At 53.0% G+C, this 68,471-nt stretch overlaps 2 protein-coding genes and 1 non-coding gene across 12 annotated transcripts; 2 read left to right on the forward strand and 1 right to left on the reverse strand.

The window, feature by feature from the left end:
• Positions 1-1,246: 1,246 nt before the first annotated feature.
• Positions 1,247-23,268, reverse strand: NFE2L1 (NFE2 like bZIP transcription factor 1). 8 transcript variants are annotated; one of them, XM_049637490.1, is made up of 10 exons: positions 23,067-23,268; positions 22,266-22,401; positions 21,177-21,265; positions 20,053-20,176; positions 16,108-16,194; positions 11,015-12,032; positions 6,081-6,296; positions 5,580-5,669; positions 5,196-5,354; positions 1,247-4,389 (listed from the first exon to the last, which is right to left on the reverse strand). In XM_049637490.1, the coding sequence occupies exons 6-10, from the start codon at positions 11,522-11,524 to the stop codon at positions 3,022-3,024; spliced, it is 2,343 nt and encodes a 780-aa protein (XP_049493447.1). In that variant the 5' UTR covers positions 11,525-12,032; positions 16,108-16,194; positions 20,053-20,176; positions 21,177-21,265; positions 22,266-22,401; positions 23,067-23,268; the 3' UTR covers positions 1,247-3,021. The 8 variants fall into 8 exon arrangements, with proteins under 8 accessions (XP_049493447.1, XP_049493449.1, XP_049493450.1 ...); XM_049637492.1 differs by lacking the exon at positions 21,177-21,265; XM_049637493.1 differs by lacking the exons at positions 16,108-16,194; positions 20,053-20,176; positions 21,177-21,265; positions 22,266-22,401; positions 23,067-23,268 and adding an exon at positions 13,851-14,144.
• Positions 23,269-23,402: 134 nt separating this feature from the next.
• COPZ2 (COPI coat complex subunit zeta 2) lies at positions 23,403-33,280 on the forward strand. 3 transcript variants are annotated; one of them, XM_049637534.1, is made up of 10 exons: positions 23,403-23,539; positions 24,296-24,370; positions 25,945-26,026; positions 26,569-26,660; positions 27,117-27,172; positions 27,892-27,969; positions 30,255-30,306; positions 30,923-30,961; positions 31,602-31,719; positions 32,922-33,280. In XM_049637534.1, the coding sequence occupies exons 1-9, from the start codon at positions 23,429-23,431 to the stop codon at positions 31,671-31,673; spliced, it is 657 nt and encodes a 218-aa protein (XP_049493491.1). In that variant the 5' UTR covers positions 23,403-23,428; the 3' UTR covers positions 31,674-31,719; positions 32,922-33,280. The 3 variants fall into 3 exon arrangements, with proteins under 3 accessions (XP_049493491.1, XP_049493492.1, XP_049493493.1); XM_049637535.1 differs by lacking the exon at positions 31,602-31,719 and having other exon boundaries at positions 32,922-33,279; XM_049637536.1 differs by lacking the exons at positions 30,923-30,961; positions 31,602-31,719 and having other exon boundaries at positions 30,255-30,294; positions 32,922-33,279.
• Positions 33,281-54,118: 20,838 nt separating this feature from the next.
• LOC125927779 (U6 spliceosomal RNA) lies at positions 54,119-54,225 on the forward strand. Its single transcript, XR_007459455.1, has one exon. It is a non-coding gene; the product is annotated as a U6 spliceosomal RNA (small nuclear RNA).
• Positions 54,226-68,471: the final 14,246 nt, after the last annotated feature.

Raw genomic sequence — 68,471 nt, forward strand, 5'->3', positions numbered from 1 at the left:
TGAGAGGAATTTTTCTCTCGAAAAATACTTAAATATGTTAGGTTAGAAAAGTTGCAAAACAAGGTAAAAGTTACAGCCTAATCGTGTCCTTAAACAGACAAAAATGCATATACACATTGCTAGAAGGGATACAAAAACAGGACTCTCCGGAGTTTTACTTCTCACGATTTACTCTTCTATACGTGATTTGTATTTTTTACCAGCACAAATTAAAGTTGTTAATGTTTAGTCCTTCTCTTTTTAAGAATGTTGGTTTTGTATGGCTTACAGACCTTAGTTAACTCCTAACTAGGAAAGAGCTCTTGTTTGAGATGACCGACGCTTTCCAACTAGAGATGGCGGTTTTAAAAAGCCATTGTAAACTGAAACAAATCGATGTCATTCCCAGAATTCTGTCCCGCCCCTTGGGATACTCCAGTAGCATCATGGAAGGACTGCCGCTCTAAGCCGGATGGTACACTGGAGTTCAAGATCACAGGTTCCACTACGGGGATCACAGCTTCTGGTCCTAAGCCTCCTCCAGTAATTTCACAGGCTGCCGGGTGAGCGTCTGCTAAGCACCCACCCCAAGATGTGGTGGCGGTTCCAGCAAGCACGAAGTACCTGGGGGCATTCAGCTCTTTCGGAAGCTTGGTATGAAAGGTGTTTTGAGAGAGACCAGAGTCTGTTCACCTCAGCCGGGGAGGCTTTCTGATGCCTTCACCCCTGGAGTCTAGCCTCCTGCTTCCCCGGTTCTGTGGCCCTGCTGACACACGCCAGCGCCAGCGCTTGGCATGTGCTAGTCTCGTCGACCTCCCAGGTTTTCATGGTCGTTGGCGTGACCGCCCTCCGATGCGCTGCGCCTCTCTGGCAGGTGGGGCCACCAGAGAAGCAACAGCGTGGTCAAGATTTAAAAAATGCGGCGTTTCACAGGCGAACGCACCGTCGGACCAGGTGAGAGCACCTCCGCCTAGCCCAGTCCCAGCAGAAAGCGGCCAAAAGGACTCGGAATCCTTCCCCAGAGGCTTCAGCTTGGCAAACCCTGCGGAGAGGTGCCAACGCCTGCTTGGAAGGTTTAATATCCACTTAAGATTTCTTTTAATACCCACTTAAGACTTTTTGTCTTTCTAAATTCCTCGTCGTCGTCAACCTCCCCTGTTCTCCACCCACCTTCCCCTGTAAGCTCTGCCTTAGCCACACAATGGCCAGTCCTCCCCTCGTGGGGTCAGGTTTTTTATTCAAAGTAGGGAAAAATTGCACTTGAGAATGAATCATCCATTTTATTTTATTTTATTTTGTCATGTGCTCACAGCATCTCTCTCTCTCTCTCTCTCTCTCTCTTTCTCTCTCTCTCCCCTCTCCCTGGCAGGTCAGAGATAAATTAAAAATAAAATCTACAAGGAAAATAATTTATAAAAGCACTTCCCAGGCTCGTGCCTTCTATCCCTACTGCTCATTTAGAATGCACCCCTCACCCCTGCCAAGCGGGGAGGGGAGGAGAATCAGTACTTCTCCCCCAACAACTCACTCCTGCTCATCTGGGGCTGACTGTACTCCAGAGCCAGGCAGGGGTGGGGGCAGCAGTGGCAAACAGTTAAAAATAAAGACACTGTGGTCCTGGAACCATCTGGCCACCTTGGCGCTCCCCTCTCTGCCTCCCCCAGGCAGTCCTCCTGCCTGGGGCCTTTGCTAAGATGGGGGTGTGGAGAAGCAGCCCGTGGCCGAGAGCCTAGGGGGAGGTGCTCTCAGCCCCCATTACATGCACTTCTCATTCTAGAAAGAAACCCAAAAAAAAAAAAAAAGCAGACGGAGACCTCGGGACAGAGGAGAAAAATCCCAAGTGTTCACACAGTTACACGGAGTCTTTATGGCAAAGAGAACATTTAGCAGCTTTGAATATTGGGGTTATCTCCTTTTTACTCAACACAAGCATTCTAGACCCTATAAGTGATACAGGGCTCAAGCCCTAAAAAAATCAAAGCGCAAGAAATTCTAAGAGGACTAGTTTTTGTTGCTGGGTTTTGTGGTTTGTCTTCCAGTGACATGCCCAGTGGTTGGCAGGGGAGACCTGAGGGAAGGGTCACCCCCCAGTGTTGTGCTGAATGCTGCCTGGCTTCTCCACATCATCCCCCCTCCTCAAGGCGGCACCCCAGCTGCACAAGAGCTCCAGGCGGCGGGGAGGGGCAAGAGGACAGCATTGGCATGCAGGCTCTGATGGAAACTGGGGGCGCCTCAGCTCAGGGGGGACTGGGCACCGGGTGAGACGGAGTGGCAGGGCAGTGAGTGACATGCTTGGTGCTGGGGCTGCTGCGACACTGGGGCCTCGCGACCCTTTCCCATTCACCCTGCTCTCGGACCCAAACCCTCCAAGCCAGTGTTGGGTCCCAGCGGCTCCCCGACGACTGAGAACATTCCAGGAGACCTCCAAGGCTCCCCTTCAGGGCTGCCACAGGGCAGGAGCAGCAGGAGCCTACAGAGCCCCTCCCAGATCCCACCTCGTGTTCCACCCTCCCGTGGGGTGAAGTAGGGTTTACTGGTGCCTGTGGCCTAGTCCCACCTAAATCCCGCTGCCTGGAATCCTGGCCAGAGCCGACCTTTAACCTGCCCTTTGATTTTCTTCCCGCTTTGATTTTTTTGGGGTTGTTTTTTTTTGTTTTTGTTTTTACCCCTTTCCATCCCTCCTTCCTTCCTTCCAGGAATGAGACTTTCTACACCTTTCCTCTCACGGTCCTCCCTCTTCCCCTCGGTCGGCCTCCAGCAAGGCCAGCACCACCCCCTCCCTCAAAGGAAACAGCAGGGGAGGACCCCGTCCACCCAAACGGTCTGGCCACCTCCGCCCCACCCCACCCCCACCGGGGGGGAGCGGAGCCAGACAGCGCCTGCGCCCTCCTCTTCCTGTCCACTGACCCGCAGTTTCTCCCGTCTGAGAAGATCTGTTGGATAAGAAGGCGTGTAAGTCCCCGCTGTAGGTCCAGGTCCAGGCCCAGGCCCAGCCCTTCAGTTTCCGTCCCGGTGAGCGTCAACCCCCCTCTCCTCCCGGGCTCACTTTCTTCGGTCCTTTGGCTTCCTCTCCTGTCGCCGGGCCTGCTGGTCAGCCAGGGTGCGGGGAATGAGGAGGACACTGCCGTCCCCGGCATACTGGAGTGCGTACTGACTGGGCGAGTAGGGCCGCCCGTTCTCATCCCGCAGCCGCCCAAACACCTCCTGGTACAGGCTCTGGACCTTCTGCTTCATCTGCCGCAGGGACCGGAGGAACTCGACCTTCTCCCGCAGCAGGCGAGCCTTATCGCGCTGCAGGTCCTCCACATCCCGTTCCAGGTTCAGGATGGTGTCCAGCTTGCGCTTGCGGCAGTTCTGCGCGGCCATCTTGTTCTTGCCCCGGCGCCGGATGTCGCGGATGAGGCTCAGCTGGGCCTCGCTCAGCTGGTACTTGGACAGCAGCTCGTTGAACTCCTCCACGGGCAGGTTAATGATTTTGTCGTTGGTGAAGGGGATCTTCATGGCTCTGGCTCGATGCTCATCACGGCTCATCTGCTTGTCGAGGAAGTCGGCCTGTTTCTCCTTGCTGCCTTTCTTGAGGGCGCTGGGCGGCGGCAGGTCGGCGGAGTCGAGGGCGCTGGGCGCCATGTTGTACGTGTGGTTGTGGCCCACATGCTCCAAGTAGGGCAGGCAGGAGAGCTGAGACGGATCCTGGTAGCTCATGCGGCAGAACTTGGAATACTCAGGCTGGTAACCCACGGCGCCCTCGGCCTCTTCCAGATCCAGGGTCTCAGAGTCAGAGCTGTAGCCAACAGCACCTTCCTCAGAAAAGGAGGAAGAAGCAGAGGAAGAGGACGAGGAAGAGGACGAGGATGAAGAGGAGGAGGAGGAGGAGGAAGAGGAGGAGGAAGAGGAGCTGCCTTCTGAGCTGCTCAGGGAGGAAGGGCTATGGCTGGAGTCCAAGGAGAGGCCTGAGTCAGAGTCAAACTCCTCCTCGAGCTGGGAGGCCTGCACGGGGTTAAAGCCCTCTTCGATGGCCAGGTCCATCAGGCTGATCTCGTCCAGCATGGCTTCGTCTAACAGGCCCCCCAGCGGGTCAGGCAGCTCGGGGCCTGCTGTGTCGTTGGCTGTGCCGTTGAGCTGGGGTGGAAAGAAGAGCCCCGCCAGGTTGGTGGAGCCAAAGGTGGAGTTGAGGCTGGTGGAATTGCTGGGGACCAGCGGGAGCAGCGTGGAGCCGCTGGCCACAGGCAGGCTCTCCACCTCGGGACTGAAGAGAGAGAAGTCCTGGCTGCAGCCCCCCAGGGACGCCTGATGCAGGCTGACATTCTGATTGATGGGAGTGTTGGGGGCAAGGCTGTAGTTGGTGCTCAGGGGGTCTCCAGGAGGGGCGCTGTACAGGATCTCGTTTGTTGAAGTGTTCACTTCCATGGCCTGGGAGGGGAGAAGAGCACCACCGTTCACTCTGAGCAGACTCCCTCCCCCAGTGTGGCTGGGGGCACAGCGGGCACCCGACGCAGGCACGGTTGCATGGGTACAAGGGCGACACACTGGAATCCAGGGCCCAGGGGTCAGCTCCTGGCCCTGCTTGGTCCACTGGCGGAGATGGTTCCTCCCTGGAGACCCCACCCCAAGGCAGGACTGCCCGGCTCCCGCTTGTGTTTGGCCAGACCCCCCCCCCCCCCCCCACCTCGGAGAGAGAGGAAGAGAACACCTAACACTGCCCACCTCCTCGGTGCAAAATCCACACATTCAAAAGAACACCAGCCTTGGAGTGAGAAAACCTAGCTGCGCTGCTTGCTGTGTGACCATGGGCACATCGCTTAACCTCTCTGAGTTCCAATTTCCTCACCTTTAAAACAACAAAGGGCTAACTAGACGACTGTAAGGATCAGGAAAGATGACAACGGCTATAAAGCACTGTGTGAATGTCTGGTTTTATCAATGCTAAGCCCCGGAAGCACTCAGTCGAGTGACTGCCTACCTAAAGGAAAGGAAGAAGGCATACCAAGGAGACGGTCCTGCTTTAGAAGGCTCAGCCCTGGGGTTTTAACCCAAACCCCAATCCTGATTTTACCCCGTACCCCAAGGAGACACCTGGACAATGACCCCTCAGTGTCCCCACTTCCCTGAGATCACAGAAAAGCGTTACTTTCTCTTCCAGAGGTGGAAAAGCAACTGAGCGCTAAAACACTCCCCACACTGTCCGATAGGATCGTGGCCCATTTTAATAATCCTACCTGCATTTCCATAATAGACATGAGATCTTGCCACTGCTGCTCCAAATCAAATGGCGAGTCTGTCCCCGTCAGGAGAGGAGACAAGAGGTTGTTCTGAAGGCCTGGGGGCTCGCTCTCGCTAGGCACTGCTTCTGTTATGCTGGAAATGTCTGCTGGAAACTAGGGCAAAACACAGAGGCTTTAACGAGGCGAAGGAAAGACCACCTTCTGCGTTCCTCCCAGAGACTACCACCTGAGGTTCTGTTTCTTCCTTCCTCTGAGTTCACCCCCAGCAGCCAGAACAAGGCCAGCACCAGGACCTGGCCCCTCAGGCAGCCGCAGAGGGGGACACGGTGTGCAGGCCACCCTGCTGGCTCAGTGGGCTCTCCCTGGAGTCCTGCTCACCTCAGCATTCTCCCCAAAGGGGCAGGTGGCCTCCAGCAGCCTAAGGCACTCTTCCAGGGACAGGGCCGTCTGGTCCTCCCCACCAGGCACCTGTGGCAACAGCAACTGTAAGTCTGACTGACCTGGGCCTTGGCTGCCTGCGGGCCAAGGCCTCTTCCCCAGCCTTTCCAAGGGGGAAGCTGAAGGAGGACGTGTATGGTTACAGGCCTGCACTCTCCCTCTGTTCCCGGGCTAACGGCTGGCCCTGAGTCCCAAACTCCAGGAAAGAACGGAGGGAGAGTGGAAGCGTCCTCGCGCAAACAGGAAGCTGCTAGGTGCTTTGCCTCCTCTGCTGTTTGTTACCAAGGCCTGGCCCCTCTGCTTCTGTTGCTCATCCACTCCCCCTTCCTCAGTCCAAGCGACTTAGAGACCCAACCCGCAAGATACATTCAGGTTCATCCCACAGACAGAACCTGCCTTCTGTGAGGACGGGTTTCTAGAAGTGGGCGGAGGCGAAGGTACCTGTGCAGGGAAGCTCTCCCCCGTTTCTCCATCCACTAGCAGGTTTCGTGCCAGAGCTTCTGCACCCTCGCCTGACCAGGTGTCGTCCTGCTCCGCTCCATCTTGCAGGTCCTTGTCCACATCCTGCTCCTTCTGGCGATGACTATAGTCAAAAATCTCACGCCCAGCCCCCAGGTCAATATCCTGTCGCCAAAGGATGTCAATCAGATCTATGTCCTGAAAGACAGATCGCCATGACTTTAGTTCTTGGATCCAAGGGCCCTTCCTAGCATCAACCTGGTAAATCCTGGGAGTGGGGGGCAGCTCTCCCAGCCACTGTCCCCTCTGTACCAACAAGGCTTCATTCATCCATTTCCAGATACCGGTCTCAAGAAAAAGAAAAAGAAAGAAAGAAGGAAAGCCCACAAACAAGAGCTAGTAAAAATTACCAGCGTGACCATCCCCACACAAGTCTGTGGGCTTAGGACCAGAGACACAGGCAGGCAACACAAGAAAAGAAGGGGGAAGCAGGAGACACTTCTCATTTTGGGAATGGGAATCCCTTAAAACTTGGGTTTGTAGGATGCTGGCCAGGCCAAGCAAGGGCGAACTGTCATGCAGAATTGCTTCCCGGTGGCCAGGCTTGCATCAGCCTATGGTGCCATTTCATTTGCATAAAGGGGTGGGGTGGGCCAGAGAGGAAAATCCCTGCATTTGCAACCACCTGATGCAACCAATGACAGCGACAGGCTGTCTCCAGCCCTTCCTCCGGCCATCCTCCCTTCCCTGGCTGAGGAAGGAGTAAGGCAGAACACCCACAACTCTTAAAGCCCAGGCTCACCTCAAGATCCATCCCTGCCAGAATCCCCACTCTCAGCTGCTCCTAGCAAGCCGCCTCAGTCCCCAGAGAGCCTCAGGCAGTCAGCTGATCCTCACTGGGCACCCCACCCCTGCCAAGGCCGGCCCCTGGTGTCCCCTCACATGAGCGCGCTCACTCCCTCGCCACACCCCGGGACTCACTGACGCTCCGTCAGCCAGCCCACTCAAGGACGTGGACCCCATCACCGCTCAGCCACAACTGCCACCCCAGGCACCAAAATGCCTCCTTCCCACTCTACCCTGGTAGCTCCTGATCAGTTCCTGCACCAACTGCCACCCCCACTGCCACCAGCACGGAACACCAATAAGTAAGAGCCATTTGGGCTTCCTACACATGCCATCCCCTGTGGCCGAGGAAACCCTGAACTCTTGCCTTCCATTCAGAGAGTAAAAAAGCACTTTCCAGAAAGCAACATCCTCAGAGTAGACCCACCTCCCCAGCCCTGACCAGGTAGCCCTTTCCCACCGAAACCCTCCCAGATCCTAAGACCTCCCAGGTGTACCTCTCCCTTTAGTCTCCCCCACATACACCAACCTGAACAGAAGCCCTGGACCCAGGAGCAGAGGGGGGCTGGGCCACCCGGTGACCAGCCAGCAAAGAGTTAAGGGGCCGGCTCCCTTTGGCATGGCCCCCACCACTGTGAGAGCTGCGGTCCAGGCGGGTCATGGTCTGCGAGATGAGCCCCAGGGCAGCTGGTGCCGGGAAGCCGGACAGGGGGCTGCAAGGAGCTCTTGGCTTGCAGGGAGCACACCAGGCTGGAAGGGTGGCCCCTTGCTAGCTCCAAGGGGCCCGAGGAGGGTGCCCCGCCCGTGCTGCTGCCTGGGCGGCCCAGCCCAGCCCCCTTCCTCCATCCTTGAGCAGCCCCCTCCCACCTCACAACCCCAGTTCCACTCAGGCGCCCGGCAGCCCCCACCCTGAGCTCACCGCAGAGGCTGCAGTGAGACGGGACTCCCACCCCATGCTCCGTGCTCAAGCTGCAGAGGAGAGCAAGCTCCCTCCGGGGCCTATCCTCCCGCTCCTCCCTCTCTCCCCCTCCCCACGCCCCCCAAACTTGTTACCTAGGCTGCAGCAAGGAGCCAATCCCCTCCCCCTCCCACCCCGCAGGTCACTGCTGAGGCTGCGGAGAGCCAATCCCCTCCCCCAGGTCAGCAGCTGGGCTGCGGAAAGAGCCAATCCCCTCCCACTGTCGTTACCTAGGCTGCGACGAGAGCCAATCTCCTCCCCCAAGTCTCCGCTGGAGATGCGGAAGGAGCCAATCCCCTCCCACCGCCTGTTACCTAGCTGCAGCCGGGAGCCAATCTCTGCACCAGGGCAGCTGGAGAAGCTGCCGCAAGGAACCAGCCCATCCCTGGGCCGCCTCCGTCTCCTCAAGGAGACGCACCCAGGGGCGGGCAGCCCCACCCAGCCCAGTCAGCCAGCCGGGGTGGCGCAGTGAGAGAGCACTGGGGGGAAGGGGTGCCACTCTCCCTCTTGTCGCATCCTGCTCACCCAGCCCACTCACGACTGGGCAGAAACCACTCCCACAGCTTTTGGGGGCATCTAGCTCTTCCCTGGAAGTGGAAGGAGTTTTCCGGTTTCTCAGAAGGGCTGTGGCCGGTCATCCTGAAGCCCAAGGATCACAAGCTGGGCTGGGCAGGAACCCAGTGCACCCGGCCCCGCTGTGAGCCAGGGGCCCGGTCACCCAACGACAGGCCAGAAGGGAGGAAGAAGGAAAGCCATCTGCACACAGGGCCGGCCAGGCCTAGCTCCGAGCAAGAGAAGAGGGACACAAGCCCGAAGGCCAGCACTGAAGGAGACAAGTGCTCTGCAACATCCTGGCCACAACTGTGTCCCACGATCCCGCTTTACCCCAGCTTTTTTCAAGAGCATTCTCTTCTGCCTGACCCCTGGCCCACATCTCTAAAGCAAGGAAGGAGAAAGCCGCCAACAGAATCAGGATCACGGTTCTGACTTCCATCCTCACTGCTGCAGCCCTTGAGCCTAAGGTCAGGTCAGGGACAGTATGTTCTCCTTGGTCACACACTGCTCCTCGCCGGGGAAGAGCTGTACACAAGCCACCCCCTGCGCTGGGCAGAGCGCCAACCTCGAGGGGAATCCTATCCCTGACAAGGGCCTGGGCTATGGCTGTCCATCGAACCGGCCTGGCAGCGGGGGAGCGCTGCCACCCCGGGGATAATACCAGCTCCAGCAGCGCCTGTCACATGCTCTGGACCCGGGTATTTTTATCCCGGAGTTGCTGAGGAAATGTTGTTCTGGACACGTAATAACCCTCCCTTCCCCCACGCCCAGTCTAGGCCCCTAATGCTGACCCACCCCCAACCCCCCAATGGGAGGAGAGAAGGCCTGGAATCAGGGAACACACAACCTTCACGAAGGCCAAAAAATGGAAGAAAGCAGGGTCAAAGTCCCACCCCATTCTGCCCCAACCCTTCCAATTATATCCAAACATCCCACCCTATCCCATCCCAGGAGAGCTCCCAGCTGGAACAGGAATGGAGCTACACTTGCAGAGCGCCCAGGAGCAAGCCCAGTCACACCACCCTTGGGGAGCAACATCAGGGCAGGCGGGCGGAAGAGGAGGCTGGGAGGCATACTTCGTCAGACCACCGTACCAAGACTGAAGCCCATTTGAACGAAAAGGACAGAGAAAGCAGAAAAAAAGCCGAAGTTCCCAGTGGCTCTGTAAAATATAGATGAGGCACTACAAGGTAAGGAATGCTTACAGCTCCCATGCTCAGATAATTCTAGTCCCTCTCAAAGCAGACCCAGCACGAGCCAGCTGAGCACAGAGGAACCCCGGCACTACCGGACATTTGGGACCAGATCGATCCGGTGTTTGGGGCCCGTGCTATGCTTTTTAGTAAGTGTAGCAGCATCCCTGGCTTCTCCCTGCTAGATGCCAACAGCAGCTCTTCCAGTTGGGACAACCAAACCGTCTCTGGACACTGCCAGATACCCCTAGACGGGCAAAATCGCCCCCAGCCGAAGACCACTGGCCCGGAGGAAGCCACACGCTTTGACGGTCACTAGCATTCAAAGAAATGAGCTCAGGAACAGGCCTGAATTCAGGACAGGAGGCAAAGCCCGGTCTGACTGGTGGGCAGAAAGCAGCCAAGATCTGCAGCACCTGTAAAACTTTTTACATACCCAGCCCCCCTCCCCGAGACTCACAGCTCTGGAAAACCCAGGCCAGCGCAATCCAGCCTTCTCTTTCCCTAATGGTCAGGACAGTGCAGCGGACCTTTTCTGAAGCTCCTGAAGGCCGAGCGGCAGGCCAGGGCCAAACACAGAGCTCCAAGTAGGCTTATCATCATGTTGGTGAGGTAGGAGCAGCAGGAGCCATTCATATCGTCAAGGGCAAGGGCCTCACTTTCTGCCCAGAACAGTATGTCGGCCACATGTCAGGAGCTAGAGATCTCTGCTGGCTCAAAGGAAGTGGACTTAGGCAGCAGAATGCAGCTTCTAGCTCCCAGCCCTATCCTCCCTACTCCCTGCAACAGGCCTTCGGCAAGGAATGGGAGCCTTGGCCCTCTCCTGGCCAAGAGTAACTATCTAAATCTACCCCTTGGCTCAGGCCCAGGAGAGCCGACTTATCGAGGACCTTACAACAACAGGCCTGACCACAAAGGAGGAGAACTTCAGGATATGCATGTGTGTTGTGACGTGGGGGAGGTACAAGGCAAGAGTCCACAAACTATTTGTGTCTTAGCAACAGATCTACACCGCATCAAAGCCCATCACAACATGACTCCCTCCCCCACCCCGGGGCCTCCAGCAGTCATGTTGAAATCCAAGCAGTAAACACGCTGGCATGTTCTAGGAACCTCCCACTGCTCTGACGGTACATTTAGAGGTGGGTCAATGGTTCAACACAAGGAAATGCTCCCAGCCCCCAACCCCGGTCAGACAATTCAGCTCATTCCTGTCAATGAACAATGCCTGAGAGCCCCCCCCACCTCCCCCCTGCCCAACCACTGATCTTTACAGGGCAAGGACCATGACCAAGCTCCTTCGGTACCACCCCACCCCTGCGACCCCGGATCCCTCTCGCCCACCCCGACATGTGGCCACTAACCTCTTTGGTTAGGTCTCCACTGACTGGAGGGGCTACAGCTCCCAAATCCTCCAAATCTTCACTGAATCCCTGCTCCGTTTCGCTTTCTCGCACCCCGTTGTCCGGGCCTGTCACATCTTGGAGGCCACTGGAACTCTCGAGGGTAAGGCCTGAGCTGGGCTGGCTGCCAGAGACAGACCCCTCCGGATCCCGGTGGACCAGCCAGGCGTTTACCTCAGTGGTGGGCACCTGGAACCTGTCCAGGGCCCTCACCTGACTCAGGAGCCGCCGGGCAGTGAAGTAATTGTCCAGGTCTATGCTCTTGGGGTGGACACCATAGCCATCCAAGGTGTTCCTCAGGTTGTGGAACTGGGTCTGAGTATAGGCAGAACTGGGCCCCAGGATGATCTCCCGGAGCGGGGGGAGCTGTGAGGTCAGGTAAGTATCCACGTCCACCCGCACCCCAATCAAGCTCAGCAGAATGGTGAACTGGAGGAGTCCTTCCGTTAAGTATTTCTTCAGAGAAAGCATCGCTGAAGGACCAGAATGTTTATGCTTTTTGGTTTTTAAATCTTCCAAAAGACAAATCAAGGCCACTGCTCTGCTGCTCCAGCCAGCAAGGTACCCTCCTCAGGGCCAAACCCTGTATCCCACCCTGGCAGAACACAGGGGCTGAGCTCCTGGATGGCCTCAGAGGAAAGCACGCCCTGTGAAGCCAAGGCCACACTCCAGACCACATTCACTTTTCCCTTCTCGATACCTCACCTCTGCACATACAACTGTTGCTAACCCAGTCCAGGCCCTCAGGGCCCACGTGACTTACTGTCTCCACAGTCCACATACAGTCATTTCCTCACTCACGTCAGTTGTCCTCTCTGTGGATTCGACTGCAGGCTGTTCTCAGGAACAGCTGATGAATTTTTTTTTTTTTTTTCTTTCTCCCTAAGGTTTATTTTCTTTGGCTGGAGCTACAGGCCTTTTGTCTTGGGTCAGAGTGTCCCGCCTCCTCCACACTTACCAGGGGGGTTTCCAGAGAAACCTGAAATGGGAATCACAAGAGCAACAGGATAAGATTCTAGAATTTTCACACCATGATCAAGGCAGAAGGCAGGAAACACATTCAAACGCCACTTTTATATTTTATTGAAAAAATATCCCAGAGAAACAAAAACCAAAAATCTGTTATAAGCAGGAAAACTACGAAAGGAAAATACTGCTCACAAAGGATCCCAGTCTCTGGATATTAAATGTGTAATACCCTAAAAGGTAGCTTGTTTGGGATAAGCAGACAATGCCCGGGGCATCCAAAATATTTTACATGTGGTCTGATTTACCAACCCTCCCCCACTTCATCCACACACTACCCAGCTTCTATTTTTAGCCCGAGAAGCCCATTTCCTATCTTAAAGAAAAGTTGATTTCCCATCTCAGGAGAAAACTATCCACAACCCCTGTCCCTTCCAGTTCTAAAGGGAGAGAGAGGCTATTAGGGAGAGAAGAGCGCAAAAGGACACGAGGACAACGTTCAGGACACCGCTTGGCAAAAAGAATAATGCCTTTTGTCGTCCCAGCTTTAAAATATTAATTCCTTTTCCTATCTCTCATATAAAAGGGGGGCTGAGACTACTGAGGGGTGAGGTGGTGAGGCAGGATTATTCGACCCATAATTTGCATAGGCAGGTTTTATTTTCATTCATATGACCTTCTGAGCCAAAATAGAAGGATAAGGCCAAGTTCTCAAGCCAGATAGCCAAGTGGGGAGGGAGTAAATCTGCCTTTCAGTTTCTAGTCTCAACTTTTCAGCTTCCATTAACCTCATAAACCAAGGTAACTCTCTTCACTGTCGTGACCCACCTACCAACTTCATCTTAAGGGGGACGAGGGACGGACGGACAGACGGACGGACACACACACCCCTTATTTGGTTAAAGTAAACAAAACTGCGACCCAGAATTCTTGCTTGCACTACCCTCCCATTCTCACGCAATTTATGACTAAAACCCCCCAACAGACAGTTAACTTCGAGAAACCGGACAAGGCCCCTTAAAGACGGAGTAAGGCCAGAGGCCTCTGGTCTGAGCCCGCTCCCACCCCGCCCCGGATACCCGAGTCCGGCTGGGACCAAGTCGCCATGCCCGCTGTCGGCGCCTGGGCTTCTAGCCTTCTGGGGCAACAGCGAACAAGTGCTACTCGGCCGGCCTTGACCCACCCTCACAGCCAAACCCCACCCCGCCCTCCGTCCGGATGGCCCCACCCCGTCCAGGCCCGGGCCTCACACCACGCCTTCTCGCGCCCTCAGCCCTCCCCAGCCCAACCCACCCCCGAGCAGGCTCTCTCCACGGCCTCGCGGCCCCTCCCAGCCAGGCCCAGGGCCCGGGCCCGACGCGAACCTCGCTCACCCGCCGTTCCCGCCTCCTGCCCCTGGGCTCCACCCCGCCGCCCTTCACCCCACAAGCCTCGGCCCCGCGGCGCTACGCCCCTCGCGTCGGGAAAAGGAGTGTGCCTGATACCCGCTGCAGAGCTCGGCGTCCGCCGCTGCCGCCACAGCAGGCCCTCAGCCCGAGTCCCGGCCTTGCAGCCGCCACCACCGGCCGGCCTAGAGCTCCCCAGCCTCCGCTTCCCTCCCCGCCCCCTCCTCCCACCTCACTCGGAAGCCCGCCCTCCGCGTCTTTCCTAGGAACACGTTTCTCCAATCAACGAGCCGAGACCGCGGCCTTCGCCGGATGTCATTTTGATTGACAGCCGAAAGAGCCCAATGGCTGAGCGTGTCTCCTCCTCCTCCCTTTCCCCATTTCCCAACACTGACATGGCCCATGGCCCAGTGGACGCGTAGGCCCGCCCCGCGGCGTGGGCTCACCAATAACTGGGGCGAAGGCCCTAGAGCCCGGCATTCTGGCCTCTCCGCCGTGCGTCGGCCGCCCGAGGTATTACAGGCTGGGCGCCGAGTAAAGTGTGCAAGCTGATGGCTCCTAGTGCGTTCTTCAGCCGGGGGATGAGGGCCTGGGGCCGGGAGTGAGAGGCGGTATCGCTGCCGGAGCGCGGAATTCCCCCCCAGAAGGTTCCCACGGTGACTTGCAAAAGTCCAGTGAGACCTGAGGGGGCCGAGGCGGGACACAGAGCATGTGTTTCCCGCGGCGGCGACGCTCGAGCCACCATATTGAATGCTGGCAGCGGAAACCGCTATCGCTGCTTCCGCTCTGTGCGAACCTAGCACCGCGACCCGCGCCAGTCAGGGATGGTTGCGTCGCAGGTCCCAGGCAAGGGTCGCATCGCGGGAATGGCCCTCCGGGCGGGCTTCCACGACGTTGGTGGGACGTTGGCGGTGGGAGGGATGTGGCATAATTAGCTATTTTCGTCGTGATATAAATACCCTGTAGAGCTCTTCTTCCCCGTCTTGTCTCCCGAGTCCATCCAACCACGGAGCTTAGTCTTGCCTTTCAGGAACTTTCCTCGCGTTCAGGTGCTGGCCTATCTCGCTTAGCCAACAACCTTGTGGTTTTCAAACATTGCTTTCTCCCCCAGCATCACTTCGGGGAGCTTGTCAAACCTACAAACTCTGAAGCCTCACTCCAAAGATCGTGATTCACTTAGCCCTGGCGGCGGGCGAGGGGGAGGGCCTGATCACCTGCCTGCTTAGTAGCGACTTGGGTCATTTTAATGCAGTTAATGCAGTTAGTCCCAAGACCACCTTTAGGCAATCACTGAGTTGAAGTTCCTAGTATTTTGTTCTCAGCTGTGGGACAAAGAGGCATCAACTCAAATGCCTGAGCCCAGGACGCTCCTTGTAATCTAGTGGGCAAAGCATTGGTTCTTGTACAACTAAGGAGAAGGCCAACCACTGACTCTTCAGATAAAAACATGGAATCCTCAGATGTTTCTAGAGTTAGGAGGCTTGCTTTGGGGGTGGTTCGCAGATTCTAAAGCACTTTTAACATTTCATTCAGAAATGTACACCAGCGTCCATTCATCCAATCCTTAAAAAACTGCTGAGGTACTTCTGCATCTGGAAGATTCTGATTCAGAGACCACATCTTCTTATTCGTTTTACCATTTGTCTCCCAGCAAATGCTAGAATGTAGACTCCATGATGACTAGAATTCTGTGCATTAACTGTTGAGTCTCCAAAACCTGAGAGCAGTACCAGGGATGAAATAGACGATAAACTGAATAATTGAAGAACTGAAGCAGGCAGGCCTGTGATTAGAAGTTCCTGCTAAAAGGGGCGCCTGGGTGGCTCAGTCTGTTAAGCATCTGACATCAGCTCAGGCCATGATCTCATGGCTCATGAGTTCGAGCCCCACGTAGGGCTCTGTGCTGATGGCTTGGAGTCTGGAGCCTGCTTCCGGTTCCGTTCTCCCTCTCTCTGTCCCTCTCCTGCTCACCCTCTGTCTCTCTCTCTCAAAAATAAATGATCATTTTAAAAAAAAGTTCCTGCTAAAAGCAGAAATTAATACCGTGGAAGACATGGTTTTGAAAGATATGGCACGTTGCCAAGGAAATGGGGGACTGTTAAGCCCCTGAATTCATAAGACCATGAAGGTAAATACTGCTGTGGGATAAGAAAAGAGGAAAACCTGAGGTGTGCTTTGTTAACTCTAAATATATATACCAAGGGGGTTGAGAAGGGAATATTTAAAAACCATAGAACTGAAAGATACCAAAGCTAAAGTTACAGAGCTTAAATACAAGAGTATTTGGAGAAGATAGGAGAGTGTCATTTGTTTGATACGGCAAATACGGAACAATTTTAAAGCTTGACACAGTTAAAAAAAACAAAACCAAGAAACAAAAACCTGGGCAATCCTTTCTCTAAGGGGAGTCAGGAAACCTTAGCACCAGCAAAACTGAGTGTTTTAGACAGGTCCATTTGTATTTTCCAAGTTCCTTTTGAGCTTCATAGCAGGGTTCCAAGTGCCTGGGATAAGAAATGAAGTCCTGTAGTGGATATCAGACTGACTAACATGAGATCGAGTAAATATTCACTGAAATGAAATGGCAGTTGTAGGTGGGAAGGCCACACTGGGGAGATAACACGTGATATCGTCACGTCACTTTGAAAGCCTGAATTCATTTGGTCACTTTGAAGGACTCAAGCTTGTGGAGATAGCACTCACCCATCATCTCCTCTCCTTTCCTTTCTGGGGTCCTGGAAGTCGAGGGAGTAGCAAGCACGGAGAACCGGAGGGGCTCCTTGTTAATCCCTAGAGAAGGGATGGGAGAGGTGTGGAAAAGTCTTTTGTTTGTCCCCACTCTGTCCCCGTCCTTTCCTTTTGCCTGCCAACTTCTAGTACCGCGCTTCAATGCGTATAATAATTCTTTGAACGTACAGTGGGAGGGAGGTGGATCAGGAACCGTATGATTGGGTTAAAGAATGACTGGATAAAGCTTCCTGCTCAGCAGTTACTCCAGGGTGGGAAGGAAGAACGAAAGACAAAGAACAGCCAGCCCATTGCAAGGGCTGAGGAGGATATAGATGTAGAGACGGTCTCAATCAGCAGCAGGCAGTTAGGCCTGGCAGGGTGTGGGCGTCCTGGATATTTAATACCCCTTGGGTAGCAAGAGAAGATCAGATTAAAACACTGTCTTCTACTCAGTCTAGAGTTCCAGATCAAGTCTGAGCAGGTGCAAACCTCCTTCCCAGAACCCACTGATTAACCCTGTGACATCCAGGGCGTGTGTCCTTCAGCGAGGAAGCCACCGCCCTCCCTTCCCCTGGCATCCTCTCCCCCTCCTTTGCTTTGGACAGCTGTTAATAGGACAATTACCCAAGAAGCAAAAGAACAATCCCATGCTGATGTGTCATCAGTCCTGGTATATCCATTAAATCAGACTGAGAAGACCACTGGAAAAAGTGAGCACATGCATTCCCCTCCCTAAGGGAGAGGCTGAGAGCCATCAGAAAAACCAGGCCTTCCTTGCCCGTGTGACTCGAGACTGCTTGGGAGAGAAGGCAGTGGGAAGCCAGGAAGAGAGTTCGTTCTAATGCACAGGGATTTAATGTAATCGAAGAGCCCGCTAACTATACACTGAATTCTCTACTCATCTGGGTTATATCCCTGTTGACCCGGCTTCCTCCTTGGAAAAAGCTGTTGCCACCAGCAGGCATATCCATCCTCCAGTCATCCTGGGAGGAGGACACCTGCCAGGAAACGCTCAGAGAAGGGATTGCATTTCTTCTGGAATAGCAGGAATTGCTTTTTCCCCTAAAGGGAAATCCAGTCTTTCTGCTATTCTGGTTGCCCGTTCTTTTTCCTTTTTTAAAAAATGTTTTGAAATGTTGCTCATCTATATAAACATTCCTCACTCTCCAACTTCCATCTAATCCAGGGGAGTGTAATAGATGACTGCCTGAGATTTCCTTACAGCCCTTCTGAGAGATTCTAGGATTACATCCTGTCAATACTAAATGTTAGCATGTTTTGCAAAGAAATCAATTAGTTTTCCACCTAATCCAGACATCTGGCCTCCTTTCTTAACATGGTAAACATCATTAGCAAGCTTGTTACCATTAAACCCTCAAAAGAGGTAAAGCTCTTGGCAAGCCCGCCTCTTCCCTGTGCACCTCTTCCTCGGCTGTCTTAGAAGATTGCTTCTCAACCCTGGCTGCACATTAGAATCATCCGGGGGGCTTGTAAAAAATATCAATGCCCAGGTCCCACCCCCAACCAATTAAGTCTGAATCTCCCAGAGCAGCCCTGGGCATCAGGATTTTGTAAAAGCTCCTCAGGTGATTCTTATGTGCAGCCAAAGTAGAGAATCGCTAGCTAGCTCGGAGCAAGAATCCAAATTGGGTAAAAAAAAGAACAGCAGTGGTAATGCACAAGCACAGACTCCAATCCCCACCTGATTTTAGGATGTTTTCTTTCCCAGTCCTAAAATGCCCTCCTCCTGGAATTAGCCAATGAAAACACCTCATTGTTCATTCACGTCTTGGTAACAATTTATGAAGCTGAGTTCAGCCTTTCTGTATGTCTCACCACATTGTCCCCCAACAATGTTGGGTAAATTTCGGGGAGGTGCTATTGTGAGGTGGGAAGGGTGGGTGTTTTGGACTCAGAGCTGGGTTCAAAAATCTGGCTCTCCCACTCACTTGTTGGGCCCTCCTGAGCTAAATGGAGATAACAACATACAGATTCACAAGGTTTAAAAATCAGATCCTGTGGGGCGCCTGCTTGACTCAGTTGGTAGAGCAATGCAACGCCTGCTCTCAGGATCGTGAGTTCAAGCCCATGTTGGGCATGGAGCCTACTTTTTTTTTTTAATGTTTATTTTTGAGACAGAGACAGAGCGTGAACGGGGAGGGGCAGAGAGAGAGGGAGACAAAATCTGGAGCAGGCTCCAGGCTCCGAGGTGTCAGCACAGAGCCCGATGTGGGGCTTGAACTCATGAATTGTGAGATCATGCCCTGAGCCAAAGTTGGATGCTTAACCAACTGAGCCAGCCGGGTGCCCCGAGCGTGGAGCCTACTTAAAAAAAAAAAAAAAAAAAGTCAGATCCTGTGTATAAAGCCACCTATGGGGGCGCCTGGGTGACTCAGTTAAGAGTCTGACTTTGGCTCAGGTCATGATCTCACAGTTGGTGTGTTTGAGCCCTGCATCGGGCTCTCTGCTGTCAGCACAGAATCAGCTTAAGAGCCTCTGTCCCTACCCCCCCGCCCCCCCCCCCCCCCCCCCCCCTCGCTGGTTCTCTCTCAAAAAAAGTTTTGTGTTTTTTTTTTAAATAAAGAACAAAGCCACCTGTGACTGGGTAACGCTGAGCATGAGGCTCCTTTCTTGCCCAACTCTCCACCCACTCTACAACCTTATTATCCCACAGAAGGCCAAACGCCTTGAAGAAACGTGAACTGTCCTTAGGATGGTCAACTGGAAATTCATCCTGCAGACAGAGCATGGAAGCTTTCGTCTTCTCTCTGGAAGATGCCACAAGCTCACACATCCACACCTCGCATTCCACACACACCTCCCCCTCTTGACATTATAGCAAGAAAAAGAGAGAGAGAGGCTGTTACCCAAGGGAGCTGTTTCTTCTTGTCACACAAGAACAGATGCCCAAATCCTAGGACAGCACAGAAATGTGGCAGCAGGAGAGTGAGTCAGAGGAAACAAAATGGCCTCACCTCCAAGATATACTAAGGCCCAGAGGGGAGCCCATTTGAATCCATTCCGACTCTAGCTGGTTAGAGCTGTGCCCAGCTCCTCACCGTCCATCCCCCTCTCCCCCCCCCCCCATCTCCAAAGGCACCCACCCTTAAGGGAGCAAAGAGCAGGGAAATAAGAGGCTGCATTCTTTTTGAACACAGCTTTGGCTTCCTCATTCCAGGGAGGCTCTCCAGCTGCTTCCCATCTGCTACATTTGCAGGCTTCTTAGGTGCTGCCAGGCTTATGCTGTGAAGTCCTCTTGGGACAATGCTCTGTAGGACACTGACCTGCCCCTGGGCTCCCTGAGCTGGTATTTTTTACATAGAACCACGTTAAAGGGGCACTCTGGGGGCCCGGAGGACAGAAAGGAATCCTGAGGTCTCTGCTGAGAGACTTTAGAGAAAGAACCATCACTGGGGGGAATCTCTTCCCGGAAAAGTTCAACTTGAGGCCTCTGAACGCACTTTTTCACCACAGCACGTAAACATGTAAAGAGATCCTGGTGATTATAAGGATTAACAACAACCAAGGTGAAAGAGGCGGCAGTGAGGAGGATTTTGTGGTTCCTGAGCTTCCTTCCAGGGCCTTCTCTTTCATCCCAGCCCCTATGCCCCTCTCTAGTGCCTTCTAGTCGACTGTCCTGTAACCAGCTCTCCCACCTCCACCCCTACCCCCACCCCCATTCCCTTTGGAGCCACACAGGCTCCCTAAGTCCCCTGACTTCCTTGGCCTCCTCCCCTCCCCTCTTCTGCAAGCTGACCCTCTCCCACTGTGGGGACCATATGCCACACAGAGGCTAGGAAATGCCCCCTGGAGGCTTTTCAATGCTGTCCTTGTAAATATGAGCTAAAAATGAACTAGCTGCCAAAACCATTAAGGCATTGAAATAATCAAATCAGTATTTTTTTTTTTATTACATACCGAGCCAGCATGACCGTTGACATAACTTCTGATGATCTGGAATCCAAACAAATAAAAGACTGCGTCTTCTCCCCCATTGCACCAAATAGTGTTGATTCATGTTCACTATTATAACTCTGATAGCCTGCAAGAAAGATTCAGATGTGTCTTCTAAATCATCACAGAAAGAGGTTCGGCAGATGTTTTCCTCAGGTGCTTGCATGGCTCGCTCTCTCACTTTCAGTTCTTTGTTCAAATGTCACCTTCTTGAAGACTTTCTCAAATGACCCTAATGAAAGTGGCATTCTGCCCTCACTCCACACCCCTTCACATTCCTGATCCCCATTCCTGCTTTATTTTTCTTCCTAGCAGTCATCACCAACTCACGTAATACCTAATTTATCTGTGTCCTGTTTCCCACAGAAATGCGTGCACACACACACAAACTCTTGAATATCAGCTCCACGAAAGCAAAGATTTTGTTTGCTTTGTCCACTATTGCATCCCAATGACTGGAAAAGTACCTGTACACAGTAAGCACTCAATAAACATTTTTGCAGCACGTAAAATCTGGTTTCACTGATAAGCATGTTTTTATTATTATTTGTTTAACATACGTAGTCGGTGGGGGGGGCGGTTGCCTGGCTCCGTCGGTGGAGAGTCCAATTTCAGCTCAGGTAATGATCTTGCAGCCTGTGAGTTCTAGCCCCGAGTCAGGCTCTGTGCTGACAGCTCCGAGCATGGAGCCTGCTTCCATTCTGTGTCTGCCTCCTTCTCTGCCCCTCCCCTGCTTGAACTCTGTCTCTCTCTCTCTCTCAAAAATAAACATTAAAAAAAATACAAATAAAATAAAATAGGTAGTCTGTGACTATGTACTATCTTCCTCATCCTGAATTCATTTACTCATTGACTTAACGAATGCTTTAAAAACAATTTTTTTTTTTTATTTTATAAAGACAGAGTAGGAGCAGGAGGAGAGGGGCAGAGGGAGAAAGAGAGAATCTCAAGCAGGCTCCAGGCAGAGTGCAGAGCCTGACAGAGGGCTTTATCCCATGACCCTAGGATCATGACAGGAGCTGAAATCAAGAGTCAGACCCTCAAACAACCGAGCCACCCAGGCACCCCAACAAATACTTATTAAGTACCTGTCACATGGGAGGCCCTGTCCAGGGCCTCAGGGATTCCACAGTGAACAACACAGACACATTATCTCTGTTCTCCTAGGACTCAAAGCCTGTTGGGGAGAAGGACCATACACATTTGTACGTAAGTAAATTCATAAAGACGATATTCAGAGATTGAGAAAGGTACAATGTAAGAAATCACTAGGGAGGCACCCCTGGCTGGCTCAAGTTGGTACAGCATCCAACTCTTGATCTCAGGGCCATGAGTTTGAGCCCCACATTGGGCATGGAGCCTATTTAAAGAATAATAATAACTCGGGGCACCTGGGTGACTCAGTCAGTTAAGCAGCCAGCTCTTGTTTTCTGCCCGGGTCATGATCTCACAGGTTGGTGAGTCTGAGTCCTTTGTTGGGCTCCTCTCTGATAATGCAGAGCCTGCTTGGGACTCTCTCTCTCTCTCTCTCTCTCTCTCTCTCTGTTACTCCCCCCCAAAAAGAATAAATAAACTTAAAAAGAAAGAAAAAGACGAATTTGGTTTGAAAATTTTAAAAAAATAGCGGCAACTGGGTGGCTCAGTCGGTTAAGCATCTGATTTCAGCTCAGGTCGTGAGTGGTTTGTGAGTTCGAACCCTGCATTGGGTGAGCTCAAGTCATGTTCAGGGTGAGCAGGAGACTCACTTCAAGTGAGCAAAGCCCTGCTTTCAGTGAAAACAAGCCCCACTTTGGGTGATCCCAGAGTCTCTCTCTCTCTGCCCCTCGCTCACTTGTGCCCTCTCGCTCTCTCAAAAAATAATAATAATAAGGGGCACCTGGGTGGCTCAGTTGGTTAAGTGTCTGACTCTAGATTTCAGCTCAGAGCATGATCTCACGGTTCATGAGTTCAAGCCCTGCATCAGGCTCTGTGCTGGCAGTGCAGAGCCTGCTTGAGATTCTCTCTCTCTCTCTCTCTCTCTCTCTTTCCCCTTTCTTTCTTCCCCTCCCCAGCTCTCTTTCTTTCAAAGTAAATAAACTTACAATACATAAATAAAATCTTAAAAAAATTAAATAAAGAGTAATAATAAATTAAATAAATAGAGTGCTGAGACAGAGAATGTGACAGGAGAGACCTACCAAGTTAGATTCCATGGGTTAGGTTCCCTTTGGTGATGAAGGTGACACTTGAATAGTGAGAAGATCTTTCTCAGCAGAGGAAGAGTCCCCTTGACAGGCATCTGGATGAGTGAGTGCAGTACACAGGGTAAGAGGCCTTGAGAAGAAGGGACAACCAACGTTGAGCTTGAAACCTGGTTCCCATCCCCAGTCAACTGAAGTCTTTATTAGCTACACCATCCTGATAAGGTCACACAAAACCTGAATCTCCCCACCCCTTAAAATGTGGGTGACAGTACCTCCCTCACACGTGTGAGTTACATTTGGTAACGCCTGTAACAGTGTTTAAATGCAAAATACCTGCATGGTGTTGTTAGGGGTAAACGGGTAAGTACCACCCACTTTGTACCTCTGGAGTGTGAATTTCCCACTGGCCTTAAGTATCCGGAAGTGAACGTTTGAACTCCGGTATATTTAGACCAAAGAAACCAAAGCATGGCAACGCCTGATGCCTGGTGAAGCACTCGTGCTGCTAGGCATCTGTCCTGCCACAAACTGTCCTGTGTCTCGAGAAATTCGGCGGAGTGGGGGAGGGGGGGGAGGAAGGGACCTCGGCTCCCTTCCTAAGGAGTGGGAGAAAGTATTTTGCATAAAAGGGTCTCCCCAGAACTGTTCTTGTCTGCTTTCACTCCTAGAACCTTCCCCTGAGACCCGAAGGATGATTCGAGATACTTGTCCCCAAGTTATCTACCAGGCGTCAAGAGACAAAACTGGGCTTTGGCCCCAGGACAGCCTGCGCACACCCGCGCAAACCCAACTCACGGGCCAGCGGGGAGGCAGGAGGGGAAAGCAGGGCTGGTCCCGCGGCAGCCTGAGGCTTCGGAGAGCTCTGGACTTGGCCGAACCCAGAGGAGCGAGGAGCGGAGGAGGAGAGAGGGCAGGAGTGGGGTGAAGGGAGCTGGGCTGCGGGGCGCAGCGCGGAGTGGGCGGGAAGGCAGAGCGGGGAGGGCAAGAGGCAGGAAAGGACCACCGGGAACAGGAAAAGACACGCACAGCGGGGCACAGGGGGAGGGCGCCAGGCCTGCGGGCCGCCGGGACGGCGCAGGCGGTGGCCTCCGGGGGGCGGGCCGGGCGGGCGGAGGCGGGGCGGCGGGCGGCGCTGTCAGCGCGAGGCGGCGAGCGGAATGCAGCGGCCGGAGGCCTGGCCACGTCCGCACCCGGGGGAGGGGGCCGCGGCGGCCCAGGCCGGGGGCCCGGCGCCGCCAGCCAGAGCCGGGGAGCCGGCGGGGCTGCGGGTACGGAGCGGGTGGGCGCCGGGGTCCCGGGCGGCGGGAGCTGGGCTGGGGGGGGGGGGTCCGCCAACTCACGGCCCGCGCCCCCGCGCCCGGGAACTTGGGGCCCCCGCCCGGGAAGGGGGCCCGGGCCAGGGCAGGGGATAAAAAGTTCTACGGGCGCGGACCCGCGAGGAGGCCCGGCTTGAGCGCGCGTGGGGTGAAGTTCTGGATCAGTTCGGAGAGGTGATGGGCACGGCTTGGGGGTGGGGGTGGCCCGAGGTTCCGCCTGGAGGGGTGAGGAGTGGCGCGGCGGCCCGGGACTCCAGGTCCCACGGGCCGTCGGCTGACTTGCGTGCTTCTGGAGCCCCCCTCCCCGGGCCAGGGGGCTGGGGGCGCGCTGAGAGCGCGGGTCCAGCCTCGGCCCGGGGTTCGCTGGAAGGAGGAGGCTCGGCGCCGCTGTCCCCCCGGCCCAGGTTCTGTGATACACTCCGACTCGGGCTCTGGAGCAGTCAGTGCATGACAGAACTTGGGCCCGGACGGACCTTCTGCACCCAATGGGCACAGCGCCCACCCGGGGCCTGCAGTGGAACATCTGCCTGGGAGTGGAGCAGGCGCTGGAGTTGGCCCGTGTAGCACAGGGTTGGGCCAGAACCAGCTGCGGACCTTTGGGGTCGCTGGAGCCTGAGGATGGACCCCTGGGGCCAGCAGATGCCATAGAGCCAATGGCAGGGTGTCTGCCTTGAGTCAGGAGCCAACGGAGCTCTCCCCTGGTGTCAGTTGCAGGAACCTTCCCTCTACACCGTCAAGGCTGTTTTCATCCTAGATAATGACGGACACCGCCTCCTAGCCAAGGTAACCTCCCACCCTCACCAGAAGGCCCCTGAACACACGGTGCTCCAGCCCCCAAAACAGAAGTCCCCATCCCAGCTGACTCCCCTCTCAGGAGGACCCCACTGTGGGCTCTGTGATTCAGAGCAGCCGGGCTTAGACCCCCTCCAAAGATCATTCTGTGCATCCTCCTGCCTTGTCAGACTGCTGGCCCCTGAAGTCCCCTCTTTCCACTCACATTCCCTGAAATGTCTTCTTACCATTCTTTCCACTGGCCAGCTGGACCTTGGGCATGGAAGGGACCTCCTGAGGGGTCAGTGGAGTGTTGAGCTTGGAACCGAGGAGTCTTAGTCCCCAACTCTAAAGAGGCAACCTCCACTTTTCTCCTACAGTTTGGTAAACACTGAGGATTTAGTCGGAGAAGTCTGAGAACGTAGCTTAGAGATCTTAGAGACCAGACGATCCAACTCTTTCGTTTCATAAATGAAGACAGTGTGGTCTAGAGAGCCAAATGAGTTGCCTGAGGTCACAAGTATCACTATCAGAACACAGATCTGAACTCAGGTATTCTGACCTGAAGCTCGGGAGGGTGATTTTCACTACGCCAACCATCCAGTTGTCCGGTATCTGTCCTCCGTGGCCTGGGGGAACCGAACTAGGATAATCCAGAAAATTAATGTCTGTCGTCAACACAATCAGCTACAGCAGGGCTATGGCACCTCAACTAGCTAAGAAATGCCTTCTAGGTTTGTTTGTTTGTTTGTTTGTTTGGGACTGAAACTTTTTGTCTTCCTGGTATTCAAATGAGCTTGCTCGCCACAGCAGTGGCCAGCAGGGAGGCGACTAAGATGCCTGCAGAAGGGACTATCAAGTGGCAAAATCCACATCCAGAACGCTGAAAGCTCAGCCGACCACACCGTGCTCCAGCAGATGATCAGAGGTGGATCAGCAATGCCTAGGCTCTAGGGCCTCCTCCCAGCAGGACCCATCCCTGTTCAGATTAAGAAACTGAGTCAGAGAACCGGGCTCACCAAAGCCAAACACGAAAGCATTGATTTAGTTAGCCGGTGGGTGCTGGGAACGTTCCCTTAAATACTTAGCCTTCCCCTGTCTACAGTCAGACCATGCTTGGCTCTGCCCCTTACAACTAGGAGATGTTGGGGGAGATCATCTGATTTCTTCATGCCTCAACTTCCCCATCAACAAAATGGGGATAATAAAGTAGCTGTCATGACGGTGATGGTTGTCGCAAGGGCCCCCTGGCTCTTGCCATCTTTCCTGCAGACTCCGCTTCCTGTAGAAACGGTGGGACCTAGTGGCCACCCCAGTCCTTAGCGCACAGCACATCTGCCAAATGGCCAAAAGCCGCCAGGAAATCAGGAGAGGGCTCCGAAAGGCAGGGCTTAAAATTCCTCTACTTCTTACGACGTTCTTTGCTTAAAATTTGTGTCTATGGGGAAACAGCGAGCATACGGCCTAAAGGGCAACAAACAGAGGAGATGGGGCTCTGGCCGGCCAGCACCTACATTCTCTGCCACCCGTCCAGGGAGGATCCAGGCTCTGTGGAAACCTGTCACCCCTTCTTCCCTTTCTCATAGTATTATGATGATACATTCCCCTCCTTGAAGGAGCAGATGGCCTTTGAGAAAAATGTCTTCAGCAAGACCAGCCGAACTGACAGTAAGTGTCTGCCTCTTCCTTGCTCAGAACTCTCAGATGCACTTCACCGTCCTCTCCATCTGGACACATCTGTCCCTACCAGCCATACGTACCCACAGGCCACCCCCTTTTTTCTCAGAGGTTCTTTTTCCTCTCCTTCCCAGCTGTTATTCTCTCCCTTCCTGTAGGGAACCTTCACTCCCGATCCCGCTCTACCCCCCCCCACCCCACCCCCCAACACGGCAAGACCTCTCTCTAGGCAGAAGAGGCCAGTGGCATTGTATGTCCCCACGAGGCATTGCGCATAGTGGGGGGGGAGAGGGCGGGGGGTGGAAGTCAACCCTGCACTGGATTTGTTGACTCCTCAGAATGAGGTGATCTCTAGAAATAGGGTAGAGCCTGGAGGAAAGGACACACAGCAGCCCGGTGGTAGTGTCCCTTGCGCTAGTCTCGTCAAGGGTTCCTTGGAAAAAGGAGGAAAAAGGGGGAGACCGGCAGAGCTGGCGATCAGGCGGAGGGACCCGGCAGAGGTGGCCTGACCTGAAAGCCCCCTCCACTTCTAGGTGAGATTGCATTTTTCGGGGGCATGACCATCGTCTACAAGAGCAGCATTGACCTCTTCCTGTATGTGGTGGGCTCCTCCCACGAGAATGAGGTGAATTCAGGAGGTTGGGGTGATGAGGAGGGTCTGTCTACGGCTCGGGCTCCGGGGTAGAAGCTGGGTTCTGAAGGCTCCTCATTGGTACCCCTCCTTCTAGGCTCTGGGGGATGGGGAGCAGCCAGAAGTGGCTCCTTCTGGGATGGTACATATCCACGGTGCCTCTTAGTGTCCTTGGGAACCAGAAATGAAGTCCTCTGCAGGGAGTCTTTGCTCCTTCCTTAAAATATCACTGGGGAAGGGTACACTCAGTGTCCCACAGTGGGGCACTCCAGTGCTTCTCAGCCCATGCCAGGGAGGCACGCACGCCTGAGGTCCAGCTGCACCCAGTCTCCAGCCCTGTCCTCTCTGGAAAGGGACAGCTGCCCACACAGGTAGGCTCTGGATTCTCCGTTTGGCCTTCTCGACCTCAAGCTCTCGTGTTTTCCTCCTCCCGTCTCCACCCATCCTCAGCTGATGCTCATGTCTGTCCTCACCTGCCTGTTTGAGTCCCTGAACCACGTGTTAAGGTGAGTGAGGTCCTCTGCCCTCCAAGGCCCTCATCCCCCAGGCCTTGATAGATCACAGAGGCAGGGCCCTTCCTCTGCTTTCCTCCTGAAGTCCCCAAAAGACTAAGACTGGAGCCAGAGCATCCGCCTCGAGGCCCCTGCCCTTCCCGGGACCACTGCGGTATCACCTAGAGCAGAGCCACCGGAGGGTTTGGCCAGAAAATGAGGTCCAGAGAAGCTGGGTGATTTGCCTGAGGTTGCAATCTGTTTACATCAGAACAGAGACCCAAATTCCGTTTTGTTTTGTTTTTTTTTCCTTGAAGTCCAGGGTGGTTTTCACTGCCTCCCCATTCCCATCTCCCCATAGATACCTGGTATCTATCCCAGTGAACATGGCTTGGGTAAAGCAAACCAGGATAATCCAACAATAAATGTCCACAGTCGAGACAATCAAGTATAGTATGGCTGTGACATCTAACCTAGCCATGAAATGCATTAGGGGTCACTCGGGGGGTGTAATGTCAATGCCCCGCGTGTGGGAGGTCGGGCAGAGGAGGGCCTAAGGAAGCAGACCTGTCCTCTGCTCAGGAATCCCTTGCCTAGGCGCTCCCTCACTGCCCTTGGTGTTCTCCCCAGTGCTTGCTGGGGGTGGGGTGGGGGGATGGGTGGAAGGAGAGAGAGTCTGCCTCATCTAGGCAGAAACGCAGCTCCTCACAGCCAGGAGCTTTGTCTGCCTTCAGGAAGAACGTGGAGAAGCGCTGGTTGCTGGAGAACATGGACGGAGCCTTCCTGGTGCTGGACGAGATTGTGGATGGCGGGTGAGGACCAGGGCCGGAGAGAAGAGGGGCTGCTCAGGGACACTCACAGCAGGAGGTGCCTTTGAGGGTCAACGGCACTAGATTGTACCAAGCACCCTGTTGGCTCTCTGGCCAACTCTTCCCTCCCTGCCCCCCACCCCGGCATATTCCCAGTGCTCCCATCCCCCCACCCCACTCACGAGGATGGAGGTTGATTTCAATGTTGGCCCAAGTCAAGCAAACAAGAAAGTCATCTGATGCTGAACTCTGGCAGACTGTTGAAAGGCAGGGTTTGGGGGAATGGTTTGATCTCCAGTGCCCAGAAAAAAAGGGGCAGCACAGGCCCCTGCCCCTCTCTGGAAGGTCTCCATCCTGCTCCCTACTGCCTGCATACCTCCCGCTCTTAGAGCTCCATTCTAACCTCAGCTAGATGCGTGACCTGGGCCACTGCTCATTCTGCCTCAGCCTTCCTTTCCTCATCTTTCCGATGGGGATAGGGGACTGACTACCTTCCTCATAGGCTATGGGGATTCGATGAGGCGAGGCAGGTGAAGTTCACGGCTCTGGGCTCTCATTCAATAAACTGCTATGCTACCGCTATGCTAGGATGTTCGTGGGAAGCCGGGAGCTCTTGCGAGAAGGGTTGATTAGTGAATTTCCATGGGGTGGGGCGTTGATATTGAGGGAGAAAAGGAAATTCTGGCTCTGGGGCAAAGGATAACAGAAACCAATCACCTTAAAAACATGCCTCTTTCATAACATCCATTTTAGAGATGAGGAAACAGAGGTTCAGAAATTCAAGGGACCTTTCCAAGGTCCCATGACTAGGGAGCAGCAGGGCCAGGATCAAACACCATGTGCATGTTTCCAGAGACTGTGCTCTTTCCACGACACTGTACCATCACACACACTCTGGGAGATGGGGTACGGCGGGACTCCTTTCTCCTTCCCTCCTCCTTCCCTCTCTGTCGACTGCCTGTTGGGGCGAGGCCTTGTGCTAATTGCCAGAACCCCAAAGTGAGTGGGATAAGACCCAGGCTTCGTGGGACCGGAAGTATATGCAGTTTGGTGGAACCTCTTTAAGGAACACAGCCACACACAGTGCGTGCGCGCACACACACACACACACACAAATGCACACACTATTACAAATACGAAATGAAGTGCAGGGCCTTAGAAGAGCCCTTGGAAGGGAGGATGTAAGCTTTATATGCCTCCAGGTCTCTGAGCCCCCCTGAGGAACTCAGTTTCCCTCCAAGGAAAATCAGGAAATGTCAGTTGAGACAGTGCCAGAACTGGAACCTTGGCTGGGATGTTTCTGCATTTTTTTTTAATGTTTATTTATTTTTGAGAGACAGAGCACGAATTGGGGAGGGGCAGAGAGAGGGAAGCACAGAATCCGAAGCAGACTCTAGGCTCCGAGCTGTCAGCACAGAGCCCGACGTGGGGCTCGAACTCCCTAACGGCGAGATCATGACCTGAGCCAAAGTCGGACCCTTAACGGACTGAGCCACCCAGGCACCCCGGGATGTTTCTGTCTTATGGGTGAAAGGATCTCTGGTGAGGAGCTGCCAGGTGCCCCAGTGATAGGGCCTGGAAGAAGCTCTTCGAGAAGTATCTGTTCACTTCCCTGGGACTGGTATGAAAGAAAAACTCGGCATCTGCATTGGAGGAGCCTCAATGAGTAAAGAGGGGCACTCAGTCAATCCCACTGCCTCTGTCCCACCCACAGTGACCAGCCCTCACACCTGCACCCTGAAGCATAGTGCCCCCGCTGTGTCGTGAAAGACTGAGCAAAACTGAGCAAAGCCTTGAAACTTGGGTCTATCGAAACGGAAGGCAGATTCTTATTTTACCTGTCCCACTACTTTCGTGTACAGCATGACCCTGTGGCCTAGAATAAGAGTGAAACAAAATGGGATCCCCAGGGGCCTCCCTTCACCGCATCTGAATCCCTCCCTACACCCAGAATGCAAATAGAACTTTTCAGAGCTCAAAGGTTTTCGGTCTCTGCTTTTGACCCTCTGACCATTCTAGACTGGCCTGCCCTCACCCCGTTTCAAAGCTTTTGTCCAGTGACAACCAAGTGTGTGACCAGGTTTGCTGTGGAGAGGAACCAAAGCTGAGGGCTGTCCATAGTAAGGGAGAGTTCTGGCTGAGGAATACCAGGGGGAGGGGCCCCCGGGAGGGGGGCTGCTGCAGGATGCAGTGAGGGGGGTGGTGGTCAGAGGGAGGAGGCTTAGCAGGGAGAAGAGGCAGAGGGGAGTGTCATGGCATTGATTTTCCTCCTGGTTTCTCTCTTGTAGTGTGATTCTGGAGAGCGACCCCCAGCAAGTGATCCAGAAGGTGAATTTTAGGGTAAGAATTTTCCTACATGCCCCTCACTCCCATCTCCCCCAGGCTGCCCTTCCCACCCTCCCCACCTCCTATCCTCCTGGTGCAGGCGGGATGCTAGGAACCCAGGCTCTTCCAGCAGAAGCAACTACTAGGGTTTTTTTTGGCGGGGGGGGGGGGGATGGCAGTTAGTGCAAGCGATCTCCTCCTGCCCTCCCCCCTTTAGAATTCCCAAGTACCTCACCATCCTCCCCAGTGGCAAGTATGGACTGGGGAAAGAAAGAAAGTCACCAAAAGGCACCAGATGGCTGCCTTGGCCTTGAGTTTGGACAGCGGAGGTACAGATAGACCCTCCCTGCCTAGTTTGGCTTCTCATGTCTGGATGAAACCTTTTCTCCCATCTTTATCCCCTTCATGCCCTTGCTCCCCATACACCCATTGACGGGCCCCGGGGTCCTGGCTTCCAAGTGGCAGGCCGTGGGGCTTCCCCTCACCGGTGATACAGGTGCAGTTCTGGCTCCCCTAACCACTGCAGCACCCCACCACCTCCTCTGAAGCCCCCTTTCCCTTCCTTCACCTCCCTTTCTTTACCCAACGCCCTCTCCTGGTCTGACCACTCTCTGACACTGCTTCCCCACAGGCAGATGACAGCAGCCTGACTGAACAGAGCGTGGCCCAGGTAGGCCCCCTTGTCTGCCTTGGCCAGGAATGGGACAGAGGGAGCCTCCCAGGGGGACCCAGTGGGACTATCGAGGCTGAGAAGTTAGGGGTGCAGGAGGGAAGGGATGAGGCAGTGACAGGCCGTCTCTCAGAGAGAGTCAGTGGAGGTTTCCAGAGTCTCCAAGATGGTACAGAGCTGGGCATTAATAAATGATGCATGCCTTACTAGCAACCCACCTCATCTGGCTTAGTGTAGTTGGCCGAAAAACCAGGGTCGTAAGCAACCACGCCGGAGATGGCTGGGTCACTTGTCCCCCGAAGCATTCTGGGGACTTATGGGCCCCCAAACCCAGAAGGGATAGCAAATAGGAGTTTTCCTACCACCTCACCCCTTGCTGTTCAGGGTTTCTGCTGGGGTTGTTAAGGGACCCTCAAATCTGTGACAGGATCTAACCACCTCCACTCGCCACTTGCCACCTTGCCCCTGAATGACCTGGTTGTGGAAAAGCCCGTCCCGGCCAGTCTCCTGCATGGTACTATCTGGGATGCATGTGCGGCCGGGCGCCAGTTCCTGGATCTGTGGCCTGACTGGTTCCACAGCTGTGCAAACTTCCTGCTTGTCAGGCCGACTGCTTGACCTCCATTCTGTCTGCCCACAGGTCTCTCTGCCCAGACTAATCCTGCTTTTATGGAACTTCCTGCCCTCGTGCACTAACTACCTCCTGCTGTGATAGCTAAGGCAGAGATGGACCCAAGCCAGCCCGTGTGGAGCCCCAGGTGTGCTGCCCCCTTCCTTTACTGCCTTTGCTGCTCCAGCAAACTGCCGTGCGGCTCCCTCCTCCCAGTTCCCGGTGCCTCCTCACACCTTACCGGGAAGAGGGAGCCACATGGCAGTTTTCAGGCCAGAAAGAGGTTGGAGAGCAATGAGCAGAGCAGTTGAGAACACAGGCGCGGTGGGGATGTATCCTGTACATCCCAGGATGTACGGTCCACCCTACCCCCTGCAAGGTGGGTGACCCACAGCAAGTTACCCAACCTCTCGGGGCCCCCACATAATCACAGGACGCTCCTCTTAGAGTTACTATGAGAATCAGAAAAGCAAATGCATGGAAAGCTCTTTAGCCTAGCTCCTCTATTTTTTTTCTGAAAGGGGAAAGAATGAAGACCTGGCAAGTTAATGGAATTCTTGAGTAAAAAAACCAAGGGAGCTGTAGGTAGTGAATGCAAGATGAGGGGAAGGTTAAGTTTCTGGCTGGGACTACAGGAGAACCCCAGGGCCGGGGTGTCTCCGAGAGAGGAGGGGGACTGTGCAGGAAGAAGGGACTTCAGTGGAGGGGAATGAGGCTTGATGGCTGGAGGGATGAACTGAAGGACATACCTGGGGTCCCCACCGTGTTGCCACTGTGTGTGCACAGTCGAATGCATTTGTCGAAGTCCCGGACCGAGGCAGTTTTCCTCAGCAGGATGTGAGAATGACCGCATCTGAGTGCAGGTGTCCCGGGACAGCACTGGGCCAGCCCGCTTTGCCAGCTGTGCCACATCAGCAGCGGGTTGGGGTGGGGTGTTGAGGATACACTGCCAGCTGAGACCAGAGCTAGGGGTTTGCTGAGGTGTCCGGGCACAGGAAGTGTCTGGCCTGGGCCTAGTCTCTGCCTAGACGTGGCACTGTGGGCGGGCGCTCGCATGGCGTGCCGTGGGTAGACGGGGCCTGCGGCCACACCCAGGGCAGCAGAGGCACGATCGGTGGAGGGCCCGGCAGGCTCCGGCCTGGGCCGGGAGCTGGCTGCAGCCAGTTTGGACTGCTCTGTTGCTGGCCTAGCCCCACTTAAGCCTGGCGGAGATGAGCTGGTGCCACCTAGTGACGAAGGGTCACAGGGACACTTAGGAAAAGTGGGCTCGTAGACCTGGCCCTCACTGCAGTGTTAAGGCGCTTGATAGTCCCCCTCTCAATTCTTTCAACCTTATTCCCTATCCCCCAGGTTCTTCAGTCTGCCAAGGAACAAATTAAATGGTCATTACTGAAATGAAGGCTGTGCATTCAGGGCTCCCTGCCCCCAGGGCATTTCCCCAATCCTGGCAAAAGCTGAAAGACCTCCGGAGAGGAGAGACCCCTCTGTCCCCCTAGGCTCTCCCAGAACTGACTCCTGAGGTCTCCGGCCAGGGACTCTGAGACGCAAAGATTTGGCTTCAGAAGTGACTCACCCCTTCTCACTGCCCTGACCTGCCCCTTGGGCCATGAGAACCAGCTGAGCTGCCTTAACTCAGACCTTAGGCATCCTTGGCCCCAGAACCCTAATAAACCTGCTTTGTCTCCTGTCAATGGTCTCCTTCTCTCCTGGCCTGAGAAGTGTGTATAAGTTCTGATAAGGGCTCCTGCACTCCCTGTGGCTCATCTTCAGGATGCCCAGTGCCAGGGTGTCCCGGCAGTAACCCTGTGGTTGTGATCGGGAAGGGGGTGGGTCAAGGGAAAGGGGACGATTTATCTTCCTGAGGGGGTGTGACACTAACACCACGGAGCCCCGTGTGTGTGATGAGAAGAGCCAAATATGATTGTGTGGCACGGTACAAAATAATGGGTTGGGGCACCTGGGTGGCTCAGTCTGTTGAGCGTCCGATTTCAGCTCAGGTCATGATCTCACAGTCTGTGAGTTCAAGCCCGCGTCGGGCTCTGTGCTGACAGCTCAGAGCATGGAGCCTGCTTCGGATTCTGTGTCTCCCTTTCTCTCTGCCCCTCCCCTGCTCATGCTCTGTCTCTGTCTCTCTCTCAAAAATTAACATAAAAAAAAATTTTTTTTAAGTGTTAATGGGTGATATGGCGCACATTTGGGGAAAACAATACAAAAGATGATACACACATAGTGACCCTGTTGGGGATTCTTTACGTCATTTTCTCCATTCCCAGCTTCCAAAAGGGAAGGGCGTAAGGCTTCCTCTAGACAAACTGAGCAACAACACGCCCGTTTTTCTTGGCTTGACCCGTACCGCGTAATTCCTATTACTAGCATACAGCTTCGGCACTTGAGCCCTGCAAGCGTACCATGGCTGGGCCTGGAGGCTGGCGGCGAGGAAGCATCAACCAGCCCCCACCATGCGTGTGTGTCCAGAGCACCCAGTGAGTTCCAGAGGGTGTGAATGAAGCGTTGCAGGTCCGGAGGATGAGGACAGAAGGGCAGGGGGCGGGGATCCCAGAGGAAAACGGGAAGGTGGAGCGACTTCCTAGGAGACGTGACTCCCCTTCTTTCGCTTCGTCCCAGAACCGCCCGTTTTTCCCTTTCTCTGACGCCTACCCTTTCTGCGTCTCTGTACGTAAGTCCTTTACAGTGCCTAAGGGTCCCTCCCGGGACAGCTCAGGGACCTCGATACCTTTTTAAGAGCAACTGGCAGGTAAACGCCCCGCCAAAACCCCGCCCCTGCCCCGCCCCTCGCCGGCACGCGGCGCCGCAGGGAGCCCCGCCCCAGGACCGCATCCGCGATCCTGCAGCGCCACCTGGAGGGAAAGGTAGGAAACGTTCTCCCTCCGGGCCCTGCTCCCCTAACTCCGCCTCCAGGGCGGGACCAACCCCCTGCTCCTAAGTTCCTCCCGGGCCTCCTATCCCTGACAACAGGGCGTTGCCCTAGCAACCAGCACGCTTGACCCGCCCTGCGAGTTCCGTGCCAGCTCGGACACACGAATTTCTGCCAGCCACTACAGTAAGAGAGAAGCGAGGCTTGGATGTTAATAGAAGCTGTCTCTGCGGGTTACCACGTCCTACATTATAAAACATCCTAAGATTGGATATTTATAATGGCCATGACTACTTCTGTAATTAGAGAAAATGATAAAGATATAGTTATATAAACAAATACATTGTAGGCACTGTCTACATAACCCATTCCAGTAAATAATGCAAAAAGGCAACTCTGAAAGGGAAAAAAGAATATGCAGTTAAATGCTGTAGAGTTCAGGGGCCAGTGTGGCGACGGGAAGTGAGAAATTCTCCCCGAATACTTTGGCAAATATGCGGCCTCATCCGGTGCCCGGCTCCATCCACTGCCTCTAAACGACCGCAAGGTCGAGAGGGGCAAATTAGCTTCCTAGCAACCCGGTCGCGCCTGCCCAGGCCCTGTAATTCCAGTTATGCAGGGACTGGAATGGGAAGTCCTGACCCTTCACACAAACAGCCTCACCGAATTCCTGTGGACCAGCGATGCTATCCCCATTTTACGGAGGGGCAACACAGAGGCTCTGAAAGTTAAACTGCAGCAGTTTCCCCAAAGCCCGGCTCGGGAAGGAGAACCGCTGGAGAGAGGTGGCTTTCCCGCGCCCTCTGACCTAGGGCCACACAGGGACTGTACTGGGTTAAGAGGAATGAGCGGAGGGGGCATAGTAACGCAGAGAGACGACAGGAAAGGTGTTCTCGCCCGCTGTGACTAAAGGACTACGGGGAAGGGGGTTGCAGCAAAGCAGCCGACCCACGCCCGCGGCGGGGAGAGGACGGCGCTGAGAAGGCAGCGGAAGCCGGGCAGTGTTGGCAGGGAGGGCGCGCTGCTCCTTCCCGGGGATCTCAAGTCTGCTGGCCCGGCCCTCGGGGGGCCGAGACGGAGAGTCTGCTGCGTCCCCGGGCCCCTTGGCGCCCAGAACGGCGGGCCTGGCGGTCTGCCTAGAGCTCTGCCCGCCCGCCCGCACTCGCTTTCCCGCAGATCGCCTCATTAGCGCTGCCCCGGGCCGGAGCCGGCCGCCGCAGAGGGGAGCGCGCAGCACCCGGCAGGCGGGGGCGCCGTCTGCCGGGGACCGGGTTTCGGGAAGGGCGGCCGGCGGTTCCCGGCGGGAGCGGCCGCGGAAGCCTGGTCTTCCAGTCTGTTCTCATCCCCAGGGGCCCTCCCCGTCTTTCTGCTTCCCCCTCCCCCTCGCCCTCTTGGGCGACCCAGCGGGTTTCTCGAGTATATAAGGGGAAGGGGACTTCAGGGCGCTCCCTTTCTCCTGCAGAATGGGCACCGGGGCAAGTCAGAAATCGAGACTGTCTGGCTTGGGTCCAGACAAGAGGGCGCACACAGAAGCACTGGCCCCAGGACTCTGCTCGCAGGAGGAACACTCGCCACACCTAAACCGGGCTAGGGACATGGTACCACCAGGCCTTCGGGGCCCCTTTACGCCACCCAGAGCTGGTGGCTCCAGTTCCCTCTACACGCGCCCCCAGCTTTCTGGCCATTGGCTGGCAGGAAGGCAGAGCTGGTCGGATTGGCTTGCGTCAAGACAGTGATGGATGGCTCCCCGTTGGCTGGACAGTCGGAACAGAGGATATCTTTGCTGGGAGGCCCAGATCCGCTAAGGAGGAGCCAACCAGGCGGGGAATGAACTAGAGACCCGCCTAAGCTCACACTTTCTGCCCTAAATCTACCTTAGAAACTATAGGGAGAGAGAGAGAGAGAGAGAGAGAGAGAGAGAGAGAGAAATCTTACCTCTGAATTTCCAGTAAATACCACTGTAACTCCAGAACCTGATGTAGGCAAAGTTGAAATTTTTACCCAAAACAGGGTTGGCACAAACCTACAGGCCTCCCTTTCCCTCTAGATAGGGTCTCCTTCATTTAACAATATTCGTGCATTATATTCATTCATTCATTCATTCATTCAAGTGTTTGAGTGTTTGCCATGAGCCAGGTACTAGGGAAAGAAGAGAGGGAGACTGATTTGCAAGTGATAGACTCCAGACTTGGCAGTGGGGTAGGGGTGGAGGGGTAAAAGTAGAAAATGGTTTTGACATGTATAAATACTAAATACTAAAACTGGAAAATATCATAGATGAGGATCCAAAGAAACGAGAGCCGTTGTGAGGCACATGTGGACTTTATCCTCTGTAGGTAGATGAGTGGCGTTCCCCAAGGTGGACCCTTTGGTAAGAAAAGCAGTACTGATGCAAAATAATAATAATAATAATAAAAATAAATTCACTTTCGTTTGGAGAGAATTGTTTCAAAAGGCATTTGCTCTCTGTTCTGAGCAGGTCACCTTGCTGGAAGGTGGTGGGAGCTTTTAAGAAGAATTGCAAGACACAGCTCCTGATCTGACTGGGAACAAAGCTACATATGCAGAAATTGTAAATATTGACAGAGGAGATGGTGTATTACACCATGCTTTGTTCTGTCGAAAGAAGTCAGGGAAAGAGACACTACAAAGGGAACAATATTATCTGCAAAGCAGAAGGCAGAGAATCTTTGGCTCAAGACTTGCGGGTAAATGTAGCTGGAATGGGTATGTGCATCTCTGTGAGGAGGACTGGGGTGTGTTGAGACAGGAGACTTCTGCCTAGACAGGTGGCTCCTGGATGGAAGTGAGTGTTGAATGCCATGTGCTGAAGAGTAATGACCACATACTGAATTTACTACTATCCCGTCCACCCCAGAAACAGTATGGTTCTCAAAACAAGCAAACAAGGCAGATACCGTTAGCCTTCTTTTTACATCTGAGGGACCTGAGTGTTTGGCTAATTTGCCTCATGGCACAGAGGTGAGATTGAAACCCATACTGGTCTGACTCCGTTGCCCGTTGCTTTTTGCCCAGTCACAGAGCCAAGGAGCCTGGCTTATATTCTGAAGGCTATAGGGAGCCACTGAAGATTTTTCAAGCAGTTAAGTGATAGCAACTCTGTGTTCTGAGCAAGACTCTTTGAGCAATGTGAAATGTGGATTGAAGAGGCAAGAATTTAGGGTCAGTGTATGACTCACAGAAGGCAATCGTTTTCACTACACCCACTTCTCATTCTTTACCTAAAACAGCGCCACCCACTGAGGCTGAGGATCTCACCAAACAGCTTGCAAAAATCAGAGTTTCATTCAGAGTTTGATTCGGAATTTGAGTTGGTGCTTTTGAATTAATTCAGATAATTCCAGGTTATCATTCCAAAACAGAGCTTCCAAAGGGACCACTTCGTTAGGGACAATGATTTGGATATTTAGGTCCTAAAATGTGTGTTAAGCAGTAATAAATTCACAGTGTAGCTTATATGTTTGGTACCCTCTTATCATCCTCACCTACTCCCAGTCTGAAAACACACACACACACACACACACACACACACATACTGAAAAAAAAAAAGAGCCACCTGATTCCGTTTGACCAGACCCACATTTTCTTTTTATTCAGACACCTCACCTGATTTTTAAGGCATTGAAATATGTATCTTATTCTCCTGGCTGCAATGAGCCCTCATCCAGAAAAACTTGAGGAAAGAAGAAATTCTGAAAGTTGTGGAGGCCCCTACCCCCAGGCAACAGCTCCTTAGTGACTGACAGGGATTACTGAGGTGGGTCTGTTGGGGACGTATGGGGCAGATTAAGTAGAGACAGGGTTTCACTGACAGAATGACTGGAAGAGACTGGCCTCAGCTGCTTTGGGTCCGGTGGGTTAGGAATCATCCCTACCACTCCAGAGGGTCCAGCCCTGTGTTCAAAAGGCTGGGAGGAGCCTCCTGGAACATTCTCTCCTAAGAGATGACTGGGAATGGCCAGAATTCAGAACTTGGTTATGGGAAGCCGATGAGATTTTGAAAACTTCTGAGACCAAAACTTATCTCCACCTTCTCTGAATGGCTGCAAGTATCGCCTCTCACAGGTCTGCCCAGAAGATGGCGCTGTAAGACAAGGCCCACTTCTTTCTTGCCGGCTGCGATCGGGATGGGACAGTGAAAGCCTGCAGGAACCAGATCTAGGGGGCTTCACCACCTACCCAGCGGCAGTTATTCCGCAGTGCTGAGCACTGGAGTCCGTTCCTAGAGATCCCTAGATAACTGAACAGAAGCTTGAGGTTGGGGGGCATCTCACGAGAGAGAGGCCTGAGCCTCTTGATGGAAAGGATGGGGGGAGGGACCCTAGGAACCAGGGACAATTGCACTGAGAAAACCGGGACTCTGATAAATACACTGTCAAGAAAACCAGATCTCCCTTTCAACACTGGAGACTCGGCCCCGCTCCTTAGGGTAGCTGAAGATTGGGCAAGAGGGCTGAGGGGCTCTGGGCACTGAACTAAGTTTATACTCTGTGGTAGAAAAAGGAAATTGGGTGGTTGTGGGAGAGCAAGCTAGAGACCCTCAGACGAGGGAAGGGGAGCTGAAAGGGTGATTTCTTCAGTGTCACAGAGCTAACAGGTGACAGGTTTCCCGAAACCCTGCTCACCTCTCTCTGCCCGGCTGCCCCCTGCTTTCAGCAGAACATTGGAATCTAACACTTACAAATAGACTTACCACAACAAGGACTGCCTTCCTGGGCAATTAAAAAAAAAAAAAAAAAAAAAATAGGGCTCTTGACTCAAAATCCCAATTCACATCTTTCCTTGCATGTTTTCAATCAGATTGAGGTATGATTTACACACATTAAAATTCATCCATTTGAGGGGCGCCTGGGTGGCTCAGTTGGTTAAACATCCTACTGCCGCTCCAGTCATGATCTCGTGGTTCGTGGGTTCGAGCCCCGCGGCGGGCTCTGTGCTGACAGCTCGGAGCCTGAAGCCTGCTTCAGAATCTGTGTCTCCCTCTCTCTCTGTTCCTCCTCCCTCGCTCACTCTCTGTCTCTGTCTCTCTCCCTCTCTCAAAAGTAAATAAAGCTTACAAAAAATGATTTGTCTCAAAAATAAATAAAAACATTTTTAAAAATTAAAAAAAATAATAATAAAATAACTAAACCTTAAAAAATGAAAAAAAAAATCATCCATTTGAAGACTACATGTTAATTGACAAGTGTGTACAGGTAGTTTGTATGGTTTCCAGGTACGGCAACTCCAACAGAAATTTTTAAATAATGAAATTAATAAATGAGTGCCCTCCCACTGCATTTATTTTCAAACAGAGGAAGGAGAATATATATTCAGCATATACATGAATATATATAAAGCTTTTTACATAGATTTCTTCTTACAAGACTTATGTGAATAACTCCTATTTGCCATGTTAGGTAAAAGAATTCTGTTTCCTCTGCATATGTAATTTTATTTGCACTCCCTGGGCTGTGGGGTGAGTCACCCCACTGACAGCTGGGGAAAACTAAAGCTACTGTGGTCTTGGGATCACAAGCAGTGAGGTCTTGAACCACGGTGCGAGCTTCAGTTGGAAGAAAGATCTCTCTTCTGTTAGGACAATCTCCTGGACTCCGTGGGCCTGCCATTCCTATGTGTTCCCTGTGAACCCAGAATATTTGCTGGAACCAGCCAGGTGGAGAGTCAGAATGGCGGGGATTAGGCAGATGGGTGGGTAGGTGGGGATGTGAGTGCAGGAGGGAGAGGGAGAACAAAACACACTTCCCTAGGGTCCGTGAGAAACTCTGGGGGCAATACCGAAACAAATCAGAGAAGGTAAGAATCCTGGAAAACCTTGTGGAACACTGCGCCTCGCACCGCCCCTTCTAGCCCAAACCCCAACAAGGATTAGAAGGCAGGAAGGCTGCTTTTGTGCACCAAGGACAGAACAAGTGTTTACAAAGCCTGGAGAAGCGTGCCAGGATGGTAGTCCGGGCACAGAATGAATTTCCAGGACGTGAAATGAATACCGCTCCATCCTGGAAAACAACTAAAAGAAAAAAAAAGCAGGGGTCTCTAGGTCTGTACCTCTTTTGTTCTGAGGGGGTGTATTTGGGGTCTTCTTGAAGTTCTACCTGAATGCACCCAGAGGAGCTGAGGTGCAGCAGGTAGGAAAGAGACAAAAAGGAGCTGGGAAGGCATGGGGGTGGGGGGAGCAGGGGAGAGACCAGGAGGCTGGGCTGAGAGATAGCCCAGGACTTAGGAGGGTTCCTGCCTGCATCCTGCGTGCATCATGAGCACCCCCTCCAAGATGGGGCCCCCCCAGGGGATGCTCAACTTAAAGCTCAGAGGCTGGGCAGCAGCAGGAAGGAGGGAATTGGGGTGTCCCAGGGCAGACCGGCTCAAGGGATCTATTTGTAGAGCCAGAGGCCCAGAGACTGCTGTATGCAAGCTGCTTAGGGCTCTAGCTCGCAAGAGAAATAAGGAGCTTCCCTGATGGCAGTCTTACTCCTTCTCCTCTTCCTGACTCACCTCTTCCTTCCACTTTCCTTAAACCTGCTGAATCCCTTAGGCAGCTGGGATCAACATAAGCTAGAGGCTGATCCGTGTACAAGGGAAATAGGGGAGCCTGGAAACAGCAGAACCTGGGAGAGGTATCCGTGTACAGGGCAAATGAGGGGAGCCTGAAAACAGCTGAATCTGGGGAGATGGAACTGCCTAGTGAGAGAGCAAGGGGGTTCTGGAAACTGCCGAACCCAGGGAGGCCAATTTGTATACCGGGGAAACATGGGGGAACCTGGAAACAGCAGGATCTGGGGAAACAGTTCGTGTACAGGGGGGGCAGAGACTGAGGAGCCTGAAAACTGTTGAGGCTGGGGAGGTGGATTCGTGTGCAGGGGGAGCAAGGGGAGACTGGAAACCGCACAATCTGGGGAGATGCGCAGTGTACAGGAGAAGCTGGGGCAGCCTGAAAACAGGGGCTCTCAGGGGATGGATTTGTGTGGGATTGCAGTTGGGGGATGGGGGAGCCTGGGGACTCTGAGGAGGCAGGCAGGGCAGGGAGACCGACAAGCACCGGAGTGGAGTCAAAGAGGTGGTGATGTGGAATGGGGGGGGGGCACAATGAACCCCCTTTCTAGGAGGTTTGAGTCAGACTCCTTGGCAGCCCCTTCTTCCAGACACGGCAGGGTAAGCGAGTAGATCTCCAATGGTGAACCGAGATTTCATAGGGCAGGAAGAAAAGGGTCTTTGCGGGCAGTTGCTATCCTGGTCCTGAAATGAGCAAAGCTTGGAATTCCCTAGGGGAGCTGAGGAGTTGGGGGGTGGGGGTGGGGGTAGTGAAGAGACTGAAGAATCTGTACCATCCTCCTGCCTTCTTCCCTACCCCTCACGGACAGGGACAGGCCTCTTTCTCCCTTTCCACCAACCAGTCTGACCTCTCCCCCAGCGGTTCACTTCTGAGTGACAGACAGACAAAGACAGAGCTGCAGACAATCGACTGAGGGAGGCCCCCCCAAAGCCCCTTCCCCCCCCCCCCCCCCCCCCCCAGAGAGGCCTTAGGCTGGCCAGGGCCAATGGGAGCTGTCACTCCAGTGGCGTTGCCTTCAGGTGACAGGTCTTCTGCAGACAGAGTGACGACCCAGCTAAAAAGGCCTGAAATTTTTGGGATTCTGCCTGTGCCTCTTGGAAACCAGTTTCCCAGTCAGTTAGTTGCCTCTGGGAGAGGAAAGGGAGGGGCACCAGCAGCCAGCACAGCAGAGAGCAAAGCGAGGTCCCACTATCTGCTAGGTAGGGGATCTTGGGCCAGTTATGGTCCCTCTCTGAGTCTCTGTTTTGTCATCCGTAACATGAAGGATTGGTTTAGATCTCGGAAGGCCCTTGCAGCTCTAACATGAGGATTCTTAGTAGACTCGGGAGAAAGAGCCCAGAGTAGCATTCCTTCTCATTGGCTGATACTGCTCCGGGACTCTGCAGGCAAACGTGGGAGGAGGCTGATATTGGATGCTGTGGGAGTGTTTATGTAAGCTGTTCCTGGTGCGGAGGAGAACTTTCCTCCTTCTCATCACTCCAAGGGGGTCCCTCCCTCTAAACCAGATTGCTTTTTGCTCCAACCACCTTGGACTTCCTGGCTCGTGCATTAGCCTGGAACGTGGAATCGGCACCAACAGCCTCACAACACTCTCCCACATGTTTTGCTCTGCTTCCAGGCTGGCCTCACCCCTCGCCCCTCTGTCCTCTTTTGTCTGTGGCCTCTGTTATTACCCTGTTTCTCCTGAAGCCAGAGATGTTTGGAAAGGGATGTTTGCGTCTTGTAATGAAGCTTCAGAGTCTAAAGGAAAGGATTTTCCCTTTTCCATAGAAAGACCTCCAGAGTCTGGTCTCGGAAGCCAAGCAGGGTCTGGCCTGGTTAGTACTTGGGTGGGAGAAAGACTTCCAGGTTCCCCAAGGCCCTGAGGCCTTACAACTGCCCCTTGCCCACTAGCAAGCCTGGAGAAAGAACCCAGTACATCGCTTGCAAGGCTGCCTGCTGGGAGTGCATGTGAGATCACCTATAAACAAAACCCCTCAGCCTGGGGGCATGAGAAGCATTTGGTGTGTGGGATGGCTAGGGGGTCAAAGCAACCATGGGCCAAAGTCAGGCCAGGCTGCATCATTTGAGTACCAGACCTGTGTCTCTCCACTCCTCCCTTAGTCTGAGAAAACACTGGGTTTTAGCACAAGGGGCCTGGCTTGGACAAATGCTCTGACCGCTCCAGGGGCCCACCTTACCCCCCAGTCTGTGCAGAAGAAACCATTTCTAGCATTTTCAGAATCGCAGTGGAAGAGTCCTGCCCAGGTGGAAGGGGAACTAGGGTTGCCTGGCTTACCTCTCTTGGGGACCTCAGGTGACCTGCCTCAACATAACCAAGAAGTGGGGGATGGGGGGGGGGGGAGGAAGAGCCTCCAGGGGACAGTACTGGGGCTGGGCCGCTGGGGGTGGGAGGAATGGGGGCTGTCCAGGGCCACCAAAGGTGGCTTCAGGTGCACAGAACCTCTTCCCAACTGGGGCCGGTCATCCCCAAGCAGCGAGTACAGGGTGTCTCTCCCACTCCGCTTTCCTCGGGGCCATCAGGGATGCGCCCGCCGCCCTTCTCACCGGTCCCCAGGCTGTGGGAGCTGGAGGGCCATTGCGCTGGGCGGAGGAGGGTGGGCTCCGCTGGGCCGCCGGGAGGCGGGGGAGGGGAGGGAATCTGATTAGAAGCCGGGCCGTATGGCGAACGCTGCGGAGATGGAGGTAATCACTGAGCGGGCGAGACAGCGTGCTCGGCGACAGCAGGCGGCCCGGCCGTCGTCATGACAACCGCGGCCTCCGGGGCGCGCGGCTCGGCGCAGCTCCGCGTCCGCGGCGGAACATCTGCTTTGCACGGGGCTGCTGGGAGCCGGGGGGGCGCGGGCGCGGCTGCTCCCCCCTCCCCGCAAAAAAGAAACAAATTAGGCCAACTGTCCAATGAGGGGCCGCAAATGTATTTATTAATGCGAGGGAAAGGTTGTTCCGGAGCGCAGTTTGATTAATGTTTGAGTCTTCAGCCTGTCAGTCTGGTTTTGTCTCCCGCAAAAGGGGAAGGGGAGGGGTGGGGTGGGGGGCTGGAAGGGGAGTGGGGAGGAGAGAGACAACAAAGCGGGAGGGGATGTTAATAGCCAAATAGGCTCTTTTTCATGTTTCCCTCAGCCTGCCACCCTTGATGGATGGCTCAGACAGAGACCGGAGCGCATCGGGGAGACGCGAGCCCCTCCAGAGAGCTGAGGGAACGGGGGAGAGGGGGGAGGCTGGAGCCTGGCTGGGGTCTGCGGGGATGGAGCTCCCCGAGGGCTGCAGGGAAAGGAATGGCCCCAGGAACAGGGCAACTCCTGGGGAAACCGGAGAGAAATCGTGCAAACTGTTTGCAAGCCTCCCCCGTTTGCAACCTCTGGGCCCGGGGAGACAGCCCCGGAAGTCGGAGGTTGAGGATCTGTGTCCCCCTCTGGATTACAGGGAGGGGCGAGAGGCTTTCACCCTTGGGGGTAGGGATGGGGGAAAGGAAGTGGGCAAAAGATGATGGCTTCGAATTGTCCCTCTTTCTGTCCTCTGCTTTTCCCTTTGCTCTCCGCCCCCTCCCCCACCGTATTTCTACTCTTCACTTTTTGCTCCATTTTCCCTCTCTTTGTCTCTTCTTCCATTGTTTCTTTCTTCCATCTTCCCCTCCTGTCTTGGTGACATCAGCTGGCTGTGATAGGGTCTGCCTTGCTGAGATGTCTTCTGTGAACACAGACTGAACACATACAATGTTTCCTGTTTTCTGTGTCTTCTTTTCTGGAGGCATGGGGGGGACTTTGGGCCCCACTGGAACCCCAAACTTGACCTCGATTAGAAGAAAACACAACCCGACCCTTTTTCTGCCATCCTCACCCAATTCCCCTAAGCCCCAGCTCACTAGGAAATGGGGAGTGGCGTTGGCCGTGGTGGAGGCCGAAAATTACAGATTTCTGGCCAGGCCTGGGATTCAGAAACACAGGAGACGGTCTGTAGACTTAGACTGTTCTGAGGTTAGAGGCTTCCTCATTACTATCCCATGCCAAAACACAAAGTGAAAAGAAGAAAGTAGCCCTTTAAAGACCAGGCGAAATTCTAATGTTATTTTGCGGCTCATTTTATCTTCTCATACAAAAAGGGATTGAATTTATATTTCCTTCCCAAGTGCTTCGCGAGAATGAAGTTATTAAACATTGGAAAAGCTGCTTGAGCAGATCAGAACCCTATTTTCCTTAGAAAAATATTATTTACTATCATCAGCATCACAATTATTATTATTTAAAGCCTTGGGGTGGGTGGAATGTCCTCTCCACAGCCATAGCAGGGTGGTTCAGAGCAGGGGCTCTGGATTCAGACCATTTGAGTCGAATCCTGGCTTTTCCACTCCCTAGGTGGATGATCACGGGCAAATTCCTTAGCCTTTCTGAGCCTCGGTTTCCTTATTGGTAAAACGGGGATTATAATATCCCTAGATCACTGGGTTGTGGAAGAAACGACTGACTTAGTCCAAGTAAAGTGTATGGCATTGTGTCTAATGGTTATGTGCTCAATGGATGCCAAATGCTTTCAACACTCAGGCCAGAGGGAAGGGTTGCAGGACTTGGAGGCAGGCACCCCTCCCCCAAAGGAGCCATGGGGACCTGATCCCCATGAGAGACGGGGTGAGAGACGGACGTGGAACCTTAAGGAGTATTGAATATAGACATGGAGAAATTAATGATAGATAGATAGACAGACAGATAGATAGAGATTTTTAAAGGGAAACTTAATCTAGTGGTAGTACGTACATCGAGTGAATTGATAGAAGAGAGACTGGAGCCCGGGGGGCCAGCAAAGTAGGACCTGGACCAGAACGGAGAGGAAAGAATAAGTGTGAGATGCGTGAAAAGGTTTGGTGCCTCACTGGTGTGAGGAAGAGAGGGAGAAAGGGAAGCAATTATATACTGGGCTCTAATCTCAGGCTTTGAACCTAGCACGAGGGAGACGATCTACAGAAACACTGGTCATCACTGACTTGAGTTCTCGTTGGAGCCTGCGTTGAGCCGACCACCGCACAGCCTGGTGGAAAGTCGACATTATCCACCCTCCATCAGCCTGACACATGTTTTGAGTTGTTGGGAATTGATAGCCCCGTACATCTTCGTTTGCCTCCCTTCCTCCCTCGTGACTGACCTTAGAGGGGAAAGGTTCATCTTCTGGCAAGTATAAATAGCCCTTTTGGGGGACTAAGCCCGGGCTTAGCCCCAGCAGCCGGACGCTTCAACAAATGAACCAAGAAGGGTGTGCCCATCATCCTGTCTCTGTTCTCCAGGAACTGAAACTCTAAGATGGTGTGCAGTTTGACTATCATGGATTGAGGCAAATTTAGAAGCAAATGCCCTAGGCGTCCTGCCTGTCTTTGAGGATATTCCCTCCAAAGTTACCTCATCAGGTGGCTGCACTTGTTCCAAATGTTTCCATGGTGCAAAACATTGGCGAAGGCTTCACGGGAAGTGCCTGCAGAGTCTGCGACACATTTGTTTTGCTGTCCTCGGTGGTATTCGATCTTCATCCTTGGGAGGTGGGATGGTTTCACTGTTTTTCGTAGGCTGGTGTTTTTCAAAAAAGTTTCCAAACTGCTTTTAGCAAAGTGTTGAAATAAAGCCATCGCCTCCTACTAAAGAGCTTGACTACTGAATGCCATGTATGATTCTGGATCAGAGCCCGGACTGGAGGTGGAGGAAGGTGGGGATGGGAATAGTTATAAAGGAGATTACTGGGAAAGTTGATGGAATTTGAATATGGACTGTGAGTTACATAGTGGTCTTGCAGCCGTGTTCAATTTCTGGGTTTTGATCGTCATGCTGAGGTTATTTGTGCGAGAGAATGCCTTTTAGGAACTGAATACTAAAGGGACATTATGTCTCCAAATTTCAAAAAGGTCAGGGAAAAAAATACATAAGTACACATGTGGATAGAGAAGGATAAAGCAAACAGGTAAATGTAAACAGTGAATGAGTCTGGGTAAAGGGCATATGGGAGTTCTTTGTACTATTTTTGATATTCTTCTGAGTTTGAAATTTATCAAAGTTGAAAGTTATTTAAAAAAAAAAAAAACCACCCCAACTATGGCCTCCATTTGAAGGAGAGAGACTCATTTAGACATTGATTCTTTCAAAATAGTCCTCTCAGGAGGCACAGGATTCTTTTTTTTTATGTTTATTTATTTATTTATTTTGAGAGAGAGTGTGAGCAGGGGAGAGGCAGAGAGAGAGGAAGAGAGAGAGAATCCCAAGCAGGCTCCACACTGTCAGCGCAGAGCACAACGCGGGGTCAGTCTCACATGAGATCATGACCTAGGTGGAAATCAAGAGTCAGACGCTTAACTGACTGAGCCACCCAGGCGCCCCAAGGCACAGTACTCTTTGACACTTTATGGAGGGTTGGATGAAGACATGGAAGGAAGCCAAGGTCATCAGACCTGGGGATGATACAGAGCTGGTTAATATTTGGGTGAAGGGCTCAGGATCTAAGACCTTGGTAGGATGGGAACATTGGCCCAAATCGACCACAGTGAGACGTGATAATGCTCCATCTGTGTTCAATTAAGTTGCATGAGATGAAATTTAAAAGGGTTAACTGATATGTTTCCTATTTGTCACTAAAAGCATTAATAATTCAGTAGGGATGAGGAGGACATGGCCTAAAGGTGGCATGTACCTAAACAAATAAGTTTGGTTGACTGTAACCTCCATAGGCTGATAGAGGCTACTATGATCTGTGGTTGCCATAAAAAAAAATTATAGATTCAGAGCTGCATTAATAAAAGTACAGTCTCTAGAACAAGAGAGGTGATAGTCTTTCTCTGTCCTCTGCCCATTGGACTTAATCTAGAGCATTCATTTTAGGCCTGGGGCAGTATGTATAAAGAAAAACATTGCTAATGAAAAGAGGCATAAGGAAAGAGAATAGTGAGATTTTGAAATGAGAGCATTTGAGGAATGGCTGAAGGAACTAGGGATGGCTAAACTCTCCGGGGTTCCTATTAGCTGCCTTCTAGACATTCGATTAGCTTCTGGAACTGGGGAGAAAGTTTACACATTCTCCATCACTTCACAAGGTGAAAATAAGGACAGAAGGATGGGAATTATGGGGAGACAATATGAGAAATAATTTTCTAAACATTAAACCAGTCTGAATATAGAAAGGGGATACATAGTGAGATAGTGAGTTCCCTGTCACAGGAAGTATTCAAAGAAAGACATTTTCAAGGCTACTGTAATAAGAATTCTTGCAGCGGGAAGGACCCTGGATTGAATAGACCTCTCTGGTCCCTTGAACTCTGAAATTCTAGGCAATCATGTGTCTGTTTAGAACAAACAAACAAAAAACCCACTAGCCTCATTACTCTGTGGTCTTTATTAGATCATGTTTACAGAAACTGCTCACAAACCCAGTGCTTTCATAGGCTTGGGAAGTCTGAACAAGGAACCTCCTTTGGAGTGCTCTCTGCTTCTCTTCTCTGCCCCTTGGTTGCCTCAGCCTAGAACTTTCCGTATCTACCTGCAGAATAGGACTCCCCTTGACAGATTACTAACGATGAAAATTCTAGGTGATGTAACAGTCTCCCTAGCCATGCTGACCCCGGCCCATATTTGGCATTTCTTTCAGAGCACAATTCCTGCACTTGAGGAATTTAGTTGGGATCCCAGCACTCCTGCTTAAGGTGGGAGAAAGCTGAGTGAAGGCGTATGGGTTCTAAACCCCAAGTGAAACTAACTTCTGGGGAAGGACTACAAATCTTAAAACCAAAGGAAGGTAGAAAATAGAGATAAGAAGTAGGCTCCCCTTCTCTGCTGTAGTCTCCCCCCCCACCCCCCCCACCCCAATTCTTTTCTGTTTTAATCACAGGAAGAATGATTAGTCAGCCGAGGAAGGACGGGAGAAGAAAGCAGATGAGTTTTATCTGGCTGGGGTCTGCCTGAGCCGCAGCCATGTGACTACCTGGCTGACCTGGGGTCTCCATCATGTCCCTGCCTGTCCACAAGACGGATCAGGCTGCCCTTCTCTACCGCCCTCCCGCTCTCATTCCAGGGGAGGGTTGCTAGGATAATTATAGCCTACTTGTTTTTCTCCTCTCCTACTCCTTGGGGTCCTATTTATTTATTTATTTATTTACTTATTTATTTATTTTTACTTCCTCAGGGGACTGAGAAACTTCTTCAACACTGTGGCAAACTAGAATCTGGAAGCCTCCCTCCAGCAGAAATAGAGGTTAGCTTCTCAAAAGTCATCCCTAATTTCCATCCACTGTTATCTGGGGACCCATTGCTCTGCCCTTCATCTGGGCAACACAGAGCCTCTCCCCAAATACTCAGGCCCTCTCTGGTATCTGCAAAGCTTCTCCCCTCCTGTGATCCCACGCGAGTTGCAAAATCCCCCAAAGCATCAAGTATTCCACTTGCAGAGTGGGGAGTATGATACCTACTTCATAGAATTTTTGCGAAGATTCAACAAAACAAAATACATAAAGCTCTTAGCCAGGGACTGGCAAAAGACAGCCTCAAAACATGGTAGCTCTTATTCCTTGGACTCACATTTGTCTGAGCTCCGTGGACGAAACAAAAGGAGATGGTAAAGGTTAGGGAGACAAACCAGGGAGGAGACTCCAAGAAGACACGTTGAAGGGGTGGGTTTGGTTAAATGCAGGAAAGAAGCCTGGAAGAAGGAAGGGAACAGGTGGGCTCCCTGGAGACCGGCCTGCGGAGAAGGACGGAATGGACGGAACGAGACAGAACAGAGGGATAGGGACAGACAGACAGACAGCAGATGGGAAAGGAAGGTGGCATGACAAAGGGGGGGGGGGGGGGTGGAACCCAGCTGGTGTGAGACAGACAAGAGGTGTTGGGGAAGAGAGAAGGAAAAGAGCAAAGTGAGGGGGTGGCCAAAAGGAGAGGGGGAAGCAGGGGCAGGACAGACAGACTGAGAGCGAGTGGGGAAAGCATAAGACGGACAGACAGATGGCAGGGACAAGAGGGTGCCCTGGGTTGCCTGCATTCTGCTGTGTTTACCAGCTAATTGAGTTAAATTGTTGTCAGAGATGTAATTAAAGGGTAGAGAGAGCTCTCTGGCAGGCCCGAAACAGATGGAGGGGGCTTTAATTGGTAATTAAATTCTTCCCTGGCAGCTGAGGAAGGAGCTTGTGCTTCAGCCTCACAAGGCCACGGGTGGCCTTCCCCCCTCTCTTGGCCCCTCTCAGGGGCTCTTTGGGGAGGGGGCTGGGCTCTGCACACCAGCAGCCTGGCAGGCGGGGAGGCCTGGTAACTGCAGGAGAATGCCAAAGCAATCCTTCCTCCCTGCCCGGCTGGCTCAGCTCCCATGGGCTTAATCAAAGCAACCCCCCCCGCCCCCCCCCCTCCGTGCCTGCCCCTTCCTAACCTCCAGACTCCCACCCACCCAACTAGCATTGACCAGTGAATTCCTTCGTGGCCCCTATTGCGTCACTCGGGATCCCAGGGAAGAATAATGAGTTCTGGCCCCGCATCCGGATCGGCTCAGGAAGGGTTAGTTGGTTTAGTCAGGGACCCAGGCAGACCCATCTGTTGGCAGGGCTCCCATGAGCCTCTCAGCATCTGCCCCCTCCCTGCTACCCTCCCTTTCAAGGAGCCACCGTGCAAAGATTCCATTCTGCCTGGCACATCACTGGCGCTGACTCTGCACCCGTCCTTGCCTCCCCCCCGCCACACATAACCCCCCAGCAGCAAATAAGACAGGATGGGATCAGCAGCCTTGATGGGCAGATTAGTTAGACTCTCTAAGATGTGAACGTTTACACTAATCGGCTTTCAACTCCAAATCTCAGTTTGACCTGCATTTCACTGGAGAAGGACCCTGGGGACAGCAGATTTCCCCGAAACCCGCATATTCTCGACTTGTTCCACTTCAGAAAGAGATAAGTACAAAGACAGCAAAGAGGCGAGGCTTTTAAAAAGAAAGCTGAAAGGGAAGTCAGGCAGAAATAAAATCCAAGACAGACATTGCGGAATTCTTGTAAAATGCATGGCTGACTGTGAGTCAGTAATCCGGTGCTGCTCTTACATCAGTAAAGCTCCATGCTGGATGCATAAATAAGGGTCCTGGGGATCATTGTCTCATTATAGCTCAGCTGATCAGACAAAAGTTCTTTGTCTTGCTGTGGGCTCCTCGCTCCTCAGGGCCCAGAGCGTCATGGAGGAGCTTAGATGGGTTTCTGGGAAGGGCCATAGAAATGACAGAAAGGTTCAGGAAGCACAATGCCCAGCTGTATGGATTTCCACTTGGTTCTTGGAGGTCTGCTCTGCTGTTTGACTTGAGCCCCACATATGCTGTTCTCTCGGCCAGGAACTATGATCCCTGCCCTCCCATCCTCCTTCCCCAGACGATCCTGAGGCCACAGCCGTGCCCTCCTCTCTTCAGGACGCTAACCCTCACGCTGTCTCCCCTCTCCCAGCATCCGCACGTTGCTAGTTTATTTCTGATTCCCTCCCAAGGCTGAAAGGCAAGGGCCAAGGACCCTGTCTATTTCACTCCCCGCAATCTCCCCAACACCTCCTGTAGGACCTGGCGATTGGTAGGTACTGAATCCTTTCTTGCAGAATGAAGAAATAAGCCCAGAACACTCAGCATGGAGGCAAACTCTGAAAGCCAGCAGTAAAGTTATGCAGATGAGAGCGTTAGAAATGCAGCAGGGAGTTAGGCTGGCTGCAGGGAGGAACTTTTTAAAACTTTTCCTATATTTGCTAAGGGAGAATGAGGGAAATCTCTTTTTTTTTTTTTTTTTAATTTTTTTTTTCAACGTTTTTTATTTATTTTTGGGACAGAGAGAGACAGAGCATGAACGGGGGAGGGGCAGAAAGAGAGGGAGACACAGAATCGGAAACAGGCTCCAGGCTCCGAGCCATCAGCCCAGAGCCTGACGCGGGGCTCGAACTCACGGACCGCGAGATCGTGACCTGGCTGAAGTCGGACGCTTAACCGACTGCGCCACCCAGGCGCCCCGGGAAATCTCTTTTATTTTTATTTTCTGTTTTCAAAAATGTTGTTTAATTTCTAGCTAGTTAACCATAGGATATCTTTTTTAGATATAGAAAGAAGACAAAGTCAGGGGCATCTGGCTGGCTCAGTTGGAAGCGCATGTGACTCCTGATCTTGGGTCATGAGTTGGAGCCCCCGTTGGGCATAGAGATTACTTAAAAATAAACACATACATAAATACATATTTTTTAAATTTTTTTTTAACGTTTATTTATTTTTGAGACAGAGAGAGACAGAGCATGAACAGGGGAGGGGCAGAGAGAGAGGGAGACACAGAATCTGAAGCAGGCTCCAGACTCTGAGCAGGCAGCACAGAGCCCAACGCGGGGCTCGAACTCACAGACTGTGAGATCATGACCTGAGCCGAAGTCGGACGCTTAACCGACCGAGCCACCCAGGCGCCCCCATAAATACATATATTTAAAAAGAAAGGAGACAAAGTCGAATTGATGGTCTCTGTCTCCACTGTGGGTGGCCAGGAGAGTGAATGTAATGGCTCCCAAACACCAGAACCCCTCCCCCACCATCGGAGATTTTTAAATCTGTAAATTTAGGGGCCGGGGGAAGACATTGTATTTTTAAAATCTTCCTAGTAATTCTAGTGATTGGCAGATTTAGAAACAACTCAATTAAATGTCAGGTTTCTCTCAGCTGCAAATATTTGTTTTTCTTTCCTTCTGTGCGTTGCTCCCCCCTCCGCCCCCTCCGCAAGAATGAATCAGTCTGGCTGATTCTAATAAACCTGAAAGAAAGCAAGCTTTGGGAATACTGACTTCTATATTCTTCACAGAACCTGGGCAAATGTAGGAGTGAAACCTGCTTTGCTGAGTGGGTCCTTTCACTCCTAGCTGAATGAGGTTATGATCCCTGGTGACCACCCTCTACGTTCCCTGTTGAAAAGACCAAATTGAAAATGAATATGATTTTAACCCTGGTTTAGCAGTCCCATCCCACAAAACATTACTGAAATACAGAAGTTGTCAAGGTCAGGGACCGCTGGAGCTGAGGGCTGAGCCCTGCCTTTGATTTCTGGTCTCAGCCTCTCTTGTTTGGTATCCTCCCCACCACATATTGATGAAGTCCACTGGGCTTCCCCAAGAAGGTTCCAGCTCTCTCCGTGCCTGAATGGACCCAAGTCACATCCCTTCACCCAGGAGGTCGGGGTTGGGGAGGTCAGGGAGAGGAGATGGGTGGCATGCCTCCCACCCCCACCCCCAGGCAGTCTCATCCTCCTCCTGCCTCTCAGACACCTGCTGGTATAAGACTTCTCCTGAATGCCCGACCTTTGGAGGCCACCACGAGGCCACCACAAGGCCTCGGGGGCCTGCAGGATCAAGCATCTCCCAGAGTCGCTTCCTGGCCCCTCAAAGCTGACTTGCCACAAGGCCGAAGGCAGCTGTAAAACCCAAGCCTCTTTATTGTTGGGCATTTCCCTTCTGTATCCTCTGTGGCCTATTATTGAGACCCGCAGAACTGAGAGCTGGAGCAAATCTCAGGCTTCTCCTGGTATGACAGTTTTCAAGTCCCGGATTTGGGCAAAGCCAGCTGGGGAGGGGGCTCTCCTGCTTCAACCAAAGCAGTTCTGCTCTTTTTCTGTTTTTATACCGCATGTTAGAGTTCTGGTCTGTGGTGTGCTGGTAAAATGGAACAGCGGCCTGTGGGTGGTTGTGAAGTCCCGATTTGGCACATTTGCCAATTTCTGTGGTGCCAATACTCCCACCAAAGCCCTATTTCAAACTACCAACTGGAAGTCACCTGAGGCAAAGTTGGGAAATGCACATCAAAAGCTCTTGGAAGCCCTCGGCAGACCTGGTGCTGGTCTTTCTTTTTAAAAGAAGTGTGGGGGCGCCTGGGTGGCTCGGTCGGTTAAGCGGCGGACTTCAGCCTGGGTCACGATCTTGTGGTCCGTGAGTTCGAGCCCCGCGTCGGGCTCTGTGCTGACAGCTCAGAGCCTGGAGCCTGTTTCGGATTCTGTGTCTCCCTCTCTCTGACCCTCCCCCGTTCATGCTCTGTCTCTCTCTGTCTCAAAAATAAATAAATGTTAAAAAAAATTTTTTTTAATAAAATAAAATAAAAGAAGTGTGAAGGGTGCTCGCTTCGGCAGCACATATACTAAAATTGGAAGGACACAGAGAAGATTAGCCCGGCCCCTGTGCAAGGATGACAGGCAAATTCGTGAAGGGTTCCATGTTTTCGTAATTACACCTGTTGTTAAAAATGTTTTAAATAATAATAAAGAAAAGAAAAGAAAAGAAAAGAAGTGTGAAGAGGGGAGCCTGGCTGGCTCAGTTAGTAGAGCATGCAACTCTTGATCTCGGGGTCATGAGTTTGACCCCCATGTTGGGCAAAAGGTTTGCTTAAAAAAAAATAAAAGAAGTATGCAGACCACCGTCTAGCACTGTCTTTTTAAAAAATGTAATCTATTTTGAGAGAGAGAGAGAGAGCACATACGTATGCTGCGTGCACACAAGCGGGGGAGGGGCAGAGAGGGAGGGAGAGAATCCCAAGCAGGTTTTGCGCTGACAGCGCAGAGCCTGATGCGCGGCTCGAACCTATGAACCCGTGAGATCATGACTTGAGCCAAAATCAAGAGTGGGACGCTCAACCGACTGAGCCACTTAAGCGCCCCTAGCACTGCCTTTAAAATATAAGGCAACTGTTGTTTCGGATTCCGTGTCTCCTTCTGTCTCTGACCCTCCCCCGTTCATGCTCTGTCTCCGTCTCAAAAATAAATAAACGTTTAAAAATAAATAAATAAATAAATAAATAAATAACATATAAGGCAACTGAGGCCCAGAGAGACTAAATGAACGGCTGAGGGTCACACAGTTAGCCAGGACCAGTGTCCTCCTGACATCCAACCTCTGGATGCCACACTATATCAATCCTGCTCAACCTGCCCTAGGCAGCTGGGGGAGAGGGGAAACCAAAAATCATCACAGACAGAGCCTAAGGCCACGGCTCCGGGGATAGAGTGGCAGCAGATATGTCCAGATAAAGGTCAGAGGGTCTTGAAGCCAACCTTTGCGGGCACCTACTTGGTGCTTCTCCTTCCTCTTCGTGGGGGCAGAAATAAAAAACTCACCCCAAATCATAAAGCTTTAAACTCAAACTCAAAGGGCCCTATTTTCCACCGACCTCATTCTCATCCTCAGGGAGTGAATCGTTCCCCATTCCTGGCTCGGATCTCAGGAGGCACCCTACCTTGCCCTCCCTGGGTCTGTCTCCCAGACCTGCTGCAAGCCCTTCCTTGGACGATGCCATCTATGTCGTTGAGGGGGGAGCAGGAAGGAACTGGGAAAGAACAAGCCCTTTCAGACAAGTCCAAGAATGATTATTTTAGCAGCTCTCATATTCTCTTCCTGGGTAAGAAGCAAGGAGAGAGTGAGGTGGATGTCAAGTAAGGGAGCTTGATCTTCTAGAGCCCCGGATCCTAGCTCTGGCTCTGCCACCAACTGGGTGGGCCTCTTTCCCTCCCTAGGCATCAGTTTCCCCATCTGTATAAAGAAAGGTTAAAGCTGATGCTTTCTAGCATCTCTTCCTTTTAAAATCCTATGAACCACTAGGGAGGAATGTGTAGGCAACTGTCCAATAATGTTTTCCCCCTACTCCTGCATCCCACTCTTTTTCCTGCTTCCGAAGAACCTTCTCCTTGCGCTTCTGAAGATGCTCCCCACTATATAGACAACACCCCACAGAGGCTCCCTCCCTCCGATTTCTCTGCACATGGATAGGAGACCCCGAAGTCTCCTGGGACTGCCTTGGCAGCCGGTCTCCTGTTTCCTAGGGATTCTTTGTCACTGTGCTTCTTCCCAAGGAGCTGGGGTCACAGTGCCAAGGAGAAGGAATGAGGGGTGAGGGTCATCTTTTTCCCTCTAGCCTCTGCCCATCTCTTCCTGCTCCAGTCTGGTTTGCCAGTGGAGGGGAGGGAGGGTAGAGGGAGGTGGGTGGCAACATAATCCTATGGCCCCCAAGCCTGTCCTGAGGCTTCTCACACCACTGTCTTCCCCTCCACAGAAAGAAAATGAGTCACGCTCAACAAGGGCCATTATTGCCAACCTGGCCCTGCTTCTCCCTGATACAGCCCAGTCCTCCCCCGCCAGATCTCATTAAGGGGTCGCCACTTATGCTTCCCAGCCGCCCCCCATCCATCTTTGGCCACGGATGACAGACCGGGCCCGGGGGCTGATGTCCGGCAGGTGACAGGGTTAATGGCAGAAGAGGGCAGAGGGCAGAGGCCAGCCAACTCACAGTGGCGGGAGGGCAGCCTGGGGAGGCCCTGGGTCCATTCCAGCTCGGCAGCCCCTCAAATTACAGCACCTGGGGGAGGGATGAGTCCTGGACTCCTCCATCCCTAGGGAAGCAAGGTGGGCAGGGTTTGTCATCTTGGGAGCAGATGGTAGGAGGAGAGAATGTTAGCCTGGGAAGAAGAGGAGTAAAAAGTCCGGGGGGGCGGGGGGGGGTGGGTGCGGTGTGGGGGGGGGGGGGGGGGGGGGGGCAGGGCTGGAAAGAGAAGGAAAAAAAATCCCTATAGTATAAAGAATATAGTATATAAAAAGCCACTGCGTATGTGGGCTCAGTGAAAACAATTACCCCTGGGATCCCTGGATGTTCCTTGGCAAGAAACACATTATCCTGGTGATGTGCATGAAGTCAGGTGAGTGTTTTGGAGGGGGTGCCCATCACTCATTTAGTTTTCCTCCCGGCTGCCTGTTACAGTGGCCTGGCACTGTGGTTAGGGGCAAGGTTCCAGAGTCAGACAATGTGGGTCCAAATATGTTCAGATCCTTCCTGTGTGAGCCCAGGTAAGTTACCCAACCTCTCTGAGCCTGATTTTCTCCTTCTGTGCAAAATCTCTCTAGAAGTACTGGCTCCCAAGAGGATGAAATTAGACAGGCGAGGGGAAAACACAGCACCGGCCCGCCGTGAGTGTTCGGGAAGGGCTGACTGCTCTCGGTAGGAATGCACTGTTGGCATTATTACATCACCTTTGCAGCTTCTCATCCATCCCCCGGCTTTTTCCCAGGCCGTCTGCCTCAGGACCTCCCTGCATTTGACCTCCTACATGCTCATGATCACCCCCTGGCCTGCTCTACTCACTCCCAGGAAGCTGCTGAATGCTGCTTTGGGGGCAGCTGTCCCCCCATCCCCCCACTGCTCCCAGAGAGGAGGCCCCACAGTGGCAAGGGTTAGTCCCTCTGGGCCTTTGAAGCCTGGAAGGGGGAGGGGCTGCCCTGCGCTACCGAGCTGGGGGGGGGTGGGGGGACCAGGCCCAGCTCCCCACCTCCCACCGTGGGAGGAGAGCCAGGAACAATGGGCAATGGAGGGCTGGCCCCAACGCTGGCCAGCTGGCAGGCAGGGGCGGGGATGGGGTGAAGGTGGGAGCCTGCCCTCCCCAAAGCGAGCAGAAAGTGCTTCAAGAAAGCTGATAGTGCCTGGGGTCTCCCCACGAGGACCTCAGATACTGAGGGTATCCCATGGAGAGGAAGAGAAAGATTGTTGCAATGTCACCTCCTGTACTGAAGTTGTCCAGAGCCCTTGGGAGGGGTTGCAGGGAGCCCTCCTCAGTTCCAAGCACCCCCCCTCCAAGCGCACCCCAATCTCAGGGTAGGTAAAGGAGCCAGCTAGCACTGTTCTGCCCTCCTTCCAGAGCCTGGATGGAGTGGCTCCCCCGGGTGCTGATCGCCTCCATTAGGTCCTCAATCTTGCGAGGATAATGCATGGCCCAGGCTGGGCCGGGGGAGGAGGCCCCACCGGCAGGGAGCCGGGAGGCAGGACGCAAGGGCCTGAGCAGAATACCAAGTACTCAGCAGCCAGCCTGGGCCTGAGGCTGTCCCTTGTGGCCAGCAAACCTGGGTCAGGCCAGAAAAGATGTGGGGGGTCTGTCCCCACCCTCCCCAGCCCCTGGCCACCTCTGTGCCCTCGTGCCAGCTCCACCAACTCCCTACTGTGGCTGAACTCCCAGAGCTCACCTTTGGGAGGCCTCACCTTCTCAAGGCCATCAGCTCTGCGTGGTGCCAGGATCCCGGGTAGCGGGAAGACGCATCTCATCCACTCAACTAGACCAGAGTCCTGCTCAGCTCAGAGCCTCTGAGGAGGGCCTAGCAAGAGCAAAATAAAAACACCCTTGGTGGGGGTGGGGAGACTCAGACAGAGTGTTCTTCCTTTCATTGTCTGTCCACAGTTTTAAAATGAAATCAACTATAATGCATTCTTCCAAAGTAACTTTTGCTATGATGCAGTCCCCTTTGGGATGCTTGGGCAGCTCAGTCGGTTGAGCGTCCAACTCTCAATTTCGGATCAGGTCAGGATCCCTGGGTCACGGGATTGAGCCCCATATGGGGCTCCGTGTCGACAGCTCGGAGCCTGCTTGGGATTCTCTCTCGCCCTCTCTCTCTGCCCCTCTCCTACTTGCTCTCTCTTTCTCTCTCTCAAAATAAATAAACATTAAAAGAAAAAGATTCTCTAGATTTTCTCTCTCTCCCTCTGCCCTTTACTCATGTGCACGCTCTCTCTCTCTAAAAAATAAAAATTAAATTCAGTCCCCCTTGGGATGTTGCTGTCTTTCCCCATTCTAACCTCAGTGCACCCCAGCCCAATCTCTTCTTTTGCTTTCCTTTGGGAAATGCTTCTATACCACCGTGAGACCACTGTGTGGTTGATAGAGCCCTTTCACTCCTGCGGACACATCTGACCGTCCCCACCCTGCCTAGTAGGGGGACAGGTGTTACTGTCCCCGGAAGGCAGTGTCGCCTAAGAGTTACAGGCTTGGGCCCTGGAGTCACACAAATCCAGGTTGTAAACCAGCATCCCAGCTGTGTGACCTCAGGCGGGCTTCTGCACATCTGGTGCCCGAGTTGCCTCATCGACTAAATGGGGAAAAAACTAGTATTATATACATTCGTTCTGAGAATTTGTTAAATGAGATAAAGCATTTAGCACAATGCCTGGGACATCATCAATGCTTAAAAATGGCAAAGGGAAAAAGAAGTCTTAAAAATCCCTATTTTAGGGGCGCCTGGGTGGCTCAGTCGGTTGAGCGTCTGACTTGGGCTCAGGTCGTGATATCTCGGTTCGTGAGTTCGAGCCCCGCATCGGGCTCTGTGCTGACAGCTCAGAGCCTGGAGCCTGCTTCAGATTTTGTGTCTCCCTCTCTCTCTGCCCCTCCTCCTGCTTGAACTCTGTCTCTCTCTCAAAAGTAAATAAACATTAAAATAAAATTTTTTTTAAATCCCTATTTTATAGAAGGAAATGAGGTCCTGGAAGGTAAGAGGTTGGGCTCAGTTATAGGACTAGAGGCATGTGGTCAAGCTCTTTCTCCACCAACACACCCGGACAGGCTATCTTCCTGCCCTTCCCCGCCCCCCCCCCCACCCAGTTCTCTCTCACTCTCCTGCCCCATTTCTCTGAATTTTCTCCCAGGGTTGGGGAGCAGACCAGGCTCCAGCCTCTGAGCTCTCCCTACACATGAAAGTCTGGTTCTCTCTTCCCGTCAGGACCGGGTGGAAATGTTTGCAGTAATGGGAGCAGCGATCAGAATTCACAATTCATAATTCACCCATGATCAGAGGTAGGGGAGGTGCCGGGACGGTTATATTAATAACGGTGCCATTAAAAACTAGTAAGTGATGTTCTCATAAAGCATGTGTTGGTTGGGGTGGTTGAGTTTGTTTATTTATTTATTTTTCCCTTCAGGAGCAAACAGGGCCACAGAGGGAGAACATTAAATTATCCCTTGAAATGATTCCGGTAATAAGTCGGGCAGGTTAGGAGAGCTGTCGGCAGCTCCCGCCAGACCTCCCTCGACCTTTCTGAACTCCTATCTTTCACTTGGCCTTGTTTTATAAGAGGCCAATTACTCCCTTCTGGGTTAGCTGTGTCCCTTGTTTAGAGCTGCTGTCTATATGGGCAGAATGTGCATTTTTTCATCAGCCAAGCAAGTAAGAGAGATCATATATTATTCCTTGCCGGAAATCAGAACATGCCATGGGACATGGAAAAGAGAGGGGACTTGTAGGGACAAAGGCTTTGAATATTTGAAATAAGCGCTCTTCTGGAAATCAGGCCCACAGAGACCCAATGATCATAACATCAATAATAATCGTAAGTAATGTTTATATCGCGTGGACAACAAGCCAGATTCCCTTCTGAGCACTTTACGTGTGTTAACATATTGGATCTTCATAATAACCCTATGCAGTGGTTACTATTATTATCCCCATTGTAGACATGAGGAAAGTGAGGTGTCACAGCTGGGTAGGTGGGGGAGGTAGGACTGAGTCCCAACCATTCTGACTTCCCAGTCTGTGTTCCCACCAGCTACCCTGCCTCGAATATTCTTCACTGGGAAGGGGGGGGGGTGGCTTCCCCATCTTTAACTCTGAGATGGGGATGCCCTGGCCTGAGCTAAGGAGATGATTCCTCAGCCTGGGAATTCCTTCCTGCCTGATATAGTCACAGCCACGGTACCCGGAGTGCCTTCCATGAGCCAGGCATTAGGCTGAGATCATGTCACATGCATGACCTCACCTGCTACAGTACCTGTCAGGTTGGTACGAGTATCGTTCCCACTCTGCAGATGAGCGCAGCAAGGCCCAGAGGTGTCTAGATAAACCCACCACAGCAAGAAAATACCAGAATCAAACCCAGGGCCGAGTCTTGCTGCCCTAGACGGTTTCTCCCACTTCCCACGCCCAGACTTTTATGATTCTAATATTCTGGGGTTGGGTTTGACCAGGCTCCATTGCCAGGGGTTTCACCCATTTCTAAGACGCCCAGATTTCTAAGGAGTCCTAGGCCAGGCGACCCAGCCCCCGCCGGAGACAGGCACGGACAGGAAGGCACAGGGAGTCTTTCAATTTTACATTAAAAGAGAAGGTCCCCTCCCCCTCTCCTCCCCGTCCCCCTGCCTCGGCAACCTTCCAATCACATCAGAGACCCGAGAAGGGGCTTGACCTCTGTCCTCGGGGGAGGTCAGCCGGGGCGACCCCGCCTGCGTGCAGGATCCCGTGAGAGAGGCCCAGCTGCAGGCCCCGGAGGGCTGGAAGCGCACCCGGAAACGGGCTTGGGGTCACCGAGGGCGGCCTGGCTGAGGGAGGGGCTTCCCTGGTCCTTTGTGAGCTGATGGGCAGGGGGAGATTAGTTCCACAGGCAGCCCCTGTGTCTCCAGAGAAAGGGGCTATTGTGGAGCGACTCAAAATACAGGGCACAGCTTACCCCACCTCCCCTTTTATCGCCATGGAGATGGGGGGAGGGTTAAGAGACCAAAAGAGGGAGGGAAAATGCAGGGCAGGTGAAGGGGGGGTGGGGGAGGGGGGCAGTGGAAGCCCCATGAGCGAGAGAGGAGAGAGCTCTGCTCCTTTCTCACCTCTCTCCTCCTCTCCACGTCCCGCCTGAGGGCTACTAGAGCAAAGAAGGGCTGGCCCACTACCCTGCAGCCGGCCCAACGACCTTGGAGGGTGAGGGGTCCGACCATCTGGGAGTAAATTTGCAAGATGGCCACATGGAAGGCAGCTGGTGAACAGCTGCTAGGCCTTGTCCAGCTCCTGGACGTACCAAGTACCCCAAACCACTGAATCTCAGAGTCACATCCACCCAATCGCCCAACCTCTGCGGTGGCCCCACCGGATACCGATCCGGTGTCAGCCCAAGGTCCTCCGTGATGGTGACTTCCTCACTTGGGCCTTGTGGGCACCTCTGGCTGTCAGAAAGGGCTTCCTTGTATTAGGTAGAAACCTGTGTTCCTCTTCCCTCCACACACAGGGCTAGTTGTGGTCTCTGGGGCGGCACCATAAAATAAGGCAGGCTTTTAATAAATACTGTAGAAAGAAAAGATAACAATCTGACACTTCTTGACTTGAACTATTTGGAAAAAGCTGCCGAGAAGGTAATTTTGTTGAAAACACCACATTCCGTGGTTTAAAAAATAGCCAAAGCTAAGTGGAATGCCCGGTGGGAAGTGATTCTGGCCATCGCACACTGGGGGTGCAGAAGACAGGACAGCTCAAGGCACCAAGGTCCTGGGTGCTGTCCTGATGCCAACGCAGAAGGTCACGAACAGGGCCTGTGGTATGTTTTAGCAAACTAGGCATTTGGTGAATACCCAGCCCCGTGGACAGAGATGCAGCCCAGCGTCAGAATTTGCCAGGGGATTGATTGTGCCTGATCTTGGGCTCTACGACTGCTGCGAGCCAGAGGAACCCCCTCCATCAAACAGGATCCTCTTGAAAAGAGGCGCCAGCTCCTAGCAAGCAGTCAGAGACCGCGTGTTCTTGTCAAATACATAGAAAGGAAGAGGCCTCCCTGTTTTCAGGCTAGCAGTCCCCGGGCAGAAAGAGCTGTGATCTCATAGCTTGGAGAGAATCAAGGATTCCAGACTGACTGGGGTCCTCCAATTTGCAAGGTTACAAGTTCCAGCTTGCATTCCAGTGGGGGAACCCACTGGAAAGCCTCAGGTCGGCTTCTGGTCCCCAACAAGTCTCTTCTTACCGAGGTGGGTCAGCCCCGAGGTTACATGGGGCAGGGAAGGTAGAAGAGAGACCGGAGGCAAACTCCATCATGGAGGAAGAACTTAGGGCTCTCTTATTACCTTTTTGTTCCTTCCCCCATTGCGCTGCCTGGGGAGGCCTAGGGGGCGGGGCTGCACAAGCAGACGTTTAGAACAGGTGCTATTTCAGTGCACCAGGCACCAGTGAGAAGTCGGGGTGTGGGGGGGGGGGGCTGTGTTCATGCTAACAAAGGCCACATCCCATCCTCGAGAGCAGTGGCTTCAGAATGCCAGACCTCAGCAGATGTTGAAGACGGCCTTGATTCTTGTATTGGAGAGAATAAGGAGATTAGTCCACGGGTCCCTGTTTGAATGGTGCCAGAGCCTCAGCTGTCAAGAAAGGCAGGCCTACCTGCTGTTGTCTCTTCCCATTCAGCACCGGGGCTCCTGCCCAAATGCTCATGTCCAGATTGTATTTATGACTGTTTTAAGAAGGAGTGACAGAGCCTTTTAATATCCCTGACAGCCCAGGATGTTTTAATAGATGGTGGAGCTGGGCTGCAGGAGTTAAGGAAAAGGAGCAGAGTCACTGAGCGTGCTGTCAGGCCTGGTTTCTATGACAGACCTACTGATCCACTCTCCGACAAAATAAAATACGGGGCCACGTCTCTCCACGGCCCCGTCAGGTTGACAGACAGTCTGTCACCGTTGTATGTCATCTTTCACCTCCTAATCACTCAGGCTTAGGGGACTTGCATTTAACGGGGAGTCCCTACAGGGTTTCCACCCAAACCTCCTCTGGAGCCTCAGGCTTCTGCTTCCACCGCCCCAGAGTTCCTCCGGGCGTTCCCCAATTGTCTCGATTTCAAGCAAAACTTTCCTACCTTCCGAGTTCGGCTTTGCTTGTTGCTGTTGGTTAGAGGTGATGATAGGTGTTACAGAACGGCTCAGTCACCTGCAAAAACAGACAGAATGGGTGGTGGGGATGGTTGCACAACAATGTGAATGTACTTAATGCCCATGAATTGTACACTCGAAAAGGGTTAAAGTGGTCAACTGTGTGTTATGAGCTGGGTCAGATTATCTGAACGCACACACACACACACACACACACACACACGGATGGAGTAAACTTCGGTATCTCCCTGTGTATGCCTATAAACCGTGTAACTTCTCGTCAGACTATTCCCAGGTCTCTAGTCCCATGAAAGCACCCCCCCCACACACCTTTCTCCTTTACCTCTTCCCCCTTCCCCTGGCCTAATCAGCCTCAAGGTCAGTTTTGGAGTTGAACATCTGGAGGTTCCTTGTACATGCTTTTCCAGGACCAGGTTGGAGCTGGTCTGACCAGGAACCTTTTAGGTCATATCTTCAGTTTGTTGTGGCAAAGGCCCAAGAGATTTTCTCGCCTTTTTTCTTTTTTTTAATGTTTATTTATTTATTTTTGAGAGAGAGGGAGAGATACTGAGAAAGAGCGAGCACGTGAGCACAAGCGGGGGAGGGACAGAGAGAGAGAGGGAGACACAGAATTCAACGCAGGTTCCCGGTTCTCGGCTGTCTGCGCAGAACCCGACACGGGGCTCGGACTCACAAACTGTGAGATCATGACCTGAGCCAAAGTCAGACGCTTAACCGATTGAGCCACCCAGGGTCCTTTTTTTTTTTTTTTTTTTTTTGGTGGGGGAAAGAAGGGCAGCAAATCCCAGGGTCACTACCTGTTCTTTCTGGAGGGGCTGAAAAAAAAATCCCCGAAGAGACCACCAAGTCCTCCTTCCCCCTGTCAAGTGTATCTTCACCCTGTCATTGGGGCTCCCTCCTTCCAACCCCACCGACAATGGACAGTGTGACAACACTGCGGCAGGTTAAGGGGCAGTGCTCATGTTCCTCCGTCCCAGCCCCTAGGGCGGCAGCTCCAGGTCAGAGCCTCCCTCCACCCTCACCAGCCCAGGGCTCTGCGTTCAAGTCCTCTGCCAGGAGAGAGTTAAGGGCTTGGGTTTAATTTGCCCGTTAATCACAGTTAAAAGAAGTAATGAGCGTCTCCCCAAAGCCTGGGTGTTTCTCTGCAGATTAAGCAGCAATTTGCATAGCCCCTTTATTCATTCCCACCTTCCCCTGTGGGGCGGCTTGTCCTTCCAGACACAGCCGAGCGCAGCCCGCGGCGGGAGCGCTTTGACAAATGGCTTTGCTGCACGTGGTTTGGGCGAGAGGGAGGGAGGGGCAGGTTGGGAGGGAGAGGGCAGCTCCCGACAGTAATGGATAGCTGGGCCGTTAAATAGTGCAGAACTTTTTATTAGACACACAGGAGAAGTTTAAATATTCAAACTGGTTTTCTTTGAAGCCTGGGGAATGAGTAGAGGGGTGGCAGGCAGAGTTTACTCAGGGCCAATTTACTCAGGGAGGCCCTGCCCATCAGCTGAGAGGAAGGGCACCTGGAGGACAGGCGGGTCTGCGGGTCGGTCGGCTGGCACCCCGGCTAGCCTCCGAAGCCCTGGGGCCGGCTTGACACCCTCCTGCTGGGCTCTGGGATCTGTGGGGGCAGGAAGGCATCTGAGCCCCATTCAGTAGTGGGGGCTGGGGACTGGCCCCAGCTTCGGAGCAGAAGCTGTGGTGTCTCCAAGAGGGTAGGACAACGGCCCTTTCCTCTGCTCTCTAGGAGAGCCCTCGGCTAAGCAGGGAGAGAGGAGGGAAGGAGCCCAGATGATGCTCAGGGCAGAGGCTCTCACTGGAAAGCATGCAGAAGGGAATTTTAGTTTGACCACCGGTCCATTTTAAAAGCCTACTTAAACCCAGTTTTCTTCCTAACTTGTAGTGCTCTGTGGGACTCTTCCTTTTTGCTAACTGGGGAGCCACATGACCGTAATATTTTAGAGGTCAAAGTCACTTTAGAGATCGTGAAGACAACTGAAGTTCGGAGAAGTTAATTTTGAGATTCCAACGGGGACACACAAGTGAGCAAGACCCAGTCCCTATCCTTAGGCAGCTCTGGTTGGGGCACAGATGTCAGGAGGTCACCGGGATGTGGTGACAGGCGCCCTGAAGGGCATCTCCACGAGGCTTCAGGGATGCTGCTGAGGAGGAGGGGCTAATTCTGTCGGAGCCTGGAAATGTCCACAGAGGGAGGTATTTGGGTCATATCTGAGCCCAGGGGGGCGGGGGGGGGCAGGAAGGCCTTGAGAGGGCCAAGAAGAGGGTTGGGGCTTTGGGGACACATGTGGGTTTGGTGTCTTGGATGGATACCCAGGCTGGAAGGGAGATGGAGATCTGATTACCAAGGGCTGGCCCGCCACTTTAGGAGTTTAGGGAGCTAAGGGGGCATTAGAGTTTCTAAGCAGGGGAATGATTGGGGTGACAAAGCAGAGGCTTGGAGCCTGCCAACTGGCAGAGATAGGAAATATCAGAGAGGGATGAAGGACAGAATGGGGAAGATTATGAGTTTGGTCTGGGACCTGCTGGGATATCTGAGACACACAGCTAGGCCCCAAGCACAAGTTTCTAACCTCAGTCCTGGTTATTTCTGGTCCATCCCCTCTCACAACAGCTGACATTGGAGTCCTACTGGACCAGGGACCACCTAGGTGTTGTATACACCACAGCTCCCTACCCGGAGGGCGGTAGTATCTCTTGTTCTCATTTTATAGGTGAAGGAAATGAGGCACAGAGAGGTCCTGGGCCGTGTCCAAGATCACATGGTAGCCAGGATTTGACCCGGGCCGTCCGGATCTAGACAACGTGCTAATCATCATGACGCCTTGCTTGCTTTCTTCCTAACCTATTACCATTATCAGATTTTGTACGTGCGTGTACAGGAGTGCGGAGGAGAGGATAATAGGTGGCAATTACAAGATGAAATAAAAATTAGTAACAGGACAAGCAGGTGTCAGAGAGGCAGGGAAGAGCCACAGGACCTGTGTTTCTAGAGGAGAAACTGTGTAAGCAACATCTGGGGAATTAACGAGGGGGAGAGAAAGGGGAGGGGCGGGTGCGCACGAGTGAGTGAGCAGGACTCCACGCCAGGCCACAGTCAGCTCCTGCCATCCTGGGATGGCTTTCCTTTGGTCCTCAGCTCCAGGCCAGTTCTCTGAAGCAGGGAATTCTTTCAATGGGTGAGGTTTCCTGTGTGGATGACGCAGATAACCCCTGCCCCACACTGGCAATGAGAAACTGGTTCTAGATGTCCTTGGCAAGCCCTTAGTGGGCAGCCAGATCCCAGATGGACAGTCATTAGCAGTCCGCTCAGCCCATGGTCACGGTCATGAGCCGAGAACCGGTGGTGGGGCCTAGGCAGCTGGGTTTAGCAGGGAGGGAGGATCTAGGAAAAGTGATTCTGCCTCTTTGTCTGAAGCAGGGTGACCAGGGGGTGCCTGGGTGGCTCAGTTGGTTGGGCATCAGACTTCTGCTCAGGTCATGATCTCGAGCTTGTGAGTTCGAGCCCCGCATCGGGCTCTGTGCTGACAGCTCAGAGCCTGGAGCCTGTTTCAGATTCTGTGTCTCATTCTCTTTCTGCCCCTCCCCCACTTGTGCTCTGTCTCTCAGAGATAAATAAATGTAAAAAAAAATTAAAAAAAAAAAAAAAAGTGAAGCAGGGTGACCAGTTGGCTGAGCGGTGACAGCCTGACATCTTCTCTGGAAAAAGGTGGCATAAAAGTGAACACAAAAGCAGGGGGAGCTCTTGGCACTACAATTCACATCAAACTAACAGAAAATCTCAGCCCACCTCCTCCCCCTCCCCCTCTGCCATTTTCTTGGCAGCCCCAGAAACCTGACTGCTCAGAAGTTGGTCCTCAAGCTCCAAGGGAGCCTCTCACCATTCCCTTCCAGGAAGGCAAGTTAGATGGGGATGAAGAGTCCCACGCCATTACGTCACACCCCGGAAATGAGCTCGCATTTGCCCAGGAGCGCTTACTCTGTGCCTGGCACCACTCTAAGGCCCCTGTGTATATTAACTCGTTTCATCGCCATGATGGATTCTGTCAGGCAAGACAGAGAAAAGCCAGCAGGAACCCAACTGCTAGGGGAGACCTGGGGGCGGATCTGCACGACTCTCCTCCCGCGGGGTAAAAGAGCCAGGCAGGGTCTCGGTGTGTCAGGGTGGTCGGGAAAGTGAGGCCCCAGGAAGCGAGGCCCGGGCCAAAGGCAGCTGGAGCTAAAGGTTCCTTATGGGGTTAAAGGCTTTTAAGAAACAATTTACACCAGCCTGGAGCGGGCCTTCGCTTTACCAGGTAAACAGCGAACCAGGCCTAATCCCTCCGAGAGAGAACAGTCCCCTAACCACACCGCTTAGCAACGTGGCCAAAATCTGCAGAGAGAACCCTTTTTATCTAAACCCACTTCCCCTCCTGCGAAGATGGCCAAACCTCAGCCTGTGTGACTTCCTGCCATTGGCCCCAGGCAGGGCAGAGAAGGCAGGCGAGGTGCCCCTCTGGAAGGACGAGGAGCAAGAGCTTTTGAGGCCCAAACCCAGCCTGCTGCAGTCATGTGGTCCACAGGGCTTCTCCCTACCTCACGGTGCCTGGAAGCAATAGTGTCTGTGTAGCAGCTGGTGATTGGACGAGGGACAGGAGAGCGGGCGAGGGCGGCATGCCTCGGTGAGCTGATGGCTGCTGCAAGAGGCAGGCCGGAAGGCCAGTGCAGCCGGCAGCTGAACAGGTGGGGCAGGAGCTGGCGGCCACCCTCTCAGAGGGAAAGGGATGAAGAGACGCAGACAGCCCCCTAGGCCGGGCGCCTTCACGGCGGCCGAGGGCAGGGTGCAGCCCGCACAGTCCCCTCTGTGTCCTTTGACCCTAAGGACGGTTTTACCTCGACATTCCACACCCATGTTTTCCCTTTTCCAATTCCTAGACTAATTCCAGCCCCCAATTCCTCCAAAAGGAGGTGAACAGGCAAAGATTGGGGGGAAGCGACGGGCTGACATTAATTGATAGGAGCGGCTTCGAGCAGTTCATGCTGCCTTATCTC

Source organism: Panthera uncia, chromosome E1 (genome assembly GCF_023721935.1).
Source record: "Panthera uncia isolate 11264 chromosome E1, Puncia_PCG_1.0, whole genome shotgun sequence".
Classification (NCBI taxonomy): Eukaryota; Metazoa; Chordata; class Mammalia; order Carnivora; family Felidae; genus Panthera; species Panthera uncia.

Excerpts from the sequence above, each read along its gene's own strand:
- NFE2L1 (XM_049637492.1), bottom strand. The coding sequence starts at position 11,524 with ATGCTTTCTCTGAAGAAATACTTAACGGAAGGACTCCTCCAGTTCACC. Across the intron at positions 6,297-11,014 it reads GTGGAGACCTAACCAAAGAG|GACATAGATCTGATTGACAT; the intron begins GTTAGTGGCCAC and ends TCTGTCTTTCAG. Across the intron at positions 5,355-5,579 it reads CCTTTGGGGAGAATGCTGAG|TTTCCAGCAGACATTTCCAG; the intron begins GTGAGCAGGACT and ends GTTTTGCCCTAG.
- COPZ2 (XM_049637534.1), top strand. The coding sequence starts at position 23,429 with ATGCAGCGGCCGGAGGCCTGGCCACGTCCGCACCCGGGGGAGGGGGCC. Across the intron at positions 24,371-25,944 it reads GACACCGCCTCCTAGCCAAG|TATTATGATGATACATTCCC; the intron begins GTAACCTCCCAC and ends CCTTTCTCATAG. Across the intron at positions 26,027-26,568 it reads CAAGACCAGCCGAACTGACA|GTGAGATTGCATTTTTCGGG; the intron begins GTAAGTGTCTGC and ends CTCCACTTCTAG.